The sequence below is a fragment of the Lissotriton helveticus genome, chromosome 6 (assembly GCF_964261635.1).
Source record: "Lissotriton helveticus chromosome 6, aLisHel1.1, whole genome shotgun sequence".
Taxonomy (NCBI): domain Eukaryota; kingdom Metazoa; phylum Chordata; class Amphibia; order Caudata; family Salamandridae; genus Lissotriton; species Lissotriton helveticus.
In genome coordinates this window covers 1,305,690,349-1,305,762,437 of record NC_136067.1, presented here as the reverse complement: position 1 = coordinate 1,305,762,437, position 72,089 = coordinate 1,305,690,349, and positions in this window count along the sequence as shown.

The following is a 72,089-nucleotide window of genomic DNA, read 5'->3' as shown; positions in this document are numbered from 1 at the left end:
ACCCTTCAGTGTAATCAAGAGAGTTCACCACTTCAACTCAGATAAGGTTGTATATAGCAGACTGGAGATAGCAGCATCCAAAACTTTAAAAAGGAAAGAGAAACGATGTGAGAGAGTAAGAAAGAGAAAGAGAGAAAAAAGGACATTAAAACGTGGGAGAGACACACATGACAGGGGGGGGCCTGAAGCCAGATGTGCAACCACAGTTAAAAATATTGGGGCAGGGCTAGAAAAAAATTCGGGGGGGCTTAACTTCAAGGAAAAAGTGGAGCTGCAGGGGCTGTAAGGGGGGACATCGAAGCCTCATTGACAAGCAAAATGTTTTTAAGAGACCTGTGAAGTACTTGAGTGCGACTGTGTGTGGGCCCAGGAAGCTACCTCATCCTAGCTGAAGCCCCGTTAGCCCAATGTGTGTTTTGCACGCCTGCTGCATACTACACATTCTCTCCTTTCACAGATAACTTGTTGTTCTTTCGGAAACAAGCTTCTTTGCTCACCTTGTGCCATTGCCGTCATCCTTGTTACATACTCCATCTTGAAGCTCTACATCTAAAAGATATTAAAAGAAAGATGTTATCATTGGTAATTGTTACCATATTAATTTGGAGTTAGATAACATCGCGCTTTTTTACATGTTCTTTTTCACATTTCTACGAACTGTTTGTATTGGTAATATTCCAGACATTTCAGCGATTATAAAGACGTTCCTGCTATTGGGAAAAAAAATTATACTTGTAAATTAATACACTATATAGGAGTGCGTTTGTCTAAAATAATAAGTCGTGTTTTTGTACATAGTCTGCTACAACCCTGACTCCCTCCAATACTCAAGCCTCACTGCTCACCTTTTTGTGGATAAGACCCTTTTGCATGATGTAGTCCCGAACAAAGAAGTCTCATACGTGGTGCGGAGTCTTGATATCTGTATGGCTAACGACATACTTCTGCTCCGATCATCATCATCGCAAGTTCTATATCCGCTCAGTGCTTCGGGCACCACTAACTCAGTGACCAAAGAGGCCACGCATGTAGTAGTGGGCCCCCTTGTTCGGTACTTTGGAAACAACTCTAAAATGGCGTACAACACGTGTGTTCCATCTTTTTTATACATAGGGTCACATGTGTAGTGACGGATGCGCTGAATGGGTGCGCTGTGGGTGTATACCAGCCAAGAGGGAGTGTGTGTGTTGATCTGTCAACTAGACCTGCAACTAAGAAATCACTACAATGGAAATCTGGGCCTTATACTCTTGTTGTGTTTTCCTGGAAGCGTAAGAGTGGCGTGTACTAATGTATTCAGTATTAATTTACCATCTCCCTCCGGGGCTTTTAAATGCTGGGAGAGGGGCGTGCGGCTCCGGGACACTGCAGGAGCTGGCCGTGGGGCGTGGCAGTCTCTAGAACCTTCAAAGGGCTCTGGGCATAGTGTCACGCACTCTACTTCATACAATACTTTAAACAAGAAGACAAAGTGATGAGAGATGATTTGTGACTTGTTTAAGTTGAGAGCCTGGATAATCATTAAATGGGGTCTGGCGGCGAAGTGCGTCCTTTTTTTGGAACAAGCCTTTTGGGACCTTATGAAAGCAAGTCATCTTTAATATTTCCCTCTCCGTTCGTGTACATGCCAAAATATCTGATTAACTCGTATGTTAAAAACAAAAACTTTTTACACCTGTTTTTTATTGGTTGTGAATGTTTATAAGAAAACGTATTAGCGACCAATCACTTTCCTTCCGCAGATTTTGAAAAAAATGTGATTGGCTGTTGTCTACTTACGTCTATGTTCTTCATGCTAATTTGGATTGGCTTTCTTTTTTTTCTATGTGACGTTATGATACAGTCACCATGTAGTCTATTTTGTGACGCATTTGCCTACCACACGCTGCCCTAGTCATTGGCGGTAACCGGCTCCTCCCACGGTCCCCAACATTATATTTGAGTATTTAATCTCTGCACTAGACCGTGGTCCTCCAACAGTACATGGCCCAAATTTCCATTGTAGTGATTTCTTAGTTCCAGGTTTAGTTGTCAGATCAGCACACACACTCCCTCATGGCTGGTATACACCCACACCACAGCCATCCAGTATATACGTCACTACACACGTGACTCTATCTACAAAAAAGACGGAACGTACAATGCCCTCACTGTCTGGCCGACTCCTCTTGACCGGTATGTTCCATTAGAGCATGCGCAAATGAAATGAAAAACATTAGGGGTACACGGACTGATGGTGGGCGTGGTGAGGTGTATTGTGCGCATGCGCACCAATAATACACATGCGCTGAGTAAAAAGGGTACACAGGTCAATGGGGTACACTCCTCTATAGAACACCAGCTTTTTACACATGGAGCGATGCTAAGTTGCATGTTTGGATTTTGAAAGTGAGAGCCGTAAGACTTTTCATAGCAAACAGGAGTATCCCGGGGGTAGGCACCCCAGGACACTGCAGGAACCGGCTCTGGGCATGGAGGTCTCCAGGGCTCTCGAAGGCACCAGGCGGAGGGCCACCGAGCCCGTGTCATGCAATACAGAAATCTCTGGGGGGGGGGTTGTTCCCGGGGTTTGAGGTGCACATACTTTTAATTTTTTAGGGGGGGGCGTGGACGCGCAAGTGGCGCAAGGCGGTTGTAAATACGGTACAGTATTTTCTTTTACTTTGCTTTTACTGATCCAGGGTAAATATACCGGTTTTTGTACAGCCAGTAGCTTTCTGCCTCTTACCATAGTAACAGTCCATGGAACACTTGCGTGAGCACAGAGGTTAGAAGTTCACCACAATATGTTGCTAATTGAAATAGTTACTGTGCTAGAGATTTATATTTTTTCATAGAAACCGTTAGTCGTACAAGAAGTCAGTGGAAAAGTTTTGTTAGGGATTTCTTCCTGTTCGGGGAGTATTAGGGTAACGTGCTCCAAGCGGGACTTTATGAAGCTTAATGTTCATTGGCTGTGAAGTATTAAAAGTAGAAGGTTTGGCAGTCATTCCTTGCTCGTCTGTGGAACAACATGGACATTTTATTGGCTAAAGTGTTCCGAGCACAAGTTTGCTCCTTATTGGGCGGGAATGGTACACTGTTGTCAGTGATATTGTGATGCATTTTCCAAAAGAGTATGGGGAAAGAAAGTAGTAGAGGGCAGGTTAGGAACACTATTAACTCTGTACAGTGCTTATAAGGTGGTGGAGAGGGAAACAATTGTTTTTATATGTTTCAAGGGCCATTTATATAATTGTTGTGTGGTGTATAAATTACGGCGGAAAAATGACAGTGTCTTGCGCTGTTTTTTTAATCAAGTTTGTAGGTGACATACTTCATAGGAGTACTATTTACTTATAATGTGGTGTTTACTTTCCTGATGGGGAGGTGTGGTTGCGCAGTCTAGGTTTGAAACAGTTTTTATTAAGCAAATACAAATAAACTTTCTTCAGAAACTGTTGCTGTATATAAGAAAGGTGTGACAATTAAAAATGGAATTTCATAAAATATCAGTTAAGCATGGCTATATACATCTTTTTTGTGCTACAGTTTGTAAAAGTGTTGCCCCACATTCTTGATAATGTAAGAGGGCATCAATTACTTTCAGATATAGTAGAATAGAAGTGCTACAACAATCACTCCTGCACTACATTATCTCAGATCAAGAGAACAAGTAAAAAACAGTTAAATACAATTATTTCATATTACATAGAAATGCATGCATTATTATTTTTCAAATTTGTATTCTGTACAATTCAAGAACGTGCTGTCATAGTGCTTAGAGGTTGCAGACTGTTCCGCTAATAAATCACATACTCACTAAAGAATATATAGGATGGTACTCTTATAATTTAAAGTACAGGTCCTATATATTCTTTAGGGAGAAGGTGAATAGGAACCGCAAATAAGAATAGAAATTAGAAAATAACATTCTGAAAGTAGTGTTTATTAAATATTTAAAGTAACAAAGTATGCATGATAGCTATATTTTTGTGTTCTGCTGTATGGCAAAATATCTGATCAAGTACATTTTAATATTTGAAAGATATATTATAGATGGCGCTGAAAAATCTCCCATTCCTCTTCTGTAGGAATAGGACAATCTATTATAATATTACGATTGATACCATTGTTACAGTAAAAAGAAAAGGAAAATAAAGTTATGTATTTAACAGAACATCCATAATGAAATACTTTTGAGCGGTAATTATTTACTGAACTTCTTTTCTGCGGGAGGTTTAAGGTTTAAGGTTTGTTTATTGTACAGTTAATAAAAACTCACAATTTTAAAACGTACAAATGTTAAAAGTCAGTAATTTCTTTAAAACAAAAAGGAGCCATGGCTCGAGTATTTATAAATGTAAAAGTCTCAGCTTGAGTTGCATGAGAACCAGTGGAGTTTACGTGGCCTTGATGCTTCCAATTATCAAGAACAAAGATAGCTTGGGGTGTTTTCTTTGTTATTTTTTGGCTAATGCTTTAAGTAAACCCTCTGGATTTTTCGTTTAGTCTTGTGGCCACTATATCGAAATATTTTGTTGTTCTGCAATTTAGCTGAGTTTCTTCGGGATTAAAGCAGAGCATCACCGCCTGCCTACAACTCGTTATGCCCTTCTGGTTCCATAGAGCCCGAAGCAGAGAGCGCCTTATGTCCCGAAGATTTGTGCAGATGCAGATAATGTGTATAAGGTCCTCTTTCCCAGAAAGACAGAGGCGGCAATGATTTGCAGGGTTTTCCCTTGTCCATGGTGCCAGGTGCGGAGCTATAGGGATTTTGCCCAGGCGCATGTTAAGGAACTTCTTTTTTGTCTTCTGTGTGAGGCCCGTTGTTAGGTACTCTTGTGGTTTTAGAGCGCTGTAACCTTTCAACACGACCCATCCGTGTGCTCTCTTGTCCTCTATTGATGAGACCATCTTGGTTACGTTCGACACCACTTTTTTGAAGGTGCCAGGGTCAGTTGCCGACTCCCATAGGTCTACTAGTCCTAGGATCTTCAATGATTCCATTAAATAGGTCCTAGCAGGTGAGTTGTCTCTGATGGTCAATTCGGTACAGAGGTGGACGTTTAGGGATCCATGGTCGGCTTCTCTGATTTTCTGCCAGGTTTTTATATATGCGCCTCTTCTCTCCACCACTTGTTTCTGCAGGCCGAATTCAAGGCGGATTTGTGCGGTTGATGAGTTAGTGGGGAGATGAAATATTGCCCTGTATGCTCAGCTGATGGTTTTGTCTAGTGTTATTGAGTCTTTGCCTCGCATGGACTCGCTGCCGTAGGTGAGCATGGGCTGTGAACGAGCTCTTATTACCTGAAGGAGAGGGCCCAGTGACCGGTCGGTAAGTGCTTTCTGCAAAGGCTTTATCGATAGATGGAATGTCGTGCCCTTCCGACGTATGGCCTCTAGTTGATGTTTGAAGGAGCCGTTACCGTCTACTATGACGCCTAGATATTTGTAAGAGGCTACCTGGTCTAGCTTCTGTCCGTCCAGGAACCATGCGGGTTTTCGTTTTTTGTGGGAGTTCGTTGTCATAACTTTTGTTTTGTTTAAGTTGATAGTTAGTGAATTAGTTTTTGAAAATGCATTGGTTTTATCCAGGAGGTGTTGGAGACTGATGGGGGACCGACTGATGAGGACTAGGTCGTCTGCGTACAGGAGGTTTGAGAGCGTGATGTTGCCTAGTCTTGGGGCATGGGATTTTACTGTCTCCAATTCGCCAGGGAGGTCTGCAAGAAAGAGATTGAACAGCATGGGGGCTAGGACGCAGCCCTGTTTCAGACCTTTGCTGGCCTTGATTTGTCTCGAAAGGTGCGTACCTGGTCCTAGTTTAATCCTGACCCAGGTGTCGGTGTGTAGCATTATCAGCTGCTGTAAGAGTGGGCCTGGAATTCCCCATCTGTCCAGCTTTCGCCAGAGTTTGTGTCAAACTACATGGTCGAACGCAGCGCTGTAGTCAATGAAGCACATAAAGAGGGAACTCTTGGAAGCTTTTGCTGCATCAGACAAAAGGGTTAGCGCCATGATGTTTGTCCAGGTACCCTGGCCGCTGCGGAATCCGGTTTGGGTTGCTGGGATGATGTTGTTTGCTGTTGCCCAGGATGTGAATTCCTCCAAAATAAGGCCCGCGTAATATTTAGCCTCTGTGTCAATTAAGGCTATAAGACGATAGCTACTTGGGTCATTCCTGGCGCCCTTTTTGTAGATCGGGCTTATTATCGAGCCTCTCCAGGATGTTGGTGTTTTTGCTGTTTCCCTTATTGCTTGGAATAATGGTGTCAAGATGTTACTCCAGAAGGCAGGGTCTTGCTTGTATAGTATCGACGGAATCCCGTTAGGACCAGGGGCCCCCTCAAGTTTGCCCCTTAAGATTAGTTTTCTTAACCTGTCTGGTGTGTCCAGGAATTAATTTTCTTCTCCAAATGTGGGTGGGTCGAGTGTTGGTGGTAGACCTTTGGCCTCAATTGAGGTTTGATCCTGCATTGGACTCCACCTGCGGGCTAAGTTCTCTTTGTGATTGACTATGCCGAAATTGTCAGAGCTCTGGCGCGCTCCGTCTGACCTGTCTCCCCCTATTGATGCAACCGTTGCTGGGTCTAATATGTTAAAGTGAGCTGATAAATAGGAAGCCTAATCGGGTTCGGATATGTTGGAGTTGATGCCTTTATGACCTGGCTGTTGGAGGCTGTGAATGATCTTCCAAAAGCCGGAGCTGTTCTTCTGTTTGGAATTGTAAAGAATTTTTATCCAGAGATCCTCGTTCAGTTGCCTTTTCCTTTCCCAGGTCTTCTTTTTTAGCAGTGCTTTTAACGTGCGGAGTTTCTTTTGGATGTTCTCGGAGTTAGGATATTTTCGAGTTTGTTTGAGAGTGTTTTTTATTTCTCGCTTTATATTTTTTATCTCCGCAGTTGTTATTTTGCCATGTGTAAAACTGGTGGTGATGTTGCCTTTTTGAATTTTTGTCTCTGTAGCGTGTCTGGCTCCTAGTTCCGTTACAAAGTCTACCCAGGCATCAAGGGAGTTATTGTTTGAACTGGATGTCTGGTGTATGATTGATTTTGCACTGGTTGATAGTTGCTCGGGAGGTGAACAAGTTTGATCTTCGTGGTGACGGGTCATAAACTCCTCTGAGATCATGACGGTGAAAATTAATAATATGTATATATTCTCACTGCACATGATCACAAGGGGAAAATAGATTGAAAACCGCAAGCCGGTAACGTTGCTTACTTATTGTTACTCTTTGTGACGACAGATCGTGAACTCCACTAAGATCACCAAGACTGTTAGTGTTATAATATACATATTAACAGTATGTGATCTCTAGGGAAAATCACATAAACAAGTGGAAGATGGTGACGTTGATTGTAAATGTTTAGGGTTTGCGTCAACGGGTCACCAACACCTCTCAAGCGAAGTACAGAGTCAATATTATAATATAAAAAATCACTATATATAAGGTGAAAGGAGCCAGAAAAGGAGCAATGTTTGTTATAATCTATCTGTTTCTGAAACAAGCTGCTGACATTACAGAGAAAAAGTGAAAAACATGCAATAACATTTTTTTCTAGATATAAATGTTAAAATATTGACAAATAGCCGCAAATTATAACTAAGTACTATGACTATGCCATATTGAAACAACTTACAACTCCGGAATATGTTTGTTGATGCAAAAAGAGAATCCAATTCTAGAAAACGGAACCTGCAACATAGATTGGCAACTCAGAAATAACTAGCGAAAACTAAACTAATTGCACAGTGGGTGTGGTTTATATAGTTTTTGGTTGTTTAGTAGTCTACGGAAGGAAGCTGTGGGTCCACCTATTTAGATGTTACATTTTCAAGTTTACACGTGCTCACGTTTTAACCGTTTTTCTTCTGCACGTGTTCGGAAAAGTTACATACTGTGAGGCTTTAAAGGTTTCGATTTCGATCGTAACACGAATAAGGTATTATTATCTACATACTTTGGAGAGTTTAAAAAGTGTTACTCAGTAAACTGTGTTCTTTGCATTTTCATGATTAAAAACATCTAAATAGAAGACATAAAAAAATGTTTATCATTACAAGAAAAAAAAAGTATTATAATTTGTTAATATTATGCTTCTTAATTTAAAAAATGCTAGCATTTGTAAATCGTAGACCTATCCTCGGAAAGGTGTGCTGGCGCTTGCTGGGTTGGGAAGATTAATAAATAATAAATGCCCTTTTCTATGCACCTGTAAACTTGGCTTTTAAACTTTCAATTGCCCAGTCTGTATCTTTACACTTCCACCAAACACTCTGTCACTGCTGTTTTAGTTTTGTAGTGACTCATTCATCGGTATGTAGTAATCTATTTACTATGTTAAAACACTAATGGGCACATATACAATAACTGGCATATCACCAGGAATAGGCCAGTAATTGTGCACTGTGACACCACCGCCATGGATGCGCCATATTTATAATGCGGTGCACCATGGGACAAAAATGGCACATGGCTTTACCTACGCTTACGGTGTGCTTACGGTGCTCTTACGATGTGAGTACGTATGAAGTCCCGCCGCGATTTGCGTAATTGCTTTTAAAAGTAATATACGTTTATTAAAAGTTAAAAAAACTATTTTCATAATTGTCTAGATAATGTCTTCTCTTAGTATGTACATTAAATACTTAAACAATTAAAAACTTTCGCGCCCTTCGCATTCGGGGCGCCGTACATGACGTCACACGGAAGCGTTGATGCGACGCGTAACGTCAAAGTGTATTTGGAACGTATGCGTGGCTACGCACAGAGTACGATTTGCCGTACAAAGTATGGTGCAATCACCATACGCGTACGGTACGATTATCCCCCCAAAAAACTATGAAAAAGGAATAAATAGAATTTAATTTTAATATATTGAAAAAAAAATTATGTAAAAAATATTTTTCAATTTACTTTTGTTATTATTTTACATTAAGAATATGAAATATAACTTAAACAATTAAATAAATATAAATATTTATAAGAAAAATGTAGGAAATTAGTATAAAAAGAAAGAAATACAAAAATTAATCCATTTAAAAATGATCATTTACAAAACCTTTGAAATTCACTGAAAAAACCATAGGTTTCACACATGTTATATTTAGCTGGACATTTCACTCATACAAAACCATTTAAATTCCCCTGTTATAGTTAGTTTAGCTAACTATAACTCGCACGCCTGCAATGCACTGCTGATGACGTCACATATTACATCACTCATGACATGGCCAGTGACATCACTCATGACAACACTGATGACATCTCAAATGGCATCACTGATGACATCACTGATGACATCATCCTTGTGAAAGAGTGGCAGACCTCCTCTCACCCTAATATTACCTTTGATACACACATTCAAAAATAGAACCTAACATTTTCAAAAAAATGGAGATACCAATACCAGTTACAACAACCTATTCAGTAATTCCAACATCTACATACACATCCACTCATTCACCAATAGTTCTATATAGTCACTCATACATGTACTCACTCATCATATGTACTCATACACCTATACATCCTGTGGCACACGTTGTTACTCATCCATAGAGTTTGTCACACACATACTCACAGATGCAAATAAACTATCAAACATCCATTTACTTGCATATACAGCTATACACACACACCACCACACTAACTTCTACACATACTTACTCTCTTAAACAATGACTTATAGAAACACATACTTATTTATACAGGAACTCTTTTAAACTCTCACTCTCACATATACTCATTTATATACATCAATACTCACATATTTTAGTTTAAAACATATGTAGTTACTCATAAAGATACTATTGAGACAGTCATTCACTCACTAACACACTCACGTTTTATTTGGTTTGGTACTCTACTGAGGACCACAAATAATGTATAAAATTAAATTCTTACAATTTTTTTTTTAAATTTCTCATATTAATACAAAGATAAAAAAATGTCTTAAAAATGTGTACAGTTTATAACAAACTAGTTCATTTGGAGGAGTTTTGCAACTAACACACTCATACACACACTCATCCACCCATGCAGTCCTGCACAAATGCTGTCTTCAAAACACATGCAAACAGTGAGTCACTCATTCATGCATCTATGTGCTAAGTAATATCCCCATCGAACCATAAAGACACTCATACTAATACTCAAAAAACAAACAAATAACCCATATACACACTTATGTGGCTACTCACCAACCCTTGCAGCCACTTATACACAAAGTGAGACACTGATACAGATATTTAAATGTTTAAACATTACTCGTTAATACATGTATTCACTAAGATACACTTAATAAGTCAGTTATACTATCAGTTTTAGAAAAAAAACCATCCATTTAGACACTTATTTACCTATTTATTCTCCCATCGACATTTAGAAATACGTATAAAAAATATTTATTTTTCAGAGAGACACACATTCACTGGATGATGTCATCATTGATGTCATCAGTGATGTCATTTGAGTTGTCATCAGTGATGTCATGAGTGATGTCACTGGCCATGTCATGAGTGATGTACTATGTGACGTCATCAGCAGTGCATTGCGGGCGCGCGAGTTATAGTTAGCTAAACTAACTATAACAGGGGAATTTAAATGGTTTTGTATGAGTGAAATGTCCAGCTAACTATAACATATGTGAATCCTATGTTTTTTTCAATGAATATATATATAAGAGGAAACAGTGACAAGGATACTTGACAGGTGATGCAACTTGCAAGAGTTTGTCAAGCCACCTATATTATAGACCCTTTTAATGTACTTGGTTTTGGTGGAATAAGCTGTGTTTACTTGTAAATTTGTTCTGTAAAAACATGGATCAAATGTGGAGCAACATTGTATCTAATTGAACTCCATATACACTACAAGATGGCCCCAGAGTTAATATATGTAAGCTCAACCCAAGTGTCCCTCATCGGTGTCAATGAATTCTTACATGAGAGAGTTTTTTTCACGCAATGAACTTTATTTGTTTATAAATATGTTTTGAATCACTACCTCCCCGACATTGACAAAGGCGTGTAGCCGAAATGCTTCTGTCGGGCCATTTGTGTTGCGAAATAAATATATGAAATTACCTCCCTGTGTGCGCCTCAATTGATGCTCCTGAGGAGAAAGGAGCAACGAGCAGGAATATATATATATATATATATATATATACATATTCGCTGAAAAAAACATAGGTTTCAGGACTGATATAGTTAGTAATTAGCATTTAAAAAAACCTTAGAAATTCACTGAAAAAACTAGGTTTTAGGGGTGTTATAGTTAGCTGGACATTTCACTCGTACAAAACCATTGAAATTCCTCCGATATAGTTAGTTGTACTAACTATATCTCGCGCGCCCGCAATCCACTGCTGATATTGTCACATATTACATCATTCATGACATGGTCAGTGACATCACTGATGACATCTCAAATGACATCACTGATGACATCATCCAGTGAATGTGGTTTGCTTCGTTATTTAAATAAGTATTATATATATATAGCAATTTGCATTGAAGAATGAGTGGATATAAATATCTGGATGAAGGATTTAGTAGCAGTGTGATTGACTGTTTACTTGACTAATTTAAAGTGTCTTTCTAAATATATTGGATAGTGACTAAATTGTGTGAACATCTGTATCACTTTGTCAGTTGTTGTAAAAACTATTTCTCCAGTTGGTTACTAGCTATTTGAAAGTCTATATTAGTTATTGATTAGTTAACTTACTATTTTTATGGGAGAGTGAATGTGTATGTGGTTCAGTGGGAGGTGTGTGACTGCCCAAAGATGTGTGAATAGTAAATTTAGTAGGTATATGACATTACGACTACATGTTATAACAGTTGTTTGGGTGAGTGAATATCTTTATGGGTATGGTGATGAGCAAATATCTCTCTTAATGGTACATGTCCTACAAAGTAGAAAAATAAAAGGCAATGTATGTGTCAGTTGTTGTTTATAAATGAGTATACATAAGACTCAGTGATTGTATGCGTTACTGTATGGATAACTATATACTTGTGAAAGTGATTTTATAACACACTAAGTATAATTTACTATCTATATGAATGAAAAAAGTGGTGTTTGTATAAGTGTATAACTAAGTAAATGTAAGTATGATCCATTGTTTGCATGAGTGAATAGGATGACTTTATAAGTGAATAGGATGTGTGCTGGTGTGTAATGTTGATATAGGTGTATAAGTATATTTGATAGTGTTCTATTGATCATTGACTGCATGTATAACTGAATCTGTAGCTAAGTTATTAGATGTGTGTATAGATCGAGGAATCACTGAGTGGGTTTTTAAAAACTTGTATTGGTGTGTTAATGGATTCAAATATGGTACTCTGTATTTTACAGTGAGTGATGAAAGGTTATACTAGTGTATGATGGTGTAATCAGTGATGTCATCAGTGATGTCATTTGAGATGTCATCAGTGATGTCACTGACCATGTCATGAATTACGTAATATGTGACATCATCAGCAGTGGATTACGGGCGTGTAAGATATAGTTAGTACAACTAACTATGGGGCCGATTAGGACTACGGTAAATCCGCATCCTCCAGGCCGGCGGAAGCCACCGCCGGGCCCGGAGGATGCGGATTCACCGCTGCAGTGATTGAAAAGACCCCACTAGATTAGGATGGCAGGGAGGTCATCTGCGGATGGGAAGACCGTCCGCCACCTTTCGGCCGCGGTCGCCTTCCGACCGTGACGGAAAAGCTCTAATATGGTGGCGGTGTCTATCAGACACCGCCAGCCATATTAGGTTGCATGCGGAAACATGCTTTTCCACGGCGGGTTTCCCGCCGTGGAAAACCATGTGGTCTTTTTTGTTTGGGGACCTGTTTCGGGCCCCCAGGGGTGATGGGGCGTGCACATGGGGGGTACCCATTGCATGCACAAAGCGGCAGGCACCGCGTGGTGCCTGCCGCTTTGTGCATGCAAAGTGAAAACATGCATATTTAACTGTACGGGATATGAGCGCCAGGGTGGCGGTCACATCCTAATTCCGAGGGAGGGAACGCCGTTGGCCCTGAGGACGGACCCTCCACCTCGTGGGTTGCGGACGGACGCAGGTCCATCTGCCATCCTAATAGGCCCCTATATCGGAGGAATTTCAATGGTTTTGTATGAATGAAATGTCCAGCTAACTATAACACTCCTAAAACCTACAGTTTTTTTGGTGACTTTCTAAGGTTCTTTAAATGCTAATTCCTAACTATGTCAGGCCAGAAACCTATGTTATTTTAAATGAATTTCAAAGGTTTTTTAAATGCTAATTCCTTACTATATCAGGCCTGACACCTATGTTTTTTTTCAGTGAATTTCAAAGGTTTTTTAAATGCTAACTCCTAACTATATCAGGCCTGAAACCTTTGGTTTTTTCAGTGAATTTCGACGGTTTTGTAAATGACAATTTTTAAATGTATTAATTGTTATATTTTTTTATACTGATTTACTAAAAATTTTTAGCTATTTATTTTTAGATATTTTATTTTTTAAATTACATTGTAATTACATTATACATTACATTACAAAATATACTTTCTCAGAATGAACTACTTTAGTTTAAATACTTTGCAAATAGCCAATAGACTTTTAAGTACAGTAGTTACAGTTGTTGCAATGGGCAACACAATTTCAAACACAAAGCAACATTGGCCTCAATGTGTTTTTCTAGTTTAATGCAATTAGTTACTTTATGAATTACTTTTCTAACCACAGTACTGGATTCTAGATTCAGTCCTTGGACATTTCATGTAAACGTTTCAGTAAAAGTGTTTTAGTTACAGTAGTGATTTTTAAGGAATATTATTGTATTTTAAAAGGTGACACTTAGAAATTGTTTCACATAGAATCACCAATGTTATCCTATAGGAGGAAATTGACTTAGCAGGTAAGTAGTGTTATCATTACTTTTTCTTACTCAGTGGTGGATCCTGATTCCAGCACTGGTGCATCTCCTGTAAACAGCTGAAAGAATGTGTTTAAGTCATATAGGCGATTTTTTAGGAATATTTTTAGTTTGGGAAAATAGACACAGAAACTTTTCTGGTGAAAACCAGACAATGGATTCCTATGAAAGGGAATTCAAGTTACTGGTAAGTATGGTTAGAATTTTTTTTTCAGGATCAGTACTGGGCTCAAAGATGCAGCACTGAGGTCTTTCCTGACAACAGATGAGTAAATCAGAGTTCGTAGTTCGGCTGATTTTAGAGGAATTTTTTAAAGTTCCAAAACTCCACACTTAGAAAAATTTCCAGGTGAAACCAGTCAATGTTAGCCTATGGAAGGAAATTCAAGTTACTGTAACTACAATTATAATTACTTTTCAGATCTGAAATAATGCACAAAAAGATTATATCATAAACGCTCCATCAATTCCAGTGCACTCACAAAGCCACATCAAAAGTATACAGTATATCTGTTGCCATCAAGACTACATCGTCTGCAATAGCGACTCAATCTGAATTGTGATCCAGCGATGTTTTCCCCCAAATTCTTTTGGGGGGCCTTGGGGGTCCTTGTGGGACCCCTAAGCAGGCCTAGTGGGTCAGGGTGTTTCTACCCTGCCCCCTTTTCGTGTTTTGCACGTTTGTTTCACTGCTTTCTTGTGCCTCGGTTCTACCGAGGCAATAGATGGCTGCCAACACTTCCTAGTTTGGAGTGTTCACAGACAGTTGACATCCAATCAGCATGCAGCTCGTGCTAGAGAAGGTACAGAGTACATTACAGAGTACGGTACTTCGTCTCTAGATATCACTATTATTTTACTTTTGATTTTCTCAGGAACTACAGAACGGCTCCCCTTTTTTCTCGGTACCCACTTGACGAATCACCCCCAAACTTTCAGGGAAGGAGCGGGGCAGGCCATTTTCTTGGAGAATTACGTGTGTGTTCGTCCACCGGTGCCTAAGTTATTCCAAATAGTTGCGGATTTCCTATGGAAACTAGGTCCTAACTATATCTACCTACTGGCGACCGCCAGTAGGTGATAAATACCCTTTGCGTGTTTTGCGCATTTGTTTTACTGCTTTCTTGTGCCTCGGTTCTACCGAGGCACAAGATGGCTGCCAACACTTCCTGGTTTGGAGTATTGACAGACAGTTGACATCCAATCAGCATGCATATTGTGCTCGGGAAGATACAGAGTACAGAACAGAGTACAGTACAGAGTACAGTACTTCATCTCTAGATATCACTATGGTTTTACTTCTGATTTTCTCAGGAACTACTGAACGGATTTATACCATTTAACAAGAAGCACAATCTGCGAATCGAACTCTGCCAAATTTGGTGTAATTCCGTTCAGCCGTTCGGGCTGTAGCCCTGGCTAAAGGTCCTATGGAAAATTGCTAGAGAAGGGACAGAGTACAGTACAGAGTACGGTACTTCGTCTCTAGATATCACTATTATTTTACTTTTGATTTTCTCAGAAACTACAGAACGGCTCCCCTTTTTTCCCGGCCCCCACTTGACGATTCACCCCCAAACTCTCAGGGAAGGACAGGAGCAGGCCATTTTCTTGGAGAATTTTGCGTGTATTTGTCCACCGGCGCCAAAGTTATTCCAAATAGAATGTTGCGAATTTCCTATGGAAACTAGGGCCTAACTTTATCTACCTACTGGCGACCGCCAGTAGGTAATATATACCCTTTGCGTGTTTTGCACATTTGTTTCACTGCTTTCTTGTGCCTCGGTTCTACCGAGGCACAAGATGGCTGCCAACACTTAATGGTTTGGAGTGTTGACAGACAGTTGATATCCAATCAGCATGCAGCTCGTGCTCGGGAAGGTACAGAGTACAGTACAGAGTATAGTACTTCGTCTCTAGATATCCTTATGATTTTACTTTTGATTTTCTCAGGAACTACTGAACGAAGTTACACCATTTAACAAAAAGCACAATCTGCAAACTGAACTCTACCTTTTTGCCAAATTAGCTGTAATTCCGTTCAGCCGTTCGGGCTGCAGCCCTGGCTAAAGGTCCTATGGAAAATTGCATGGGAAAAACATGTTTTGTGACCCCCCTTTTTTCTCGGCCCCCACTTGACGAATCACCCCCAAACTTTCAGGAAAGGAGCGGTGCGGAGCAGGGCAGGCCATTTTCTTGGAGAATTTTGCGTGTATTCGACCACCGGTGCCAAAGTTATTCCAAATAGAATGTTGCAGATTTCCTATGGAAACTAGGTCCTAACTATATCTACCTACTGGCGACCGCCAGTAGGTAATATATATACCCTTTGCGTGTTTTGCACATTTGTTTCACTGCTTTCTTGTGCCTCGGTTCTACCGAGGCACAAGATGGCTGCCAACACTTAATAGTTTGGAGTGTTGACAGACAGTTGGCATCCAATCAGCATGCAGCTTGTGCCCGGGAAGGTACAGAGTACGGTACTTCATCTCTAGATATCACTATGATTTTACTTTTGATTTTCTCCGGAACTACTGAATGGATTTTCCCCATTAACAAGAAGCACAATCTGCGAATCAAACTCTACCCTTTTGCCAAATTTGGTGTAATTCTGTTCTGCCATTCGGGCTGTAGCCCTGGCTAAAGGTCCGATGGAAAATTGCACAGGGAAAACACGTTTTGGGACCCCCCCCTTTTTTCTCGGCCCCCACTTGATGAATCACCCCCAAACTTTCCGGGAGGGAGCAGAGCGGAGAAGGCCATTTTCTTGGAGAATGTTGCGTGTATTCGACCACCGGCGCCAAAGTTATTCCAAATAGAATGTTGTGGATTTCCCATGGAAACTAGGTCCTAACTATGTCTACCTACTGGCGACCACCAGTAGGTAATATATACCCTTTGCGTGTTTTGCACATTTGTTTCACTGCTTTTTTGTGCCTACCGAGGCACAAGATGGCTGCCAACACTTCCTGGTTTGGAGTGTTGACAGACAGTTGACATCCAATCAGCATGCAGCTCGTGCTCGGGAACGTACAGAGTATAGTACAGAGTATAGTACAGAGTATAGTACAGAGTACAGTACAGTGTACAGTACAGAGTACAGTACTTCGTCTCTAGATATCACTATGATTTTACTTTTGATTTTCTCAGGAACTACTGAACGGATTCACACCATTTAACAAAAAGCACAATCTGCGAACCAAACTCTACCTTTTTGCCAAATTTAGTGTAATTCCGTTCAGCCGTTCGGGCTGTAGCCCTGGCTAAATGTCCTATGGAAAATTGCATGGGGAAAACACATTTGGGACCCCCCTGTTTTCTCGGCCCCCACTTGACGAATCAACCCAAACTTTCAGGGAAGGAGCGGAGCGGAGCAGGCCATTTTCTTGGAGAATTGTGCGTGTATTTGACTACCAGCGCCAAAGTTATTCCAAATGGAATGTTGCTGATTTCCTATGGAAGCTAGGTCCTAACTATATCTACCTTCTGGCGACCGCCAGTAGGTAATATATTCCCTTTGCGTGTTTTGCACGTTTGTTTCACTGCTTTTTTGTGCCTAGATGGCTGCCAACACTTCCTGGTTTGGAGTGTTGACAGACAGTTGACATCTAATCAGCATGCAGCTTGTGCTCGGGAAGGTGCGGTATACTGTTGAATTTACAGCCAGGATTGGTGTAGGGTGTGACATGATGTGGGGAACATCACAGCCATTTACATGCTAAGAAGAGCACTGGGTGTTATTGTGCCTACAGGCATCATAAGAGGATGGTGCCCCCTAGGGCCAGGCAATGTAAAATGTGAAAGGTACACTTAGTGTATTTTAAAAAGGATGTCCTAATATTGACACCCTCATTGACCACATTGTAGGTTTGATCTTTGCCTTTGAAAATCCACTTTGCTCAGTACACCAGGTGGAACCGTGAAGTAGCTAGGCTACTTTGTACCAACAGGGTTCAATTCATATCACCATCCCCCCAACATGTCAGATAAATTGCCATTTGCAGTGCTTAAAAGTAACAAAAAGCACCTAGGTGCCAGTGCAAATGCACACTGGATGCATGTCACTGGAAGTAGGGAAATTATCAGATGCACTTCCAAGGTGCCGGGGAATTTTATGGAGCAAAGAAGGAGGAGCATAGTCCTCCTCTTCCACAGTAGCACCAGAATCTTGCAACATTTACTAGTCACCATGTTCCACACCACAGGCCAGATGCCACAACCCTCACACCCTCATGCAAAGTAGGGGCTTTAAAAAGTTAATGGTTCTTGCAAAGGAAGAGTGGATACTGCAAGTACTCGCAATATAAAAAAACATTTTTAAAAGAATATACGCAGAAGAAGAGCAATGGAAATTCGGGCAAACAGGAGGGGCCTGGGGAGCAAGTCAACACTGCTGATGAGTGGCGAGCGACAGGGGAGCAAATAAGAGGCCCAAGGGTACTGGGGGTGGGTGAAAAAAAGCAGGACAAGATGGGGTGGGGGAAGCAACAGATGAGCTGCAGGGTGCAAGAGTCAGACCCAAAGTCCATTCTATGTATATTGAAAAGGTAGGTCTGGCCAACAGATAGCTAAAGCTGTCTTTAACCATTCTATTTATATCAGACATGGAAAGCTGTCTGTTGTAGAAACCTAAAAGGATTGCCTACTCATCAGGTACAGTACACAGCACAGCGCTATGTAGCACAGAAAGACAGTGCCTTCAACGTGCCTCTTGTTCGGTACACAGCATGGTGCTTATGAACTGTTATGGCAGCGCAGGGCTCCTATTACCACAAAACAATGAGAATGGGGGTACTCCGGGAGATGCAGTTGCATTACTTAGTTCCTACATGTCGTATCGTGACTCAATGATGACAGACAAATATATTCTCTTTATAGGAGCTTTATTAACTGCTTCCTTCTGCGTCCCTGTCCCTACTCTAACTGCCCTCCTAGCCGGTCCCCCGGCTCCTCCTGTTCCTGTGCCTAGTTCCGCCCCCCCCAAACACTAGACTGCATTGCACAGTGTTACATCTCCCCCTTCTTAACAAAATGAAATTGATTTCTACCAAGTTCGTAAATTTTCACTCAGCCCCATGAGTCGGCAGACAATCTGTTTGGGCCACAGGAATGTGTCTCCATGCAAGAGCTCATATTCAGTCCGGTCTTCAAACCTCAGTAATGTCGAATCAGTGATGGGCCCGTCTTTGGTCGATCTTTCTGTCGTCTCAACACACATATCTTTGACCACAGGATCGCATTCTTGAGAACGTGAGACATTATGCGTGAACTGCTTGTTTTCAGGTCCCACCGTGGTCACGGTTTCTTTTCGCTGTGTGGCTATTGATATCTCAGCGCGGTAGTGGCTGTCTATTTTCCATCGTGACTCTTGTTTTCCTAGGCATCGGCTTGTGGTTTCATTTCTTTTGCCCATTGTGTTATGGGCATCAATGCGCTCGTGTTTGCGGCCCTGCGTATTGGCCGATAAAGCATTGTCTGATGGGACATTATCTGAATTGAGTGTCCTAGTTCGGTTGTGGGACTTACTTGCAGGCTCTATTTGTCCTCTCTGCCCCCACTTGCGTTTGTAAATGTCGAATTCTTTGAACATTCGGGCATGAGCAAGTTCCATTCTCATCCCCTCTTGTCTTCGTGATGCAGATCCATCTTTGTCAACACTCTGTGTCTTCTTGACAGAGTGATGGGGCGGTCCTTTCCCGCGCCAGTGGGTAATGTTCCATATGGTTGTCTTTCTTCTGAACACCCTCGGAGTCAACCTCGCAGACCCCGTCAGGGGTGACGGTATCATCCTCAGGTCTGGATATGACTGCAAAGGACAGGACAGGTTGCTTGACGGGGTGACCGAATGTTCCGAGCCATCAGCGTGAGATGTGTTGCTTTGGATGGGTAGAGCATTCTCTGAGTCCAACATCCGTTCAGGTGATCGATGCCATGGGGTTCATCGTGAACTTGATTCAGTCGATCCGAGTGATCGTACGGACATGTCTTCTGACTCAGGAAGGTCTCTTGCTGATTTCCTTTGGGACTCTTCTTTCAAGTGTGTTTTGACTGATATACTTCTTGTACTGGTAGACTGTGACGGACTGCTCTTAGCGTCAGAACTCTCTTTGGGACATTTCTTGGGGTAGGTCTCTCGACATGTCTCCCCCGCTGCTTCAGTGGAAAGATTGTCTGACAACCAAGCGTTTATTTCTTTTGTTCGATCCCAAAGCCTTTTGTCGCTGCCCCTCTCGTATGATGTTACTTGTCTCTTCTCAGTTCCTGCATTATCAAGGTTGTCCCGAGTGTGCTGGCCTATTTTCTGGTGTTTGAGTGACCCACCCAGTCTTATGCGATTTCTTTCTACTTCTCGCTTGTTGGGGGCCCTGGTGTCTGTGTCCTGGAAGTGGTGTTTTCCTCGGCCATGTACCTCTTCTGACTCGTCTCTGACAATTGGTGAACTGCAGGTTGCTCGGGTGTGTTTGTGTCTCCGCTCCCAGAGTTGACGTGACTGGTCTGGTGTTCTGTGGCTTGTCTTTCCTTCATACTCGTTGAGCAGGCTGTCATCAGTTTCATCCGCATGATCTGTCCCACTTGACTTTTCTTGAGAATAGTTAGTGCCATTTGTTGAGTGACTCCTTGAGGTTGAATAACTCCCTGAGGTTATGTCGGTGAGGTTGTCATGATCCTGAATCATCCCAGTCCTTTGTCTGGAGTACTTCATGTCACTTTGTCTCTCCTGCTGTCTTGTCTCTAGTCTGACTTCACCCTCCCTCTTTCTGGTTTCGGTTGCCTCTTGGATTTTATTCTCTGTCATGAGAGATGTCTCCTTTCGCTTATCTTCCTCTCTTGCATTGACATGCACTTCTCTTGACAATTCTCTCGCTTTGGCTTGCTCTCCAGCTTCAGCCCTCCTGATAATTTCTTTTAGCGAGAATTGCCTTCGAAGTATCTTGCGCTGTGCGTCTGGGTTTGAACAGCTCTCAATTGCCCGGAGACGAATCGCTTCCTCATTTGTGAGTGTGTTGAATTGACAGTATTGTACCAACTTTTGTAACCTCGTTATGAAGTTTGGTAATGATTCCCCTGGTTCCCGCCGAGCTGCATTGAAGACGATGCGTTCATGATCTACATCTTCCTTTGTGGTGAAATGAGCACGTATCGTCTTTTTGAGTTTTCTATATGTCTCTGTATCCTTTGCTGAAAAGGTTCTGACTAGGCGTCGGCCTTCGTGACCCACCAGTTGAAGTGGTAGTAGTAGACGTTTGCTGTCTCTTAGTTCTCCGGTTATGTCAAGAAATGCATCCAGTGATTCCAACCACTTGTTCCATCTGGAACCCAAACTCTGGTTACCAGTTCGTGTCACTGGGGGTGGCACTCCAATGCAGGGGTTAGATGTATGGGTTTCTTCTCTCACCAACGTGATTGTGGAATGTGGTGGCATGACAGTGTCACAGGACCGTTCCTTTGGCTTCCTGCCTTCTTTTGCCGACCCTCCTCGGCCGAAAGTCTTTGTTTGGTTGTTTCCTTTGATTTTGATACGATTCGCCGCTCCAGGGTGACTCTTGTATGTTGTCCGCCCCTGGCACAGCTGTCTCTGTATGCTTCAGCGAGTTACGCTTGGATCTCCTGAGGTCAAATGGCCACCATTCAGCTGTACCATGAGCGACGCGTGTCTCCGCGAATTCCCGCGTTCTTTGATGTTGCGTGCTAACTGCAGTTAGACGGTGTGGCTGTCGCAACAATACATGGCAGCGTTGACATTGTCTTCTGTCGTTTTGTTCCACACCAGTGCCGGTTGTCCACCTATGATCACGTGGTTCTGAAGTTTGCTTATGCTTGTTTCGTTTGGGATTGCATTCGAGGTTTGTGCGGGCTGGTGCTTGCTTCCGGTGCATCCCCTGTACTTGTCAGTGCTTGCTGTGTTTGTTGGCCCTTTGCTCCTTTCACTTCATGTTACTTGCACTCATGCATTTTTGCATTCAGATTTACATCCCGTGCGACCTTCGCTTGTTTCTGGTACTGTCTTCTGCCCTTTTCGGGGTCTTCTGCACTTCTGCCCTCTTCGGGGTCTTCTGCACTTCTTGCATTTGCTTAGGCTCTTTTCCTCACGCTTCTTACGTCAGCCAGTACTTGCTTTCTTGTATTGCTTGCCTTTTCATATGCTTATTTTGTATTTGCCAAGGCTTGTTTGCTTTGCCCTCTTGTCTTTTCTGGTGCTTGTTTATGTTTCCTTCTCACACCTCCTACGTTTGCTTGGGCTTGTTTTCTTGTTATGCTACTTGCATTGGCTCGTGATTGTTTGTGTCCACTTATCGCTTCTATCTATCTCTTGCATGTGTCTGTGCTTGTTTCCTTTCTTCACTTGCATTGGTCACTGCTCGTTGCATCACTCTTGTAGTTGCTCACGCTTGTTTGTTTATCCTACTTTTGTCTTGCTCAGTGTTCATTTGCCAATTCACGTTTTCACTGACTTGTGCTTGTTTGTCCTTATTTGTGCTTGGTGCCTCTCCTTGCACTGCCTGACTTAAAAATGGCCGCTCAGGTATCTCACAGGGGATGTCCTCTGGGTTGCACGATTCTAAAATGGCCGCCAGTCTCGAAATCTCGTTCCCCACAAGATTTGGTCTCATTCATTCAGGCTCTCTGCAAAAGCTCACTGAACTCCACTCGGCACTCACCGATAGCCGACCCTTGAATCGCCAGGCTTCCTCAGCGCCTCACACGATTGTTGACCACCAGGACATCCAGGTAGGAACGGGGTAATCTTCTTTTTCCCCCGTGTGCTGACTTGCACGCATCGGGGTGAGTGCTTCTTTTGGCGCGTACCAGCGCTCTTCTTTGGGACGTTCCCTCAAGTCCCGGGCAGCACCTCAGACGCTCCCTGGTCTCCGGAGCAGTCGACGGAGTCGGGGTGGGCACCCGACTTCTATTCATGAGCCGCGTGCCGACTCGCACGCATTGGGGGTGAGCCGCGGTTTCGGCGCGAAACAGCGCACCGCCTTACAACACCCAGCGCTCGACGGCGCGTCCTCCCTCGGGGCTCTACGCGACTGACAGATCGCGGAGCAGGGGCAACAACCGCTGGCCTCGTTCTGGGCGGCGGGCTCACTTCGGCCACACGTGGCTCGACAGCGTCTTTCCTTCCTTCGCGCTGCCGGGGACAGAGACGCTTCTTCTCAGGGTTCTGTGGGTGGCTGACTGCACCATCCCATCCTCGTCGCCAGTTGTCGTATCGTGACTCAATGATGACAGACAAATATATTCTCTTTATAGGAGCTTTATTAACTGCTTCCTTCTGCGTCCCTGTCCCTACTCTAACTGCCCTCCTAGCCGGTCCCCCGCTCCTCCTGTTCCTGTGCCTAGTTCCGCCCCCCCAAACACAAGACTGCATTGCACAGTGTTACATCACACATGTTTCAGTGCACTGATATCCCAAGGGCAATGATTCCAAGGTCACTTCATTATAAGCTACCCATGAGTAAGCGATGATTCACACAGTAAGAATTCTCCAGGTATTTGCTTTGCTGGTAGGTTTATAATTCATATATATCTCATAACAATTCTGCAGCATAGCAGTATTCTTATTACGAGAAAACAGCCAGCAAGAGAACATTTCTCTAGCATGAGCTGTCCATGAACCTAGGTTTGGAAATGAACAGTGGTGTTTATGTGAGACGTTTTTTAAAGCAATCAACTCAGAAAATGTTTCTTGGCTGCAATTATAAGGCAATACTAAATTAGGATGAGTAAACCGGTTCTGCAGTTTTCCGTGAGACGCTGTCCTCTTCAGAGTCTCGGTACATGCACAATGCAGAATATCTGTCATGATTTTTCATATATTCAGAAAACACTACTACAATATTACTCACAGAGCTCTCTACCATTGAATTAAAGTGAACAATAAAATATCCATATACTCTTCTTTTGACCAGTAACAACATCTCAGTAAATAAATCACGGTTATTCTACGATCTTTTTTACAAATTGAGTTTAACTCCTACATGCTGCATAAGCCAACAGCAAGCGATCATAAATCCTTCGAAAAATAAACCCACACCTTAATGGAATGTTTGCGCACTAGAATAGTAAGCAACATCTAACAGATTCTTTGGAGTTAACAATGCCCTTCTGAAATTTAAGTCTGTAGATATTTAAAATATAGCACTTATGCTGTTCCATATTATTGTCATCTGGTCTTCATCCAATTAATGGACTCTTAGAACCAAAGGATTTATAAAAGTCTTATATTTTCAGAATAGCTAGCAAAAATGCATACAATTTTCAGTGTTATTTATTGCAAGTGAACAATTTTCCTACCTATTCATTATGGACATTCTGAGAATAACCCACGACTACATTTATGTATGTGTCTTCCCGTTATAAGTTATTTTAAAAAGAAGATAACCAGGGCTTCCTAAACAGAGCAGCAGCGCGCAGTACATTTGGAACGAAGGGTCATGTGCATTGAAGCATTTCCCCATAGTCACAGGACGGGTAAAAAACCCTTTGATACATCTGGCTAGAAATGTTTTTTAACGTATTCCCTTTCCCGATCCCTGCCTTTACATGTCTGATTGACCCCAGCTTGAAGACTAGAACTCTCTGTTACTAAGGCCTAGATGTATCAAGCCGTTTGCGAATCGCAAACGGCCTTTTTGCTTGTTTTGGCATGCATCAAAAAATCACAAAATAAGGAATTGCAAACATTTGCGATTCCTTATTTTGCCATAGCATTTAAGGAATCGCAATTTTGCGATTCCTTAAATGCTATGTATGTAGCATTTTTCAATTGCGATTTGTGGTTAAGAAATCACAAATTACCACCAACTTGTAGCTGATGTTAATTTGCGAATTCTTTTAAAAATGCACTATTTGGCATTTTTGAAGGTGGCATGTGACGCACAAACATGCCCATAGGGCATGTATGTGCGCCATATGCACACACATGTAAATTTCAGGGGTGCAGCAGGGTGTCTTTGAGACACCCCTGCACCCCTGAAATTATTCTTAATTTGTGAATTCGCAAAATACGATTCGCAAATTGAGAAATATTTCGCAATCATTCCTATGGTCCTCCTGGCCCATAGGAATGCATGGGAAATTATTCCTTATTTGCGAATTCGCAAAGTGCGAATTCGCAAATAAGGAAGACTAAGAAATCGCTAAAAAATAGCGATTTTATTACATACATTCCATTTTGCGAATTCTAAATAGCGATTCCTTAAAAATCGCAATTAAGAAATCGCAAAATGGAATTTTGATACATCTACCCCATAATCCTCAATCATTTTAGCCGAACCCACCGTGGTTGGTTGGGTGTGTACAAATGTCTATGTATCCCATGTCCCCAATGTCCCGTGCCTGTGTAATCCGGCCTTGGCTGAGTCCATTGCATCCCATTTATTTTCCTTGGCTGGGTGGGTAGAGTGTTTCAATGGGAAACAGCACTGAAACTGATGTACTAATCAGCTGCAGCACAACAAACCTACTATTTGGATCTCACAAAACCTCTAACCTAATCAATAATATGAAAGTGGGGTTCTTTTGTCAACCCTATCAACTTCCTATGAATGCAGTAATGGACGCCTGTGAGAGCCAGAAGACCTCCATCCCTGCATTAGATTTTTCTGAAAGCCAACTTCTTTTTAAAAAAATGGACCGGAATTGTTAAAAAAAATGAAAGTTGGCTTTCCTTGAATGCCATTGAAGAGAGCATTGAGCATTACCCTTGCTAGCCATCTTTTACCCACAATGCCAACAACCTCCATTTGCAAGCTGGAAGTTGATTCTAAGGGGCAATGCCCACTTTGCAGCTCTATTGTCACCCCCTTCTGGATCTCAGTCTGTTACGAATGGTTTATGATCACAATTTCATTCACAAGCCTTTGATGCAAGCCATACCAAAATTACCGGGGGAGAGGGGAATTCATTAAACACATTTCAGATCTAAGTCGGTAAGAGTTTGATCGGTTTTCAATATTTCATATGTTTGACCACTGAACATACACAATTTGTAAACTAGAACATTAGTTTAGAACAACCTTGCTAACAGCAACAGAGGCATTACGAGCAACACTTAAACAGCAATGGTGGGTCCTTCCAAATGGGGCTGTGTGCTGTGCATGCACTTTTCAGAAGCAAGGCAAGTGAAGGCTGTTCATTTGTTTGGGCTTGCCAGACATTTAAGGAAGAAGTGGATATCATCCTTTTCTTTTGCGGTCAGTGTTTGATGCTAGCTTTTTATGACTAGCTCCTCAAAAACTCTTGGTGGGGGGCCTTTTTACAAAATATGACGAAGTGCAATGCAGCAAATCTCCTTGCTGAGCTGCACTGTGTGACAGAGAAAGCGCAGTAATGCACCGTATTTAAAGCAATATGCCACATTCAGGCTTTCTTCCCAGCACCAGCACCCTTTTGAAGTCTAATGCCAACACAGACACACTTGCACCATGGTGCAAGAATGTCTGCATTGCATGCAGGATTTTTTTTTTTTTTTGCAGGAAGAGGCTCCTTTCTTCACAAAAACAATTTTGAGAGCCATATTCCTCTTTCTGTATGTGCTGCAGAATGTAACATGGAGAAATAAAGATATGTCTCCTCATTATGCCTCTCCTGGGAAGGTGTATCTTTTTTCTGGTGCATTCCTAGGACTACCAGTTCTGGGAAATCTGGGAATGCATACAAACCATAGGAGTTGCATGGGAATACCCACACAGTGGCCATAGAAAATCTTCCTTGCACAGAGTAAGGCTACTCGAAGATTGGAGCTGTGTTGGTTTACTTCATACTTCAGATTTATGGAGCAACTCAGGGTCACACAAAGTGACCTTGAATGGCTTTATAAATTTAACTGAGCGCGTGCATCAGACATGTACCATGTTGCGTGGTGCAAACGCAACACTAACCACTTGTAAATAGGCCCCCTTGTGAAGAAGAAAAAAGTCAGAGCCTTCTCTCTTGCATCATAGGCATTTTTACCTCATGTAACCACGAGTCATGACATACAAATTCAAAGTCTGTTGCAGAATCCAAGCTGTTGAAAGAGAGGATGAAACAAGTAATTCATTAAGGCATGTCTGCAGTTTAAATAACACTTTTGCAAATATCACCAATAAAGAGCTGTCTTGCTACTCATCTTTACATAATCCAAGGCCACCCATGCATGACGAAGAAAAAGAAGAGCCAACTCTGGAGACAGAGCAGAGTTATAAGGTAAATGCACTCTAAAAACAGTACTTATGGCAGCAATAACAAAACATTTCCATCAGTGATAGATGAAGGTTCATCTTCAAAGCCAGTCAATGCAGTATTACAAGAAGCGTAAGCAAGTGAGAATACCTTATTACCCAGATATTAAGAATGTGATCTTCTATTTTGTATATCGGTCAGCTTGTGTTTGTGTGTAAACTATGCACATGCATAATGAATCTTAAATAACTTGAAATAAATGCCCTTCTTGCAGATGTGTTGTACACAGTTACTGTAAAATGTCTTGAAAATTGACAATGTGGGAAAATTGGCTTAGGCTTCGCAAAAGATGGCTGCCGAGACTCAAGGCTCTTCACTGCATCAGAACTGCTGAGCCATTTTGTAGCATTTCTAGCACTCTTTCGTTGATGAAAACGATTTCCTTTGCACTATGAATGCATCTTGACCTGATTGCTGGGTCACAAATACCTGCACATGGCAAATTCGCCTACTTTGGGGCTATTTTTCTTTGCTCTCACATCACGGCAGTCATTTTGAATTCTCAATGCGACGGATGGGTTTTCCTGAAGGACTCTTGTGAGATATTGTCTGCCAACGTCACTTAGTGGTGTTATTGACATGCTGCTCTCTCTGCATCTTTATATTTAATGCTGTCATGATGTCCTTTACTACGATGTACGTCATTCTCGTTTTTTAATGGTTGTTTTGACACAGAATAGAGAATTATCCTCATGGTTCTTCCGTGACTTCGGTGATATAATATCATCTTTTGGAAGGAATTTTTATTCTATCTCTATGCTGGAGTGATTTTACTTGATTTTTTATATACGCTCCTGTTTCTTTTTGGATCAGACGATATATGTGCAAAATGACGAAACCTTTATCTTCCAATAAAGGACACTCTTTTGCCCTCTCTGTTTCTGATACACCTTCGTCTGCATCCCTCATGGAAGGTTCTTCCATGTCTCTGGCTCATTCAGTCTCTTCTCGTTCATCAACTTCTAAATCTCCCTCAGTAAAATTGCATTCACCTTCTTCTGCAAATAAAAGACTCAAATAAGACCCTCTTTTGCCACCCAATTCATCCTCGCCTGTTTCTTTGGACGTGGTGCTGGAGGAAATGTTGTTCCTTATGACCATTTGTTTTTAAAACAAATAGTGGCATTCAAATGCTTGATGACACATGGTCAAATGTAGAGGCTAGAATGTCATTGGTTTAGCAGCAGGTTAGTGACTTACAAGTTACATCATATAAAATTGCAACTCTTGAGAAAGAGGGGGCATATTATCAAGGACGGGCGATACATTATCGCCGCTTTTATTGGCAGGAAACTGCCGATAAAGCGGCGATAATGGGCTTGATAATATGCTCTAAGGAATTCCTATCGAAGCCCATGTTAGATGTCTTCACATCTAACATGGGCTTCGATAGGAATTCATAGAGCATATTATCAAGCCCATTATCGCCGCTTTATCGGCAGTTTCCTGCCGATAAAAGCGGCGATAATGTATCGCGAGGCTCTTTTGTTGAAGAGTCATGCTGAAGATTTAAAAAAAATAGAACTAGGCGCAATAACTTATATGGACTTTTGGAAGAAATTGAAGGAGATTTTCCTGTTTCCTTCTTCACTTTGTTCCTTCCTAAATGATTAGACTTACTGTTGTCACTATTTATTTATTTATTCAAGATTTTTATATAGCGCTGGCTAGACCCGGAGGTATCAGAGCGCTTTACATGAGGTTCCACAAAAATTACATAACAAGATTACATCAGTTCCAATTTACATCAGATGTTAGACAAACAAATGCCAGAGCATAGAAGACGAGTTGATTGAAGTGTAGAGGGGAAGGGGGTAAGGGTAAAGGGATAGCGGGGAGATACGGTAGAGAGACGAAAGGAAAGTCTGTCCAAAGTCCAGCTGGGTAGGTGACGGTCGAGGGGAAGTCCCAGAACCCATCTCCTCAATAGCTATCAGGTAGCTCCACCGGGCATTGGCCAAATAGCTCGGTCTCAATGGGAAAAACAATTAAAGAAACACATAGGGCAAAATAAATGGAGCATAGAGGAGAGGGGACTTGGAAGGAGAGAAAATGGGGGGATGGGGCAGAGACAACAGGGAGAGATGAAATTAAGTTTGTCTAACTGCTGACTGGGTAGGTGACGACCAAGGAGGGAGACCTCGGCTAATCTCCCCTAAAGCTAAACCAGGTAGCTCCATCGGGCATTCGACAAAATAGTTCAGTCTCAATACATTGAGAGAGGAGAGAAGGAGAGACAAAAATAGAGGGAGGATGCGGGAAGAGATGACAGGAGAGACGAAAGGAAGTCTGCCTGAAGACCGACTGGGTAGGTGACGTCCAAGGAGGGAATCCTCGACCTGTCACCCCTATAGCTAAACCAGGTAGCTCCATTGGGCACCAGACAAAATAGCTAGATCTCAAATGACGAGGGAAAATTCACAGATAGACAGGGTGGGGACTAAGGGCCAGGACAGGTGAAGGCAAAGGTCAGCAGCAGGAAAGTGAAGAGGAGTAGAGCGAGGAGAAAAACAGGGTGGGAACTAGGGCCAGGACAGGTGAAGGCAGAGGTGAATAGCAGGGGGTATGGTAAAAGGGGTAGGAGGGAGATATGACGGAGACGAAGGGAAAGTCTGCACAGGTCCGGCTGTGTAGGTGAGGGCCGAGGGGGAAGTCCGCAGCCCATCTCCTCTATAGCTATCTGGTAGCTCCACCGGGCATCGGCCAAATGGCTAGGTCTCAACAGAAAAACAGTTAAAGAGTATAGAAGATGAGAGGAAAAGAGCGTAGAGTGGTAGGGGTTAGGGTAAAGAGGTGAGAGAGAGGAACGACGGGGAGATGAAGTAAAACTGTCCAAAGTCCGGCTTGGTAGGTGAAGGTCGAGGGGAAGTCCACAACCCATCTCCTCTATAGCTATCAGGTAGCTCCACCGGGCATCGGCCAGATAGCTAGGTCTCCGCGATCGGAGGTAAGTTCATCACGTTCTACGTCTTGATGGGGGAGAGGTGAAGGTCAGTTAGATGTCCAGTTTTTGTCCTAGAGTAATAGCACAACATGGTGTGGACCACCCAGTTCTGACACCGTTTATGCCAAGGGCGCTGTCGCACAGTGCTGCTCATGCCCGGCTGTGTGCTTGCAACTTACGCTTTGTTTTTGTGTTTGTGAGTTGCGCTCCTCCACTCTTGTGAGGGGTCCTCTCCTGTTTGTGATGCGTTGATGGCTGTTTGTAGCAGTTTGGGGGGAGTGGGGGGTTTTGGGAGGGATCTCCGCGCCTACAGTGGTTTTAGTTTCGGTTTCGATTTCGCCGAGTCTTGTCTTCTTTTATTTTTTACATTTTTTTTTGTTTATTGATTGCGGTGCAGCCCGGTGATGTTGTCAACCACAGAGCCCAAACTGAAAAAAGCTACAACTTGGCGACTTAAGCGTGGTCTGAAGCGCATGGGGGCCTTGAATTATAGCTGAGAAACGAACCCGGAGAGGTGCTGGTAGTTTGTTGCACTGCGCCGTCGGGCGCCATTTTAAAGTCAGGCAAGCACGGAGATGAAAAACTCGTCGGGGAAGGTCCCCCACAGAAGCCCACACTCTGTGACCCCATAGCGCGATGAAGCCAACGGGAATCCAATTAAATGCAGGCACCAGGAATACCTTCAAGAGGGCTCACAGTTATCCTCGGAGCAAGTCCAACCGCCATTTTGTATACTGCTGTCTTCTCCCTTACGCCACAGATTATAGAAGGTGCGGCAGTCTTAAATACGATCTGAGCAGCTCTACATGTGCCCCTCACTCTCTGATTCAGGAGGGAGGGTCAGATGGTACTGAAGGAGCTCTACAGCCGATCAGAGCCGGGCCGGAGCAGCGCATGGACCGGGAGCCGTCTTAAGCAGCTCCTCTCTCCTCCTCGGCTCCCTCGCAGGGGGAGCCGAAGAGGGAGCCGCTAAAGAGAGAGAGACACTAAATTAAATAGTCAACATGCAAATAGACTGGGTCCTATCCTGTTTTTATCTGTGGCACTCACCAAACCGAGTGATATGATTATTCTTTTTTTTTTAACTTACAGACCAATTAAAAGTTTTCAATGCTGCTAAATCAGAAATGCAGTTTATTTGGTCTGGTGCAAAGCTTTTTCTCTCTCAGGATGTCTCGACAACTACATCTAAACACAGGAAGGACTGCCTCGATCTTTGTCCTGCATTGCGAGCCTTAGTTGTCCACTATGGTCTGCTCCACTCATATACATTTAAAGTTACATTTCAAAATTTTACTGCTACTTTTAATGATCCATTGGAGTTGAAGAAGTTTCTTAATTCTCACATGACGACAGTGATGGATACTGCTGACCCTCTTCTTCACAATGACAGAATATATTGACTTTTTAAACTGGCTTTCTCATACAAGTTTTTGTAATTTGATGGTTTGCCAGGGGCTCTGATTAATCCTTTTTTCTCTACTTTTTAAAAATATATTTTACCGGATACTCGAAATTCTTTTAACTGCTTGTTTTTTGGCTGTTCACTGTTGTTTTCCTGTGTGGTGAAATGCCCTTTGTTGGTTGTGCTGTCTTCAGGTGTGTGTCACCATCCCCATGTTTCTTCCGGTTTCTTTATAAGATAAGTATTTCAGATGTCATTCTTTTTTGCCATGTACTGTCTTTCATTGTTGCACTTGTTGTTTCTCCTTTTTCTTTTCCTTTCCTGTTAATTTCTCTCTTTCTTTTTCTGGTTGTAACTTTTGTTGTGTAGGTCCTATATTATCTATACAGGATCTTTTCTGTTTTAGCTAGCTCACAGTGCCGCTTGAATCTCCTCTTGTCAGGGATAGAATAGATTCTGGCAACCTTAGGACATCACAACCCAGATCCCTCAGGATCGTAGAAACAATGTACTATTTTTCGCTCAGTCACTCGTGCTCACTTATTCAGTCTCAGGGGGTTACACAGAAGAAACAGTTGGGCGGTTTACAATAATATTTTATTGCACAGTTGTTCTTCTAGTGTAAAATAGATGTGCCGCAACAACTGATAGACAGTAGCAGATATATATGACTAGCAGTGCAATTGAAAATAAAAGGATAGTACAGTTCTACTTTCTTGTAATCATCATGGATACATACATGAATATAACATTGTTGGACTTGGCCCTTTTTGCAGGGTCATCCTGAACATTTTGCCTTCCACCTCTATTTTTTCTGACCTGTTGTTGGCTGTTTTATGACTCTGGGTACTTTACCGTTGATGATCAGTGCTTAAGTGCATACGCTCTCCCTATTGTAAATTGATGTATGGATTAGTGATTCCATGATTGGCTGATATAGTTTCTTGTCAGACCCTAGTACAGTGCACTGAGTTTGCCCAGGGCTTGTAAACCAAATGCTGCTAGTAGGCTTGCAGCACTGGTTGTGCCACCCACAGAAGCAGCCTGGAAAAGTGTGTCTAAGGCCTGCCAGTGCAGAGCCTGTGTGCAGTCTGGTACTGCCATGCTGACTGGGCAAGTGCACCCACTTCAGTCCCTAAACCGTCCCTTTTTTTCATATCAGACACCCCTATGGTAGGCCCAAGGGTAGGGTGCATTGTAAGTATAAGGTGGGACATGTCCTGGTGTGTGTGCCATGTCCTAATAGTGAATTACAGCCATTTTTGTTTTTCACTATTGCAAGGCTACCTATTCCCCAATAGGCCAGAATGAGCAGTTAGATTATTACATCCTATAATCCTAACTGACTCAGGGAACATGGTAGAAATTCGAGTTTAATATGCCTGAACTCAGAATGATAAAATGCATCTTTTAGTGAAGTTGGTTTTAACATTCCGTATTTGAAAATACTACTTTTAGAAAGTAGGTATTTTCTTGTCTAACTATCCAAGCCTGCCTCTGCTAAGTTGTGTATTCCTTATCTGGAATTTGAGTGACAGGGCTGGGGGATTCCAGGAGACAGGGTGAGTCAGCCCAGTGGTGAATAGAGAGATCTGCCTCTAGATTGGAGGCAGGAGTTGCACCTGGGACCTGAATAGGGCTGAGTCTTCCCTCCACAATGCTGGCTCCACCTCCTGTGGTGCATCTGATGTCTCTGCCCTGCACTGTGAAAGTAGAGAAGGAGTCATGTGAACAGAGTGCTCCAGGGCTGTGCCTTTCCTCCACAATGCTGGCGTCTGATGTTTCTGCCCTGCACTGTGAAAGGAAAGAAAGAGTCATATAAACAGAGTGCTCCAGAACTGGTTTGAACTAGACAAAGGCCCCTCTGCCCTCAGAGGACAAAGGATTTTGGGGTATAAGTATTGGGGCCCTGATCCCAAGAATTTAGATCACTTTTGGACATCAAGAAGAAACCCTTGCTGAGGAGTAGAACCAGAAGAAACGGAGGAGAGACTATCCCTAAGCTGAAATGCTGCCTGGGGGATTGGCCTGCAGTGGCTGCCTGACTGCCAAAGAAAGGAGAAAGGGGCTTTGTGGACTTTCTTCAACTTGTAAGGATCTCCAAGGAAGAGGAGTTTGCCTCCTGCTGAAGTCTTAGGGACAACAGCCTTCAACCACCAGCTCCCCAGGAGTACTTTGGAAGTGCCTGCTGCTGTTTTGGGCCTTCTGAGGGACTGCGTGTCACAAGGAGCTGGAAGCGCGACTCACGAAGAAGAAGCGTGTCGCCATCACACCCCCTGCTGTCGCATCTCTGAAGAAGGATGTCGCCGTTGTAGCTTACGCATTGCACCGCATCACAAGAAACGTCTTGCAACATCGAAGAAGCATGTTGCCGTCGCAGCCACTGCCGTTGCATTTATGAACAAGGATGGCGCCGCTGTAGCTGACGCATTGCACCGCATCACAAGAAGCGCCTCGCATCCACGGAGAAGAGTGCCGCCGTCGGAGCCGCTGCCATCGCATCTCTGAACAAGGGTGTCGCCGCTGCGGCTGTCACATTGAGGCGAAGCATCTCGCTTTGGGGAGGACAGTGTCACCGCCAACGGCGCTGTCGTTGCATCTCTGAACAAGGTTGTTGCCGCTGCAGCTGACGCATCAAGTCGAGACACCTTGCAACATCGGAGAAGCGCTCCGCATCAAGAAGAAGACGCCCCTTTTGTTTCTTTGCATCAAATCTTCAATGCATCTCAGTCCTTGCATGCCTGGGACCACCGCATCACCTTTCTTGCAACACTTTTGTTGCCCTGCGTGTCACATCTTAAGGTACATTGGCTCAAAGTGTCACATTTTAGGATCTAAAGAGAACTAAGCTAATTCTACCATTTTAAGTATAGTATTGTGGATTTTTGTCATTTGTGCTCTTGTGTTAAATCTATATAAAGAATACTTATTTTGATAATATAACTGGTGTGGTGTCCATCTGTAGTGTTGTCACTTGATTACTGTATGTATTCACAAATGCTTTACACACTGCCTCTGAGATAAGCCTGTCTGTTCGTGCCAAGCTACCAAGGTGAGCAGGGGTTATTTTAGGAGTGTACCCCCTTACCCTGACTAGAGGCAGGGGTCCTTATTTGTCACAAGTACCTACCTGTGCCAACTAGAGACCCCCAAATCTAACAAAAATGCGTGATAAAAGTGTACGTACTCCTAAGATGCCTATCTAGATGTACCTAATTGTACCTAGCAGGAGAGTAGGTGTGAAAACAAGAATCCTTCTAGGAGTTAATCAAACCCCATTACCTGAATTGTGAGAGTGCTGGACGCCATCCTGGTCTTGAGTTGTACATCCCGCTAGGGATGTGCTAGAACACAGTCAGCTGGAGCATCTGGATGTAGGAGCGTCAGCATCTCTGGTCTTTGTGTCATCCTGGAATTCTTGGTTCCCTCTAGCTAACACTATTGAGATTGGCTGTATTTATACAAAGCAAAACCAAAGGGGATGATGGACGGAGTGCTGAACATTGCAAGCACTCACCCCCAGTCAAGTAATCTGGATTTAATCCATCATCATTCTTTAGCTCACTACGCCACCCCAGTTCAGAAATGGCCATATGCACATCAGTCTGATCCTGTGCCTCATGGGAACAGTCCAGCCCAAACTGCCAACCCATGTCTTCACTGGACCAGAAACAAGCATCCTGGTACCATGTTTGGGTTCATAACCCTCATCAGCCAGGCTAGCTTGAATCCAGTGGCAAAGTGACCAAGGGACCCATGTCTGAGCATACCCTGCCAACTTAGGGCGAACAAAGCAAAACCAAAGGGGATAATGGACGGAGTGCTGAACATTGCAAGCACTTACCCCCAGTCAACTAATCTGGATTTATTCCATCATCCTTCTTTAGCTCACTCCGCCACCCCTGTTCAGACATGGCCATATGCAAATCAGTCTGACCCTGTGCCTCATGGGAACAGTCCAGCCCAAACTTTCAAGCCATGTCTTCCCTGGACCAGAAACAAGCATCCTGGGACCGGTTTCAGGTTCATAACCCTCATCAGACAGGCTATCTTGAGTCCAGTGGCAATGTGAGCAAGGGGCCCATGTCTCGGCATACCCTGACAACTTAGGGCGAACAAAGCAATACAGAAAGTATCTAGGGCTCTTTTGTCCCTTGTTTCTTGTACTAGCCATTGTTGGATTTGAGGATGACGTATGGGATAAACCTTGTACGTTGATAATATGCAGGTGGTGTAGCCCCTGCCTGGTTTCCAAGAACCCTTATGAATATTCATTCATACTGTGTGAGTCTATTGATGAAGTTATAGGACGCTATTGTGCAGGGAAAACACTCCTTCTGCGCCCAGGACTAGAACTAGGTAAAGGTTCAATACTAAAAGGCTTGTTACTGTGTAGTGTAGGGGAGGTAATGTAGGTGAAGGTGTATGATATTACCCGGGCCTATATCAGGGTACCTATATGAAACATAATACCCACTCCTCTTCTGAATTAATCAACAATAATAAAATGCCCGCAAACCACTCTCTTTACTAGGTAGCAGCGCATAAAACTATCAGTGTGCCTCATAAAAACTCATCATTTAAAAATAGTCTAAGAGGGGGAATTTTTTTGTGAAAATTAGCTTTTGCAATTGTTACTTAAGCCAAAGTCCTTCATGAGTTTGTTTACATAAGTCGAACAACTACAAGCCTCAGAAGGCCATGTGTTTCCAGCAGCAAGTGTCAATTTTTAGGAAATGTTCTAAATTCAGTTGAGTTTCGACACAAAAAATGAAAAAATCAGAATTCTTTCCCAGCACACCATGAGCCAAATATTAATTAAATGTTGTTTTTAATAGACAATGATAACATTTGTATTTAATAAGGTCTTAAGAAATGTAGCAACTCATTTTTTGTAACCCGTCCCCCACTTACCTTGATTACTGATTATTTTGTTTCTTTACAAATACCAATGGAAAATGTTTGAATTTTAAAATGTATATATTGTACATTGGATCAATTTAATTATGGTTTATTTTAGAATGCTTTTATGGATGTCCATTTTACACCAAATAAAGCTGTTTTGAATTGAATTGAATTGATTAAGTGTCGTGGCTGGGAGACACAACATCGTTGTTGCTCGCAGCTGCAGAGGACGGTCCCTGTAACACCTCGCAGAGTACCTCAATGGAGCACAGATGATATTCAGAACTGCCAATAACTGGTGCAGAGGCAGCTGGTGCTGTAGTCGATACCTCAGTGCCAATGGAAGAGCTGATGCTCAACCCTGTTGTAGTAAAAGGCACCTGTGGGTTCTCGAGGAATGCAGCCCTCAATATATGACTGGTATTCAAGTCCGTAGACGTGTCCAATGAAAGTGTCAGACAGAGATCCAACACGCATTCTTCTCCGTAAAACAGGTATCGAAGAACATATAAAGTGCATTCCATCCAGGCTGGTCTAAACGATAGGAACCAAGAGGCGCTCATATCCCGTAGGCGAGGTGTGCCCAGATGTTGTACTATGCATTTATGGTATTTATGCTCCAGGAGTGCTTTTGCTATCTCGTTGGTGATTGGGGGGTCCATTGCTTAGCAGATAAATGGCAATCATGATTCCTGCTATAGTAAACAGGATCAGCGGATGTCCTCCAAAAATGTTTCCTTATACGGAGTGTATAAAATTTGGAATAACTCTGAGGATTGTCCGAAAGATGATTAGAAATCCTGACCCTATGGTCTTAAATAGGTGTACAATACCACTTGTATCAGACATATTAAAGATACAACCCACCATTTCTGGTAAATGAAAGGGGCAGTTTGTACGTATAAGTGCCTGTGTCTCAGTCAAGGTCCTTGCGATTTGAAGATCAAATGTCTCTCGGGCAGAGGTTAAGGGTACTGTTTGCTATAAAAGCAGGGCTTTCCGTCTACTCAATGTATCCAACCGTATAAAGGAAACATTCAACGAAGGCCATAACAGTGTCTCCTTGACTGTATTTATTGGGGGAAACAATACTTGCATACAGCAAGTAAGCCTGGAGTTTACAGTGATCAGATAGGCAATGCCCAGAATCATCCCACAGCAACCTTGATCATTCAGCATCAAGTAACTCCCTTTCGATAGCAGCTTGAATACCAGAGTAATCAGGGCCGCTGGAGTCCCTTTTATGTGGCAGGACAAGTTCGCTACCGAACCATTACAAGCTCCGTGCAGGGAAATATCCTGGCACTTGAGAGAACCGCTTAAAGCATTCTTGCAGTTTGTACCACTTAGAAACACTTCGTGATCCCCACTCCGGCATCGAAATCTGTGTGGTAACTCCCAATATTCCTTAATGTATTCCTTACCCATTTTTTCATATTTGCCTGCCTGACTTTGCTCAAGGCAATATTGAAACTGAAAAGAAGTGACCAGTAGTGTTATGTGGCCATGGATTAGCCATTCCATTGATCGTGATTGCGCTACCATGAATAGTAATCTATCCAGTTTTTCAATACGCAACTTGGAATATTTTGCTCCCCTTTGTGCCATTTCTACCTGTTTATCTGTTAGATTGTTTTCTGTAAACAGAGACGTACTCTTGATACAACGCCAAGGCACATAGCCTGCACTCAAAGATTGCAGCGTCCAACTTAATAACATAATAGAACGTAACTGAGATTGCCCGTGTTTTAATATGGCCAAATCTTGTTCCAGTATGTCTATCGCAGAAGATACAATGTTGCCTAAGGAATATATCCTTGAGGTCAAAGTCGTTAACCCATTGTCCACTACTGTGAATGCCTTCTCTAAGTTAATACAGTCTATTTCCCGTATTCTCTCAGTAGCCTGTTTTGGGGATATTTTCCAAATTTCATTGTGGGCAGCATAAATTGCAGCATATATGAAACGTTTCTGACGTGGGTTCCAGGGTTCTAGTAGAAAATCCCTACGATCCATGTCTTGTGTGAGTAAGGATAAATACTGTTTCACCTCTCTGAGTGTTGAGGTTTCTAGCCAATAAAGGCTCCTCTTCCCAACACTGTAGGTTGTCACTACCCTTGGATGTTTCCTTTGTACATAGTATGGGTCTGGCCTATGGATACCGAAACCTTTGGTGATACCCCAGAATCTTTGCTGACATGTGTTTGTGTCTATGGGCCAAACCAACCATCCGTTCCAATTAGAATCTGATCCATTGTACTTTAAAATGTCTACCCCTTCCTGTGTAGTTGAATTTTGCGCCCCCTCCATCTGTGATGGTGTTGGTAACCAAGTCCTTGTTCTTGGCGAGTCCAAGACAGGATCTTTGTTGCACAGTGTCATTTAGAAATATCATCTGCTGGGCAATGAGGCATGCTCTAAATAGTGCTTCTGTTCCCTGGACTTGCCAGTCTCTAGAACCCCAGACTTATTTTAAGTCTATTGTGTCCTTCCATAGGTCAAAACAATGTTCAGACAATTGGGCAATAAAGGAAGCAGAGTAAATCTGTTTGGGGTATGTCAGCATAATTTTCAGTGCCGATGTCGGTGTAACTTTATAATAACATGATGTTGGGTCTGAAGTGTTAAACCCTGAAAAACATGAGAATATCTGTGCAAATGTTTGCAAACTACCTTTTGGCGGTGTAGGGCAATGTTCCCACTGGTGGTACTCAAAAACATTTCTAGGTGTTATAGATTTCTGCAATGTTGGTAACAGTACAATGTGTCATAGTCAGAAGTACTTTCTAGCATTTAGGTGTTCGGAAATGCATTATTCTTCTCTATATCAGACAACATGCTATTAACAGTTTCAGAGTCCAAATCATCAGAAAATGTACTGGAGGTAATATCACTTAATGAAATTTTAAATACATGAGAAAGTTTTAAAAGTTCAGTAGGACCGCATATATCGAAATCAACCTTGTCCCAAACAATACCGTCTGGTATAGGAACTGCTGTAATGCTAACTGATGACACGTCTCTTTGTTCACAATGTGAGAACTGATGTGGCTTCAGAATCAAATTAACGTTTTAGGCTGTAGAGCTTTGTTGAAGGTATCGTCCATTAATAAGTATGCTAAAAGTTATAAGTAAGCCTATCCAGAAAAGAAAGAGGAGTATCCCAGTAGTTACCCAGAGTTCAATCCAAGGCAATACCAGGTACGTCTTTTTGAGAAAGTTCAGAAAGTCCATAATCTGAAGCTTGTGTGTTTGTTTGTTTGTAAGGCTGGCGTTGTTTCTGGTTCACTTGGATCCAATGAAAACATATCAAAGTTCATGAAGTAGCCAGAAGCAGTTCGATCAATTGTAGGAATTGCATCGGGATTTGTTGAAAATTTAGGTTTGCTCTCGTCGAGGCACCTTGAAGTAAAAATCAGTATTTAGTCTCATTGCCACTTGTGTGTTACTTTGAGTTTCATTTTGAAGTTGAACTCCGGGTTCAAGGGGAATGATTTCCTTAGCATTGTTGCATAGTTCTTTATTCCATACAAGAGGCTCTTCGAACGTGATGAATCTTTCTGCTTGAGCTTCCTGGTTTGCAGCTAGAGGAGGGCGTCTGCTACAGTGGAGTCCACGAGGCCTACTGGTGAGTATTGGCCACATAGCGTAATTTGATTAAGTCGCTTGAGACAAATCTTTTCTCCTTTTTCCGGGCAAGGGGCGGCCAAAGTACTATTCTTGTTCCTTGAATTGCTAGGACAGGTACAAGCTTTCTGTATGAAGGTCCAAATGGTTTTTTGTCTACTATTTACTCTCTGACCAGATACCCAACTTTTGGGATCCAGACAGGTCTTGCTGTGACTACCTTGACTTTCTCAGTGGTGGTCTGTTTCAGGTGGACGTTACTTTATTGTGTGCTGGATTCATTGAGATCCTGTAAAACAGCCAAACTATCATGTATATCAAATGGTTTCTCATCCGCCACTGCACCTTCACATTCAAGATCAGGTACCCACATTCTCATCCCAAATAGAACCTCATATGGAGTGACACCTCCCAGAGAACTTCTTGGCTTGTTATTGAGTGCTCGCTGTACTGCATATAGATGATTGACCCAACTACCGCCCTTGCCTAAAACCGTAGCTGTTAAACTGTTTTTTCCTTTCCACAACCAAATTTCCCTCAGGATGGTACAGAGAGGAGTACCGCAATGCTACACCCATACTTTCCATGGCCTCTTTGTAAGCCCCAGAGCTAAACACCGGGCCACGGTCAGAATGTAACATGCCAACTGCGTATGTCCCTATAAAGACTTGCAAATCTTTGATAACAGTTCGAGAGTTATCTGAGAGCTGATGCCAAACCCATAGGAATCCACTGCCGCCAAGATATACTTGTAAGCCCCATCCAATTGTAAGGGGCAACAGAGGCCCAGCTACACACAAACAAGAGGTTTGTCTGATTTTAATAATGATGTCTGTGCCTGGCGTGTTCTGGTGGAGCCATTCATCTGCTGGCAGATGTCACATTTCAGGACAGAGGGGCCAATTAGTGTGAGAAGTTAGCCTGGCATATGATGTCCACTAGTTCTAGTGGGCACCTTGCACCAGTCTAATCGACCCTTATTGATGGTGGTTGTAAAGTCAACCTTATCGAAAGCTATCCTAGTGGTAGCATGAACCAGCAGTCTGAAGGCTAAGACTTCAGTAGGCGAGTTAAGCAAGTTATTTTACCATATATAATCCCTTGAATACCAAATGAAAGGACACCACCCAAGGTACATATCAAATATATATGTATTTAATCTAAACACAACCCTTCTGTACTCTTTATGAGGTCAGAGGTAAAAATACAATACAAGTCACGCAGTTAATATACGATAAGTTGCACAGTATACGTTATGCCCTAGGGGACTCACAAACCATATACTAAGAATGTGGTATAAGTAACACGCGAGAGTTAGAAAGCAAGCCTGGGGCCTGTGGAATCACTGGAGCTACACTAAACAAACAAGGGTTAGGAAGTAGGAGGCCCAGGGGAGACGCATGCAGTGTCTAAACACAGCCGCGTGTTACCCTTGACTTTCTATGGGAAACAAAGAAGTTACAAATATACAATATAAGGACACTTCCAGATGGACTAGGATGGAACCCTTTTAAACTAGGACACTTCGAGAGTCAAGACCCACGGGAGCTCTGGAGTACTCTGGTTACCTCACCCAGTGAAGTCGGGTGCATAGGTGTCTTTTCGTGTCGGGTTTGATCGTCGTTTTCAATGGAGAGCTGCAAAGAAGTGCTGCAGGTGACCAGAGGAAAAGTGTCCGGGTGGATGCAAGGGTGGATCGGAGATGTGAAGAATCTGAAAGCAGAGGGGACAAGGTCTGGGTCACTAGCCAGTGACCAGGAGGGTACCAGGAAGGAACCAGGCGATGCCAGGTGCTTTGAAGGTGAAGAAGGTGAGCTTGTCTCTTCAGCCATGAGGTTCAGGAGGCATCGACAATGACCAGGCGTTTGGTTCAAGCTGTCCCATGATGGATCTACATGACTGGGGTGTCAGTATCCGGATTGGACCCAAAAAGCCTTCACAACTTCAACCCACGTAGGATGTCGAGATTGGCTCTGTTGCACACCAGCCAAGTCTGGGGCACTTCTCCTTATCAGGGAAACTGGAGCAAGCATGGAGCAACCAGGAAAGCAAGTTAAATTCAAAGGAAGGTCTTCAGGGGGCTCACAAGCCAATGGGCAAGGAACCGGGAAGACGCGTCAAGCTCAAATGCAAAGGCGGGGCCCAAGGGACACTCGCGGAGTGTGGGGGCCTGAGATTCGGTGCAAATGATGCTCAGGGCTTGGGCTTCTCGTATCTCAATGTACACAGCACAGCGCTATGTAGCACAGAAAGACAGTGCCTTCAACTTGCCTCTTGTTCGGTACAAATCATGGTGCTTATGAACTGTTATGGCAGCGCAGAGCTCCTATTACAACAAAACAATGAGAATGGGGGTACTCCGGGAGATGCAGTTGCATTACTTAGTTCCTACACACGTTTCAGTGCACTGATATCCCAAGAGCAATGATTCCAAGGTCACTTCATTATAAGCTACCCATGAGTAAGCGATGATTCACACAGTAAGCATTCTCCAGGCATTTGCTATGCTGGTAGGTTTATAATTCATATATATCTAATAACAATTCTGCAGCATAGCAGTCTTCATATTACGAGAAAACAGCCAGCAAGAGAACATTTCTCTAGCATGAGCTGTCCATGAACCTAGGTTTGGAAATGAACAGTGGTGTTTACGTGAGACGTTTTTTAAAGCAATCAACTCAGAAAATGTTTCTCGGCTGCAATTATAAGGCATTACTAAATTAGGATGAGTAAACCGGTTCTGCAGTTTTCCGTGAGACGCTGTCCTCTTCAGAGTCTCGGTACATGCACAATGCAGAATATCTGTCATGATTTTTCATATATTCAGAAAACACTACTACAATATTTCTCACAGAGTTCTCTACCATTGTATTAAAGTGAACAATAAAATATCCATATACTCTTCTTTTGACCAGTAACAGCATCTCAGTAAATAAATCACGGTTATTCTACGATCTTTTTTACACATTGAGTTTAACTCCTACATGCTGTATAAGCCAACAGCAAGCGATCATAAATCCTTCGAAAAATAAACCCACACCTTAATGGAATGTTTGCGCACTGGAATAGTAAGCAACATCTAACAGATTCTTTGGAGTTCACAATGCCCTTCTGAAATTTAAGTCTGTAGATATTTAAAATATTGCACTTATGCTTTTCCATATTATTGTCATTTGGTCTTCATCCAATTAATGGACTCTTAGACCCAAAGGATTTATAAAACTCTTATATTTTCAGAATAGCTAGCAAAAATGCATATCATTTTCAGTGTTATTTATTGAAAGTGAACATTTTTCCTACCTATTCATTATGGGCATTCTGAGAATAACCCACAACTACATTTATTTATGTGTCGACCCGTTAGAAGTTATTTTAAAAAGAAGATAACCAGGGCTTCCTAAACAGAGCAGCAGCGCGCAGTACATTTGGAACGAAGGGTCATGTGCATTGAAGCATTTCCCCATAGTCACAGGACGGGTAAAAAACCCTTTGATACATCTGGCTAGAAATGTTTTTTTAACGTATTCCCTTTCCCTATCCCTGCCTTTACATGTCTGATTGACCCCAGCTTGAAGACTAGAACTCTCTGTTACTAAGGCCTAGATGTATCAAGCCGTTTGCGAATCGCAAACGGCCTTTTTGCTTGTTTTGGCATGCATCAAAAAATCACAAAATAAGGAATTGCAAACATTTGCGATTCCTTATTTTGCCATAGCATTTAAGGAATCGCAATTTTGCGATTCCTTAAATGCTATGTATGTAGCATTTTTCAATTGCGATTTTTGGTTAAGAAATCGCAAATTACCACCAACTTGTAGTTGATGTTAATTTGCTAATTCTTTTAAGAATGCACTATTTGGCATTTTTGAAGGTGGCATGTGACACAAACACATGCCCATAGGGCATGTATGTGCACCATATGCATGTAAATTTCAGGGGTGCAGCAGGGTGTCTTTGAGACACCCCTGCACCCTTGAAATTATGCTTAATTTGCGAATTTGCAAAATGCGATTCGCAAATTGAGAAATATTTCACAATTATTCCTATGGGCCTCCTGGCCCATAGGAATGCATGGGAAATTATTCCTTATTTGCGAATTCGCAAAGTGCAAATTCGCAAATAAGGAAGACTAAGAAATCGCTAAAAAATAGCGATTTTTTACATACATTCCATTTTGCGAATTCTAAATAGCGATTCCTTAAAAATCGCAATTAAGAAATCGCAAAATGGAATTTTGATACATCTACCCCATAATCCTCAATCATTTTAGCCGAACCCACCGTGGTTGGTTGGGTGTGTACACATGTCTATGTATCCCATCTCCCCAGTGTCCCGTGCCTGTGTAACCCGTCCTTGGCTGAGTCCATTGCATCCCATTTTGATATTTTCCTTGGCTGGGTGGGTTGAGTGTTTCAATGGGAAACAGCACTGAAACTGATGTACTAATCAGCTGTAGCACAACAAACCTACTATTTGGATCTCACAAAACCTCTAACCTAATCAATAATATGAAAGTGGGGTTCTTTTGTCAACCCTATCAACTTCCTATGGATGCAGTAATGGACGCCTGTGAGAGTCAGAAGACCTCCATCCCTGCATTAGATTTTCCTGAAAGCCAACTTCTTTTTTAAAAAAAATTGGAATTGTTAAAAAAAAATGAAAGTTGGCTTTCCTTGAATGCCATTGAAGAGAGCATTGAGCATTAACCTTGCTAGCCATCTTTTACCCACAATGCCAACAACCTCCATTTGCAAGCTGGAAGTTGATTCTAAGGGGCAATGCCCACTTTGCAGCTCTATTGTCACCCCCTTCTGGATCTCAGTATGTTACGAATGGTTTATGATCACAATTTCATTCACAAGCCTTTGATGCAGGCCATACCAAAATTACCGGGGGAGAGGGGAATTCATTAAAATCATTTCAAATCTAAGTCGGTAAGAGTTTGATCGGTTTTCATTATTTCATATGTTTGACCACTGAACATACACAATTTGTAAACTAGAACATCAGTTTAGAATAACCTTGCTAACAGCAACAGAGGCATTACGAGCAACACTTAAACAGCAATGGTGCGTCCTTCCAAATGGGGCTGTGTGCTGTGCATGCACTTTTCAGAAGCAAGGCAAGTGAAGGCTGTTCATTTGTTTGGGCTTGCCAGACATTTAAGGAAGAAGTGGATATCATCCTTTTCTTTTGCGGTCAGTGTTTGATGCTAGCTTTGTATGACTAGCTCCTCAAAAACTCTTGGGGGGGGCCTTTTTACAAAATATGACGAAGTGCAATGCAGCAAATCTCCTTGCTGAGCTGCACTGTGTGACAGAGAAAGCGCAGTAATGCACCGTATTTAAAGCAATATGCCACATTCAGGAATTCTTCCCAGCACCAGCGCCCTTTTGAAGTCTAATGCCAACACAGACACACTTGCACCATGGTGCAAGAATGTCTGCATTGCATGCAGGATTTTTTTTTTTTTTTTGCCGGAAGAGGCTCCTTTCTTCACAAAAACAATTTTGAGAGCCATATTCCTCTTTCTATATGTGCTGCAGAATGTAACATGGAGAAATAAAGATATGTCTCCTCATTATGCCTCTCCTGGGAAGGTGTATCTTTTTTCTGGTGCATTCCTAGGACTACCAGTTCTGGGAAATCTGGGAATGCATACAAACCATAGGAGTTGCATGGGAATACCCACACAGTGGCCATAGAAAATCGAGTAAGGCTACTCGAAGATTTGCGCTGTGTTGGTTTACTTCAGATTTATGGAGCAACTCAGGGTCACACAAAGTGACCTTGAATGGCTTTATAAATTTAACTGAGCGTTTGCATCAGACATGTACCATGTTGCGTGGTGCAAACGCAACACTAATCACTTGTAAATAGGCCCCCTTGTGAAGAAGAAAAAAGTCTGAGCCTTCTCTCTTGTTTCATAGGCATTTTTACCTCATGTAACCACGAGTCATGACATAAAAATTCAAAGTCTGTTGCAGAATCCAACCTGTTGAAAGAGAGGATGAAACAAGTAATTCATTAAGATAACACTTTTGCAAATATCACCAATAAAGAGCTGTCTTTCTACTCATCTTTTCATAATCCACGGCCACCCATGCATGACGAAGAAAAAGAAGAGCCAACTCTGGAGACAGAGCAGAGTTATAAGGTAAATGCACTCTAAAAACAGTACTTATGGCACCAATAACAACACATTTCCATCAGTGATAGAAGAAGGTTCATCTTCAAAGCCAGTCCATGCAGCATTACAAGAAGTGTAAGCAAGTGAGAATACCTTATTACCCAGATATTAAGAATGTGATCTTCTATTTTGTATATCGGTCAGCTTGTGTTTGTGTGTAAACTATGCACATGCATAATGAATCTTAAATAACTTGAAATAAAGGCCCTTCTTGCAGATGTTTTGTACACAGTTGCTATAAAATGTCTTAAAAATTGACCATGTGGGCGTGGCTAAGGTTTCGCAAAAGATGGCTGCCGAGACTCGAGGCTCTGTACTGCATCAGAACTGCTGAGACATTTTGTAGCATTTCTAGCACTCTTTCGTTGATGAAAACGATTTCCTCTGCACTATGAATGCTTCTTGACCTGATTGCTCGGTCACAAATACCTGCACATGGCAAATTCGCCTACTTTGGGGCTATTTTTCTTTTCTCTCACATCACGGCAGTCATTTTGAATTCTCAATGCGACGGATGAGTTTTCCTGAAGAACTCAGTCAGTATCATGTGAGATATTGTCTGCCAACGTCACTTAGTGGTGTTATTGACATGCTGCTCTCTCTGAATCTTTATATTTAATGTTGTCATAATGTCCTTTACAACGATGTACGTCATTCTCGTTTTTTAAATGGTTGTTTTGACACAGAATAGAGATTCATCCTCATGGTTCTTACGTGACTTCGGTGATATAATATCATCTTTTGGAAGGAATTTTTATTCTATCTCTATGCTGGAGTGATTTTACTTGTTTTTTGATATACGCTCCTGCTTCTTTTTGGATCAGACGATATATGTGCAAAATGACGAAACCTTTATCTCCCAATAAAGGACACTCTTTTGCCCTCTCTGTTTCTGATACACCTTCGTCTGCATCCCTCATGGAAGGTTCTTCCATGTCTCTGGCTCATTCAGTCTCTTCTCGTTCATCAACTTCTAAATCTCCCTCAGTAAAAATGCATTCACCTTCTTCTGCAAATAAAAGACTCAAATAAAGCCCTCTTTTGCCACCCAAGTCATCCTCACCTGTTACTTTGGACGTTATGCTGGAGGAAATGTTGTTCCTTATGACCATTTGTGTTTTAAAACAAATAGTGGCATTCAAATGCTTGATGACACATGGTCAAATGTAGAGACTAGAATGTCATTGGTTTAGAAGCAGGTTAGTGACTTACAAGTTACATCATATAAAATTGTAACTCTTGAGAAAGAGGTTCTTTTGTTGAAGAGTCATGCTGAAGATTTTAAAAAAAATAGAACTAGGTGCAATAACTTATATGGACTTTTGGAAGGAATTGAAGGAGATTACCCTGTTTCCTTCTTCACTTTGTTCCTTCCTAAATTATTAGACTTACTGTCGTCACTAAATTAAATAGTCAACATGCAAATAGACTGGGTCCTATCCTGTCTTTATCTGTGGCTCCCACCAAACCAAGTGATGTGATTATTCTTTTTGTGGAACTTACAGACCAATTAAAAGTTTTCAATGCTGCTAAATCAGAAATGCAGTTTATTTGGTCTGGTGCAAAGCTTTTTCTCTCTCAGGATGTCTCCACAACTACATCTAAACACAGGAAGGACTGCCTCGATCTTTGTCCTGCATTGCGAGCCTTAGTTGTCCACTATGGTCTGCTCCACCCATGGACATTTAAAGTTACATTTCAAAATTGTACTGCTACTTTTAAAGATCCATTGGAGTTGAAGAAGTTTATTAATTCTCACATGACGACAGCGATGGATACTGCTGGTACCTCTTCTTCACGATGACAGTATATATTGACTTTTTAAACTGGCTTTCTCATACAAGTTTTTGTAATTTGATGGTTTGCCAGGGGCTCTAATTAATCCTTTTTTCTCAACTTTTTAAAAATATATTTTACCGGATACTCAAAATTCTTTTAAGTGCTTGTTTTTTGGCTGTTCACTGATGTTTTCCTGTGTGGTGCATTGCCCTTTGTTGGTTGTGCTGTCTTCACGTGTGTGTCACCATCCACATGTTTCTTCCGATTTCTTTATAAGATAATTATTTCAGATGTCATTCTTTTTTGACATGTACTGTCTTTCATTGTTGCACTTGTTGTTTCTCCTTTTTCTTTTCCTTTCCTGTTAATTTCTCTCTTTCTTTTTCTGGTTGTAACTTTTGTTGTGTAGGTCCTATATTATCTATACAGGATCTTTTCTGTTTTAGCTAGCTCACAGTGCCGCTTGAATCTCCTCTTATCAGGGATAGAATAGCTTCTGGCAACCTTAGGACATCACAACCCAGATCCCTCAGGATTGTAGAAACAATGTACTATTTTTCGCTCAGTCATTCATGTTCACTTATTCAGTCTCAGAGAGTTACACAGAAGAAACAGTTGGGCGGTTTAGAATAATACTTTATTGCACAGTTGTTCTTCTAGTGTAAAATAGATGTGCCGCAACAACGGATAGACAGTAGCAGATATATATGATTAGCAGTACAATTGAAAATAAAAGGATAGTACAGTTCTACCTTCTTGTAATGAAAATGGATACATACATGAATATAAAATTGTTAGACTTGGCCCTTTTTGCAGGGTCATCCTGAACTTTTTGCCTTCCACTTCTATATTTTCTAACCTGTTGTTGGCTGTTTTATGACTCTGGGTACTTTACCGTTGATAATCAGTGCTAAAGTGTATACGCTCTCCCTATTGTAAATTGATGTATGGATTAGTGATTCCATGATTGGCTGATATGGTTTCTTGTCAGACCCTAGTACAGTGCACTGAGTGTGCCCAGGGCTTGTAAACCAAATGCTGCTAGTAGACTTGTAGCACTGGTTGTGCCACCCACAGAAGCAGCTTGTAAAAGTGTGTCTAAGGCCTGCCATTGTAGAGCCTGTGTGCAGTCTGGTACTGCCATGCTGACTGGGCAAGTGCACCCACTTCAGTCCCTAAACCTTCCCTTTTCTTCATATCAGACACCCCTATGGTAGGCCCAAGGGCAGGGTGCATTGTAAGTATAAGGGAGGACTTGTCCTGGTGTGTGTGCCATGTCCTAATAGTGAATTACAGCAATTTTCGTTTTTCACTATTGCAAGGCTACCTATTCCCCATAGGCCAGAATGGGCAGTTAGATTATTACATCCTATAATCCTAACTGACTCAGGGAACATTGTAGAAATTTGAGTTTAATATGCCTGAACTCAGAATGATAAAATACATCTTTTAGTGAAGTTGGTTTTAACATTCTGTGTTTGAAAATACTACTTTTAGGAAGTAGGTATTTTCTTGTCTAACTATCCTAACCTGCCTCTGCTAGGTTGTGTATTCCTAGTCTGGAGTTTGAGTGACAGGGCTGGGGGATTCCGGGAGACAGGGTGAGTCAGCCCAGTGGTGAATAGAGAGATCTGCCTCTAGATTGGAGGCAGGATTTGCACCTGAGACCTGAATAGGGCTGTGTCTTCCCTCCACAATGCTGGCTCCACCTCCTGTGGTGCGTCTGATGTCTCCACCCTGCACTGTGAACGTAGAGAAGGAGTCATGTGAACAGAGTGCTCCAGGGCTGTGCCTTTCCTCCACAATGCTGGCTCCACCTCCTGTGTGGCGTCTGATGTTTCTGCCCTGCACTGTGAAAGAAAAGAAAGAGTCATATAAACAGAGTGCTCCAGAACTGGTTTGGACTAGACAAAGGCCCCTCTACCCTCAGAGGACAAAGGATTTTGGGGTATAAGTATTGGGAACCTGATCCCAAGAATTTAGATCACTTTTGGACATCAAGAAGAAACCCTTGCTGAGGAGTGGAACCAGAAGACACTGAGGAGAGACTATCCCTAAGCTGAAGTGCTGCCTGTGGGATTGGCCTGCAGTGGCTGCCTGACTGCCAAAGAAAGGAGAAAGGGGCTTTGTGGACTTTCTTCAACTTGTAAGGATCTCCAAGGGATTGAGAGAAGAGCTTGCCTCCTGCTGAAGTCTTAGGGACAACAGCCTTCAACCACCAGCTCCCCAAGTGTACTTTGGAAGTCCCTGCTGCTGTTTTGGGCCTTCTGAGGGATTGCGTGTCACAAGGAGCTGGGAGCGCGACTCATGAAGAAGAAGCGTCCCCTGCTGTCGCATCTCTGAACAAGGATGTTGCCGTTGTAGCTGACGCATTGTACCGCATCCCAAGAAACATCTCGCAACATCGAAGAAGTGTGTTGCCGTCGCAGCCACTGCCGTTGCATTTATGAGCAAGGATGGTGCCGCTGTGGCAGACGCATTGCACCGCATCACAAGAAGCGCCTCGCATCCACAGAGAAGAGTGCCGCCGTCGGAGCCGCTGCCGTCGCATCTCTGAACAAGGGTGTTGCCGCTGTGGCTGTCACATCGAGCCGAAGCATCTTGCATCGGGGAGAAGAGTGTCACCGCCAACGGCGCTGTCGTTGCATCTCTGAACAAGGTTGTTGCCGCTGCAGCTGACGCATCGAGTCGAGACACCTTGCAACATCGGAGAAGCGCTCCGCATCAAGAAGAAGATGCCACCTTTGTTTCTTTGCATCAGATCTTCAACGCATCACAGTCCTTGCGTGCCAGGGAACACCGCATCACCTTTCTTGCAACACTTTTGTTGCCCTGTGTGTCACATCGTAAGGTACATTGACTCAAAGTGTCGCATTTTAAGATCTAAAGAGAACTAAGCTAATTCTACCATTTTAAGTACAGTATTGTGGATTTTTGTCGTTTGTGGTCTTGTGTTAAATCTATATAAAGAATACTTATTTTGATAATACAACTGGTGTGGTGTCCATATGTAGTGTTGTCACTTGATTACTGTATGTATTCACAAATGCTTTACACTCTGAGATAAGCCTGTCTGTTTGTGCCAAGCTACCATGGTGAGCAGGGGTTATTTTAGGAGTGTACCCCCTTACCCTGAATAGTTGCAAGGGTCCTTATTTGTCACAAGTACCTACCTGTGCCAACTAGAGACCCCCAAATCTAACAAAAATGCATGATAAAAGTGGGCGTACTCCTAAGATCCCTATCTAGATGTACCTAATTGTACCTAGCAGGTGGGTAGGTGTGAAAACAAGAATCCTTCTAGGATTTAATCGAACCCCATTACCTGAATTGTGAGAGTGCTGGACGCCGTCCTGGTCTTGAGTTGGACACCCCGCGAGGGATGTGCTAGACCACTGTCAGCTGGTGCATATGGATGTAGGAGCCTCAGCATCTCTGGTCTTTGTGTCATCCTGGAATTCTTGGTTCCCTCTAGCTAACACTATTTAGATTGGCTGTATTTATACAAGGCAAAACCAAAGGGGATGATGGACGGAGTGCTGAACATTGCAAGCTCCAACCCCCAGTCAACTAATCTGGGTTTAATCCATCATCATTCTTTAGCTCACTACGCCATCCCAGTTCAGACATGGCCATATGCAAATCAGTCTGACCCTGTGCCTCATGTGAACAGTCCAGCCCAAACTGCCAAGCCATGTCTTCCCTGGACTAGAGACAAGCATCCTGGGACCGGTTTTGGGTTCATAACCCTCATCAGTCAGGCTATCTTGAATCCAGTGGCAAAGTGAGCAAGGGGCACACATCTCGGCATACCCTGCCAACTTAGGGCGGACAAAGCAATACAGAAAGTATCTAGGGCTCTTTTGTCCCTTGTTTCTTGTATTAGCCATTGTTGGATTTGTGGATGATGTATGGGGTAAACCTTGTACGTCGATGATATGCAGGTGGTGTAGCCCCTGCCTGGTTTCCAAGAACCCTTATGAATATTCATTCATACTGTGTGAGTCTATTGATGAAGTTATAGGACGCTATTGTTCAGGGAAAACCCTCCTACTGCGCCCAGGACTAGAACTAGGTAAAAGTTCAATACTAAAAGGCTTTTTACTGTGTAGTGTAGGGGAGGTAATGTAGGTGAAGGTGTATGATATTACCTGGGTCTATATCAGGGTACCTATATGAAACATAATACCCACTCCTCTTCCGAATTAGTCAACAATAATAAAATGCCCGCGAACCACTCTCTTTACTAGGTAGCAGCGCATAAAACTATCAGTGTGCCCCATAAATATACGGTCTTTAAAGTCATTTAAAAATAATGAGTTTGTTTATATAAGTCAAATACCTACAAGTCTCAGAAGGCCATGTGTTTCCAGCAGCAAGTGTCAATTTTTAGGAAATGTTCTAAATTTAGTTGAGTTTTGACACACAAAATGAAAAAATCAGAATTCTTTCCCAGCACACGATGAGCCAATTATTGATTAAGTGTTGTTTTTAATACACAATGATAACATTTGTATTTAATATTTATTTATTTATTTATTTATTTTTGACATTTCTAATGCGCAACAAATACCCGTAGGCGTCTCGGCGCTGAACTGCACTTATTTATCACTGGGAAAGCTAGAGACCATGGTGGGAGGTCATTGATCAAAGAGCCAAGTTTTTAGGTGTTTGCGAAACTGAAAGAGGGAAGAGCTTTGCCTGATATGTTGGGGGAGAGTATTCCACAGCTTCGGGGCAGCCACCAGGAAGCGGCGATCGCCCCAGGAAACTGTTCTGGCCCGTGGAACAGTTAGCTGATTGAGGGTGGCTGATCGGAGCAGTCTGCTTGGTTTATAGTATTGGAGTTGCTCTTTCAGGAAATATGGACCTTGATCATTCAGAGCCTTATAAACTATGCATAAGGATTTAAAATGCATTCTGTTCCGGATTGTGAGCCAGTGATATTCCTTTATGATTTTTGATGTGGGATCAAACTTTGTTTTCCTCGAGAGTAGGCGAGCTGCCGCATTTTGAATGGATTGTAGTTTCCTTATGACTCTGGATTGTGCATTAAGGAATAATCCGTTGCAGTAGTCCAAAGTGGACAGGACTAATGAGCTGACCAAGGTTTTAATGGCTGTTTCCGGGAGAAAAGGGCGAATCTTCCTAATCATCTTCAATTTAAAATGAGCTGTGGATGCTGTTTTTTTTGCGTGGTCCATAAAATTTAATCCATCGTCGAAGATGATGCCCAGGTTCCTGACCTTGGCTGTTGGATTCGGGGGGGTGCCAAAAGTTTCTGGCCACCAGCTTGATGGCCAGCTTGGGAGAAGGGGTCCAAAGATGACCACCTCAGTTTTATCTGAGTTCAGTCTTAAACAATTACTGGCCATCCATTCTCCTATGTCTAGCAGTCCTTTATTGAATTTCTTTGCTACTTGAGGTCCATCGCCTTTGATAGCTAGCACCAACTGAGTATCGTCAGCATAGGAGGTTAGGCTCATCCTGTGTGCTTTGATGACATTAGCAAGGTCCGACACATAGATGTTAATAGATGATAGATTAGATAATAAGATCTTAAGAAATGTAGCAACTTATTTTCTGTAACCCGTCCCCCACTTACCTTGATTACTGATTATGTAGTTTCTTTTCAAATACCAATGGAAAATGTTAGAATTTTAAAATGTATATATTGTACATTGGATCAATTTAATTATGGTTTATTTTAGAATGCTTTTATGGATGTACATTTTACGCCACATAATGCAGTTTTGAATTGAATTGAATTGATTAAGTGTCGTGGCTGGGAGTCACAACATCTTTGTTGCTCGCAGGTGCAGAGGACATCACCCCATCGCAAGACCTCTGCGACTCCCTCGCTTCCTACTTCCACAACAAGATCGCGGACATACACAACAGCTTCAACAAACAACCAACGCACACCATGACCGAACAACCACCCCCCACCACCACCCTCCACTCCTGGACCCCGATCAGCACCGAAGACACCATCCGCACGATGAACTCCATCCACTCCGGATCACCGACCGACCCCTGCCCTCACCACGTCTTCAACAAGGCCGACGCCGTCATCGCACCCCACCTGCGAGACATCATCAACACATCCTTCGACACCGCCACCTTCCCTGAGAGCTGGAAGCACGCCGAACTCAGCGCTCTACTCAAGAAACCAACAGCGGACCCCACCGAACTCAAGAACTATCGCCCCATCTCGCTCCTCCCGTTTCCAGCCAAAGTCATCGAGAAGACCGTCAACAAGCAGCTGGCCGCCTTCCTCGAGACGAATGGATCCCTCGACCCCTCACAGTCCGGCTTCCGAGCCAATCACAGCACCGAGACCGCCCTCATCGCCGCCACCGATGACATCCGAGCCCTGATGGACAACGGAGAAACAGCGGCCCTCATCCTCCTAGACCTCTCCGCGGCATTCGACACTGTCTGCCACCGCACCCTGGTACAGCGCCTGAGCAACGTCGGAATCCAGGACAAGGCGCTGGAATGGATCATCTCCTTCCTCGACGGAAGAACACAGAGAGTCCGCCTACCACCGTACAAGTCAGAGGCCTCCGAAGTCATCTGCGGCGTCCCTCAAGGATCATCTCTGAGCCCCACCCTCTTCAACGTCTACATGAGCCCCCTCGCGGCCATCGCACGCCAACACAACCTCAGCATAATCTCCTACGCCGACGACACCCAGCTGATCCTCTCCCTGACCAACGACCCCGCCGCCGCCAGAGCCAACCTACACGAAGGGATGAAAGAGGTAGCCGAGTGGATGACGACCAGCCGCCTGAAACTGAACTCGGACAAGACGGAGGTCCTCATCCTGGGCTCTTCACCCTCCGCCTGGGACGACTCCTGGTGGCCTCCCGCCCTGGGCACCGCACCCAAACCGACAGACCATGCACGCAACCTGGGCTTCATCCTGGACTCCTCCCTCTCCATGACCAGGCAAGTCAACAACGTCTCCTCGGCGTGCTTCAACATCCTACGCATGCTACGGAAGATCTTCTGGTGGATCCCCACCGAGACCAGGAAGACCGTCACCCAGGCCCTCGTCACCAGCCGACTGGACTACGGCAACGCCCTCTACGCCGGTACCACCGCCAAGCTCCAGAAGAGACTCCAGCGGATCCAGAACGCCTCAGCACGACTCATCCTCGACATCCCACGACACAGCCACATCTCCGGACATCTGAGAGACCTTCACTGGCTCCCCGTCAACAAAAGAATCACCTTCCGCCTCCTCACCCACGCACACAAAGCCCTACACGACCAAGGCCCGAGCTACCTCAACAGCCGGATCAACTTCTACGCTCCCAAACGCCACCTCCGTTCAGCCAACCACGCCCTCGCCGCCGTCCCCCGCATCCGAAGAGCAACTACAGGAGGAAGGTCCTTCTCCTACCTGGCCGCCAAGACCTGGAACTCCCTCCCGACCGACCTGCGCCTGACCCAAGACCACCTCTCCTTCAGGAAGAAGCTGAAGACCTGGCTGTTCGAGCAGTAGCGGCACCCCCCCTCCCCTAAGCGCCTTGAGACCCTACGGGTAGGTAGCGCGCTCTATAAGTGTCACTGATTGATTGACAGTCCCTGTAACACCTCGCAGAGTACCTCAATGGAGCACAGATGATATTCAGAACTGCCAATAGCTGGTGCAGAGGCAGCTGGTGCTGTAGTCGATACCTGAGTGCTAATGGAAGAGCTGATGCTCAACCCTGTTGTAGTAAAAGGCACCTGTGGGTTCTCGAGGAATGCAGCCCTCAATATTGGAATACACTGGGGACATTGCTGAGCATGGGACCTCACGGGTTCCTGACTGGTATTCAAGTCCGTAGACGTGTCCAATGCAAGTGTCAGACAGAGATCCAACAAGCATTCTTCTCCGTAAAACAGGTATCGAAGAACAGGTAAATTGCATTCCATCCAGACTGGTCTAAACGATAGGAAACAAGAGGCGCTCATATCCCGTAGGCGTCGTGTGCCCAGATGTTGTACTATGCATTTACAGTATTTATGCTCCAGGAGTGCTTTTGCTATCTCGTTGATGATTGGGGGGTCCATTGCTTAGCAGATAAATGGCAATCGTGATTCCTGCTATAGTGAACAGGATCAGCGGATGTCCTCCAAAAATGTTTCCTAATACGGAGTGTCTAAAATTTGGAATAACTCTGAGGATTGTCCGAAAGATGATTAGAAATCCTGACCCTATGGTCTTGAATAGGTGTACAATACCACTTGTATCAGACAATTAAAGATGCGACCCACCATTTCTGGTAAATGAAAGGGGCAGTTTGTACGTATAAGTGCCTGTGTCTCAGTCGAGGTCCTTGCGATTTGAAGATCAAATGTCTCTCGGGCAGAGGTTACGGGTACTGTTTGCTATAAAAGCAGGGCTTTCAGTCTACTCAAAGTATCCAACTGTATAAAGGAAACATTCAACGAAGGCCATAACAGTGTCTCCTTGACTGTATTTATTGGGGGGAACAATACTTGCATACAGCAAGTAAGCCTGGAGTTTACAGTGATCAGATAGGCAATGCCCAGAAGCATCCCTCAGCAACCTTGATCATTCAGCATCAAGTAACTCCCTTTCGAGAGCAGCTTGAATACCAGAGTAAACAGGCCCGCTGGAGTCCCTTTCATGTGCCAGGACAAGTTCGCTACCGAACCATTACAAGCTCCGTGCAGGGAAATATCCTGGCACATGAGAGAACCGCTTAAAGCATTCTTGCAGTTTGTACCACTTAGAAATACTTCTTGATCCCCACTCCGGCATCGAAATCTGTGTGGTAACTCCCAGGATTCCTTAATGTATTCCTTACCCAATTTTTCATATTTGCCTGCCTGACTTTGCTCAAGGCAATATTGAAACTGAAAAGTAGTGACCAGTAGAGTTATGTGGCCATGGATTAGCCATTCCGTTGATCGTGATTCCGCTACCATAAATAGTAATCTATCCAGTTTTTCAAGAAGCAACTTGGAATATTTTGCCATTTCTACCTGTTTATCTGTTAGATTGTATTCTGTAAACAGAGACGTACTCTTGATACAACGCCAAGGCACATAGCCTGCACTCAAAGATTGCAGTGTCCAACTTAATAACATAATAGAACGTAACTGAGATTGCCCGTGTTTTAATATGGCCAAATCTTGGTCCAGTATGTCTATCGCAGAAGGTACAATGTTGCCTAAGGAATATATCCTTGAGGTCAAAGTTGTTAACCCATTGTCCACTACCGTGAATGCCTTCTCTAAGTTAATACGGTCTATTTCCTGTATTCTCTCAGTAGCCTGTTGTGGGGATATTTTCTAAATTTCATTGTGGGCAGCATAAATTCCAGCATATATGAAACGTTTCTGATGTGGTTTCCAGGGTTCTAGTAAAAAATCCCTACGATCCATGTCTTGTGTGAGTAAGGATAAATACTGTTTCACTTCTCTGAGTGTTGAGGTTTCTAGCCAATAAAACTCCTCTTCCCAACACTGTAGGTTGTCACTACCCTTGGATGTTTCCTTTGTACATAGTATGGGTCTGGCCTATGGATACTGAAACCTTTGGTGGTACCCCAGAATCTTTGCTGACATGTGTTTGTGTCTATGGGCCAAACCAACCACCCGTTCCAATTAGAATCTGATCTATTGTGCTTTAAAATGTCATCTATTTCTACCCCTTCCTGTGAAGTTGAATTTTGCACCCCCTCCATCTGTGATGGTGTTGGTAACCAAGGTGTTTTCAAGTCCTTGTTCTTGGCAAGTCCAAGACAGGATCTTTGTTGCACAGTGTCATTTAGAAATATCATCTGCTGGGGAATGAGGCATGCTCTAAATAGTGCTTCTGTTCCCTGGACTTGCCAGTCTCTAGAACCCCAGACTGATTTTAAGTCTATTGTGTCCTTCCATAGGTCAAAACCCTGTTCAGACAATTGGGCAGTAAAGGAAGCAGAGTAAATCTGTTTGGGGTATGTCAGCATAATTTTCAGTGCCGATGTCGGTGTAACTTTATAATAACATGACGTTGGGTCAGAAGTGTTAAACCCTGAAAAATATGAGAATTTCTGTGCAAATGTTTGCGAACTACCTTTTGGCGGTGTAGGGCAATGTTCCCACTGGTGGTACTCAAAAACATTTCTAGGTGTTATAGATTTCTGCAATGTTGGTAACAGTACAATGTGTCAAAGTCAGAAGTACTTTCTAGCATTTAAGTGTTCGGAAATGCATTATTCTTCTCTAAATCAGACAACATGCCATTAACAGTTTCAGAGTCCCAATCATCAGAAAATGTACTGGAGGTAATATCACTTAATGACATTTTAAATACATGAGAAAGTTTTAAAAGTTCAGTAGGACCGAATATATCGAAATCAACCTTGTCCCAAACAATACGGTCTGGTTTAGGAACTGCTGTAATGTTCACTGATGACACGTCTCTTTGTTCAAGATGTGAGGACTGACGTGGCTTCAGAATCAAATTAACTTTTTGGGCTGTAGAGCTTTGTTGAAGGTATCGTCCATTAATAAGTATGCTAAAAGTTATAAATAAGCCTATCCAGAAAAGAAAGAAGAGTATCCCAGTAGTTACCTAGAGTTCTGTCCAAGGCAATACCAGGTAAGTCTTTTTGAGAAAGTTCAGAAAGTCCATAATCTGCTGCTTGTGTGTTTGTTTGTTAGGCTGGCGTTGTTTCTGGTTCACTTGGATCCAAGGGAAACATCAAAGTTCATGAAGTAGCCAGAAGCAGTTTGATTAATTGTAGGAATTGCATCGGGATTTGTTGAAAACGTAGGTTTGCTCTCGTCGAGGCACCTTGAAGTAAAAATCAGTATTTAGTCTCATAGCCACTTGTGTGTTACTTTGAGTTTCATTTTGAAGCTGAACTCCGGGTTCCAGGGGAATGATTTCCTTAGCATTGTTGCATAGTTCTTTATTCCATACAGGAGGCTCTTCGAACATGATGAATCTTTCAGTTTAAGCTTCCTGGATTGCAGCTAGAGGAAGGCGTCTGCTACAGTGGAGTCCATGAGGCCTACTGGTGAGTATTGGCCACATAGCATAATTTGATTAAGTCGCTTGAGACAAATCTTTTCTCCTTTTTCCGGGCAAGGGGCAGCCAAAGTACTATTCTTGTTCCTTGAATTGCTAGGACAGGTACAAGCTTTCTGTATGAAGGTCCAAATGCTTTTTTGTCTACTATTTACTCTCTGACCAGATCCCCGACTTTTGGGATCCAGACAGGTCTTGCTATGACTACCTTGACTTTCTCAGTGGTGGTCTGTTTCAGGTGGACGTTACTTTATTGTGTGCTGGATTCATTGAGATCCTGTAAAACAGCCACACTATCATGGATATCAAATGGTTTCTCATCCGCCACTGCACCTTCACATTCAAGATCAGGAACCCACATTCTCATCCCAAATAGAACCTCATATGGAGTGACACCCCGCAGAGAACTTCTTGGCTGGTTATTGAGTGCTCGCTGTACCGCATATAGATGATTGACTCAACTACCGCCCTTGCCTAAAACCGTAGCTGTTGGTTCCGTTTTTTCCTTTCCACAACCAAATTTCCCTCAGGATGGTACAGAGAGTAGTACCGCAATACTACACCCATACTTTTCATGACCTCTTTGTAAGCCCCAGAGCTAAACACCGGGCAACGTTCAGAATGTAACATACCAACTGCGTATGTCCCTATAAAGACTTGCAAATCATTGATAACAGTTCGAGAGTCATCTGAGCGCTGATGCCAAACCCATAGGAATCTCAAGCATAAATCCACTGCCGCCAAGATATACTTGTAAGCCCCATCCGATTGTAAGGGGCAACAGAGGTCCAGATATACACAAACAAGAGGTTTGTCTGATTTTAATAATGATGTCTGTGCCTGGCGTGTTATGGTGGAGCCATTTATCTGATGGCACATGTCACATTTCAGGACAGAGGGGCCAATTAGTGTGAGAAGTTAGCCTGGCATATGATGTCCACTAGTTCTAGTGGGCACCTTGCATCAGTTTAATCGACCCTTATTGATGGTGGTTGTAAAGTCAACCTTATCGAAAGCTATCCTAGTGGTTCCATGAACCAGCAGTCTGAAGGCTTCAGTAGGCGAGTTAAGCCAGTTATTTTACCATATATAATCCATTGAATGCCAAATGAAAGGACACCACCCAAGGTATATATCAAATATATATGTATTTAATCTAAACACAACCCCTCGGCACTCTTTATGAGGTCAGAGGTAAAAATACAATACAAGTCACACAGTTAGTATACTATAAGTTGCACAGTATACGTTATGCCCTAGGGGCCTCACAAACCATATACTAAGAATGTGGTATAAGTACCAAGTGAGACTTAGAAAGCAAGCCTGGGGCCTGTGGAATCACTGGAGCTACACTAAACAACCAAGGGTTAGGAAGTAGGAGACCCAGGGAAAACGCGTGCAGTGTCTAAACACAGCCGAGGGTTACCATTGCCTTTCTATGGGAAGCGAAGAAGTTACAAATATACAATTTAAGGACACTTCCAGATGGACTAGGATGGAACCCTTTTAAACTAGGACAATACGAGAGTCAAGACCCACGGGAGCACTGGAGTACTCTGGTTACGTCGCCCAGTGAAGTCGGGGGCATAGATGTCTTTTCGTGTCAGGTTTCATCGTCGTTTTCAATGGAGAGCTGCAAAGAAGTGCTGTAGGCGACCAGAGGAAAAGTGTCCGGGTGGATGCCAGGGTGGATCGGAGATGTGAAGAACCTGAAAGCAGAGGGGACAGAGTCTGGGTCACTAGCCAGTGACCAGGAGAGTACCAGGAATGAACCAAGCGATGTCGGGTGCTTTGAAGGTGAAGAATGTGAGCTTGTCTCTTCAGCCATGAGGTCCAGGAGGCCTCGCCAATGACCAGGCGCTTGATTCAAGCTGTCCCACGATGGATCTAGATGACTGCGGTGTCAGTATCCGGATTGGACCCAACAAGCCTTCACAACCGCAACCCACGCAGGATGTCGAGATTGGCTCTGTTGCACACTAGCCAAGTCTGGGGCACTTCTCCTTATCAGGGAAACTGGAGCAAGCCTGGAGCAACCAGGAAAGCAAGTTAAATTCAAAGGAAGGTCTTCAGGGGGCTCACAAGCCAATGGGCAAGGAACTGGGAAGACGCATTGAGCTCAAATGCAAAGGCGGGGCCCACGGGACACTCACGGAGTGTGGGGGCCTGAGATTCGGTGCAAATGGTGCTCAGGGCTTGGGCTTCTCGTATCCCAATGCACAACTTACTGAGGTTTCGCGCCAAAGCTGGGGCTGGAGTGCCCCAGCAACTGGTTTGAACCGGGCTATGCAAGGAGCATCTTGTGTGCCCCAGGCAGTATCTAGATGCATTCACTGAATGCAGCCCACCCTGTCCCAATACACAAAACCCCTGTATGGGGAGGTGCCAGAACCTCCCTGGACAGGAAACCTATTGTCCAGGCCTCCTCTGCCGGAGTTTCGTCCAGCAACAGGAGGTCAGACTCGTGTCTGTGGCAGCAGCATCCATTTTGGGATGCTGAGGCTCTGTTTAACTTTAACCGGGTAAACCAGTAACTACATGTCTTTTCCCTCTAGAAGGGTGGAATGCTACTCCCGCCTCCAGAATTTGCGGGGGGGGGTAGTATTCCAAAGTGTTTGACACCTTACACTGCATGTTTTGATAAAGTCAAACCAAACTTAGCATTAACCACGAGGATTATAATGTACTTAAGAGTATATGGTATGGCTATATCATAGAACAGCTATAAGGAGAGGGTTCCGAAAGCTGCAGAGGGGCTCAGCTCATGCTAGGGCACCCTCTCACATAAAACCGAGCACTCTGCCTCCAGATTGTCGAGGCCTACCATAGGAGTGGCTTATAGGTGTATATGTGTCTATATATGAAGGTAGATATAGGTATACTATAACTAAGTAAGGGGTGTTGGTTATACTACCTTACCCAGGCTGTGTGAACAGACCTGTGGTGTCAGTTTGGAAGGCAAACCAGGGGTGGCACAATTCATGCTGCAGCCCCTGGTAGGCCTAGGGTGCATCTATGCCCTGGGTACCTCTGGTACACTATACAGAGGCTAACAAGGGTGACCCAGTAACCAATCTGGTATGCACCTAAAGTACATGGTATCAATTGAGAGAGAGAACAGCTAGGCTGTGGGTCTGATTAGCAGGCCCACAGCCACACTAAAGTCGGAAAACCAGAGAATCACAGCAAAAAGTGGGGGTGACCATAGGAAGCAGACCCTACTCTCCTACACAACGCGCACCCCCCAAACGTAGGGACTCAAACTAACCTTGACCAGTTGAGTCTTCATGTTCTAAGTGGAAATATCTGGACAGTCCATCTGCATTGGCATGGTCAGTCCCAGGTCTATGTTCAACTGTATAGTCCATCCCCTGTAGGGAAATGGACCACCTGAGCAGTTTGGCATTTTCACCCTTCATCTGGTTAAGCCACAAGAGGGGCTTATGGTCTGTCTGAATCTTGAAGTGAGTACCAAACAAGTATGGCCTCAGCTTCTTCAGGGCCCAAACCACAGCAAAGGCTTCCCTCTCAATAGCTGACCAACTTGTCTCTCTAGGGGTTAGCCTTCTGCTAATAAAAGCTACTGGCTGGTCTTGACCATCTTTATTCAGTTGTGAAAGCACTGCACCTACCCTCAACTCAGAAGCATCTGTTTGCACAATGAATTCTTTGAAGTAGTCTGGACTTTGCAGAATAGGAGCAGTGCACAAGGCCTGCTTCAGGTCATCAAATACCTTTTGACAGCTGACTGTCCACTCAACTCTCTTGGGCATTTTCTTGGAAGTTAAGTCATTCAGGGGTGTCACTATGGAACCATACCCCTTGACAAATTTCCTGTAATACCCAGTCAGGCCCAAGAAAGCTCTGACCTGAGTTTGGGTGGTTGGAGCAGTCCAGTCCATTATGGTCTGGATCTTGCTCTGCAATGGTTGAACCTGGCCTCCACCTACAAGGTGGCCCAGGTATGCAACCTGACTCTGCCCTATCTGGCACTTGGTAGCCTTGATAGTTAGACCTGCCTTTTGCAGGGCCTCCAAAACATTCTTTAGGTGGATCAGGTGATCTTCCCAAGTGGAACTAAAGACAGCAATACCATCTAGATAAGCTTCACAGTAGTTATCCAGACCTGAGAGGACTTGGTTCACCAACCTTTGGAATGTGGCAAGTGCATTTTTCAGACCAAAGGGCATCACCACAAATTGATAATGCCCACCAGAGGTTGAAAATGCTGTCTTTGGCTTTGCATCATCAGCTAGCCTGATCTGCCAGTAGCCAGCTGTCAGGTCAAATGTACTCAAGAACTTGGCAGATGCCAATCTGCCAATGAGTTCATCTGCCCTGGGTATTAGATGGGCATCTGCCCTAGTGACAGCATTGAGGCCTCTGTAATCCACGCAAAACCTCATTGTAGAGTTGAATGCATCTGCATGTCATCATTAGAATGTTAGCTATGTTGCTAGGATAGAATGTTAGCTTTTGATTATAGGAGTTGATCTTTGAGCTGTGAAGCTGTGCTGGAGGTATCTGTCTTGATTCTCAAATAAAGCTATTTGATCTTCATCAAATTGACTGGAAATTGGATCTTTACATTCATCTCTCTCTTACCATCTTGGGTGTGAGCTTTAGGCACCAGGACTACTGGACTGGCCCAAGAGCTCTCTGAGGGCTCAATGACTCCCAAATCCAACGTCTTTTGTACCTCTGTTCTGATACAGTCCCTGACATGATCAGGTTGTCTGTAAATCTTACTTTTAACAGGCAGACTGTCCCCAGTGTCCACTTCACGAGTGCACCAGGTAGTCTGACTCGGAGTCAGTGAAAACATATGTCTGTAGGACTGTAGAACTTGTCTGCAGTCCTGCTGCTGTTGGTCAGTGAGGCAGCCTGCCAAGGCTACACCGTCAACTGAACCATCATCAGGGTTCTGAGAAAGCAGGTCTGGGAGAGGATGACTCTCTTCCTCCTGTCCCTCATCTGTAGCCATGAGCAAGACAATGTCTGCCCTGTCAACATATGGTTTCAGTCTGTTGACATGAAACACCCTGTGGGGGCTCCTGGGAGTTCCAAGGTCAACCAAATAGGTGACTTCTCCCTTCTGTTCAACAATAGTGTGAGGTCCACTCCACTTGTCTTGGAGAACTGCTAGGGCCACAGGCTCCAACACCCACACTTTCTGTCCTGGCTGGTAAACAGTCAGCACAGCCTTTTGGTCATGCCAGGCCATTTGCAATTCCTTACTAGACTCAAAGTTTTTGGATGCCTTTTACATGTACTCGGCCATCCTAGAGCGGAGACCAAGTACATAATCCACAATGTCTTGTTTGGGAGGTTTGAGAGGTAACTTCCATTCCTCCTTCACCAGATACAGGGGTCCTCTTACAGGATGCCCAAACAGAAGCTCAAAAGGGCTGTAGAAAACCCCCTTCTGTTGGACCTCTCTCAAAGCAAACAAAAGGTAGGGCAGCAGGATGTCCCATCTCCGCCTAAGCTTTTCAGGGAGACCCGTAATCATGCCCTTTAAGGTCTTGTTAAATCTTTCAACTACACCATTGCACTATGGATGATAGGGTGTGGTGAACTTGTAGTTTACTCCACACTTCTTCCACATAGCAGTTATGTATCCAGACATAAAGTCTGCACCTCTGTCTGAGACAACCTCCTTAGGAAAGCCCACTCTTGAGAAAACTCCCAGGAGGGCACTTGTCACTACATGTGCTGCTGTTGTCCTAAGTGGAATTGCTTCTGGGTATCTGGTGGCATGATCCACTACCACCAGAATAAACCTGTGCACAGAGGCTGTTTGGAGATCCATTGGTCCAACAATGTCCATTCCTACACGTTCAAAGGGAACCACCACCACGGGTAGTGGTATTAGGGGGGCCTTTGTGGTGCCATCTGATTTGCCACTGGCTTGGCAGGTGAAACAGGAGCGACAAAACTCCTTGGTATCCTCAGACATATGAGGCCAGTGAAAGTGAGGGACAAGCCTGTCTCAAGTCTTGGTTTGGCCAAGATGTCCTGGAAGGGGAATATCATGGGCTAGTATGAGAAGGAAGCCCCTGAATGCCAAAGGTATGACCAACCTCCTGGAAGCTCCGGGCTTGGGGTCTCTAGCCTCTGAATACAGGAGCCCATCCTCCCAGTAACCTTTGTGGGTCCCACTAGCATTCCCTGCAGCCTCAGAAGCAGCTTGCTGTCTGAGGGGGTTCAAGAGAAGGGCAGTCCAGCTGTGCCTGCCTCAGATCTGCCCTGGATGGTCCCCCTGTCCCAAGAAACTCAACCTGATCAGGCTCAAACTCTTCTAGGACAGTTTCCTCCTGGGTCTCACAATCAGCTTCCTTAGAAGGCTGATCCTCTTCCTGAGGCAAGGGGGGAAGGCACTGCCTTAACCCTACTGCTTCTCCTCCTGGTAGGCAACTGGTCCATTGTTCCAGAATCCAGTGCCTGTTCAGTGTTGCAATTTCTGACCTGTGACCTAGTCACAGCAAGGACATGTGCTGATATCCCTCACATTTATGCATGGGTCATGTACTCCACTTCAGCCCAAGCTGAAGTCTCCAGGTCATTTCCAAGCAAAAATTCGACAGGGAGGTCTGAGCTAACCACAACCTTTTTGAGGCCAGTTACCCCTCCCCAGGAGAAATTAACAATTGCCATACTGTGAGTGGTAGTGACATTGCTAGGATTGGTCACTAGGTCATTTTCACCTAGTATGATCTGTCCAGGGTCCACAATGCCAGGCGTCATCATTGTGACACTAGCACATGTGTCCCTGTAGACCTGAGCCACTTTGTCATTAAAGGAGTTTGTCTGTACTTGCCCAAGTTATTGGAACTCACAGTAGAGGACAGGATTATGTCCCCATCACAGATCAAAACAGCTTGAGTTGGTATCCTGACTAGGCCAGAATCCATCTCAGTTCCCAGGGTTAATCCTACTATACCCTTCTATTGAGAACCACCACTTGAAACTGAGTTAGGGGGAATAGTTGCCTTAGGGGCAATGGTGGCTGGAGCTGCCTCGTTCTTGGTGCACTCACTGGTTAAGTGAGAAGTAACCTTACAAAAATTGCACCATGGTTTCTTTTGGCCTTCTTTCTTTTTAGATTGTTGGGAACCCCCACCGTTAGAAGCTTTTTGGGGATCTTCAGAAGGTATTTTGCTTTCTCCCCACCATTTTAGTCTTGCTTCTTCTGATCACCATCTTGGTTCTGTACCTTCTGCTTCACCCTGGTTCTGACCCATTTGTCTGCCTTCTTTCCCAATTCTTGGGGAGAGGTCAGATCAGAGTTGGCCAAGTGCTGATGCAATAACTGGTTTGGACAGTTGTTAAGAATTTGTTCTCTCATAATCAGAATATACTATCCTGTATAGTCACTTACTTTACTGCCTAGTAACCAGCCTTCCAGATCCTTAGTTGCACAATCTACAAAATCATTCCAGTCCCGAGTCTGTGTCTTTTGGGTATCCCTGAACAGCAACCTGTACTGCTCAGTGGTTAGGCCAAACCCATCTTTCAGAGAACTCTTCAGGACATAGTAGTTGTCAGCATCTTCTTCTCTTACAGTGAGGAGCTTGTCTCTTCCTTTGTCTGCAAAGGAGAGTCACAAGATGGCTGCCCACTGACTTTGGGGTACCTGCTGTACTTTGCAAGCCCTCTCCAAAGCAGTTATCCATTTGTGGATGTCATCCCCAATCTGATAGGGAGGGACAATCCTGTTCAGGTTTCTATAGTCATGAGACCTTTCCCTATCTCTAGGAATTATGCTGCCACAAGTGGGCTCTAGCCCACTCAACTTTGTCTCTCTTTCCAGAGCCAGGGTCTCTTTGGCTAGGGCAATTTCTTGCCTCTTGATCCTAAGCTTGACTTCTTTCATCCTAGCTTTGTGCTCTCTACTCTGAGGGGAAGTCATCCTCCTCTGAGCAGAGGCACTGGACCCTATGGAGGAATCAGAATGCCCAGAACCACTGGATTGTGATCTGTGCCTTCTGTTTCCACTGTTAGGCCTACTTGGAAGGTTGGAGGGGGACCTGCCATGGCCCTCACCACCCCCAGATAGTCCTAGGTTGCCCAGGTCAGTTTCATCAACCTCATCCTGGTCATCATCTGCATCATCATCAGAGACCACTGGATCTTCCTCAGTTGTGTACTCCTCTGTTGAGAGATGGCCCCCCTCTCTATCCCCTTGACTACTTGGGTCTGATGCATTCTCTACATCATGAGCCACTAAGATATCTACCAGGTGGTTAAAGGTTGGACTCTGTCCTTGTCTCAACTTTCTGAGTGCAAACAGGCTTCTCAGTTCTTGAAAAATGAATAAGTCATACTTAGAAGGCAACCTCTGGTTGTCTTCTTGAAGAGGTCCACTAGGGCCTGCTTCCAAGGACATTTTCTAGTGAGGTGTGATGTGTGCACCTACCTACACTATTTGGTTTCCTACTAGAACCTCCCTAGGAGTTGTAGTCAGGGTGCGCTAAGCCCTTACCACCTACAACTACTACGTTCAGTGGAACTTATGTATATAAGACTTGATTTATATGTACCTACAGGTACCTTGATATGATCTTTCAGATGATATCTCAAGATTATTTGGTAAAACAAATTGCAAGCTCTTATCCCAACCCCTGCACACCGATGTGAGAAGTTAGCCTGGCATATGATGTCCACTAGTTCTAGTGGGCACCTTCCACCAGTCTAATCGACCCTTATTGATGGTGGTTGTAAATTCCACCTTATAGAAAGCTATCGTAGTGGTAGCATGAACCAGCAGTCTTCAGGCTAAGACTTCAGTAGGCGAGTTAAGCAAGTAGTTTCAACTTTTATAATCCCTTGAATACCAAATTCAAGGGATTATAAATCAAATATATATGTATTTAATCTAAACACAACCCCTTTGCACTCTTTATGCGGTCAGAGGTAAAAATACAATACAGGAAGTAGGAGGCCCACGGGAGACGCATGCAGTGTCTAAACACAGCCGCGGGTTACCATTGACTTTCTATGGTAAACGAAGAAGTTACAAATATACAATTTAAGGACACTTCCGGATGGACTAGGACGGAACCCTTTCCAACTAGGACACTTTGAGAGTCAAGACCCACAGGAGCACTGGAGTACTCGTGTTACCTCACCCAGGGAAGCCGGGTGCATAGGTGTCTTTTCGTGTCGGGTTTCGTCGTCGTTTTCAATGGAGAGCTGCAAAGAAGTGCTGCAGGCGACCAGAGGAAAAGTGTCCGGGTGGATCCAAGGGTGGATCGGAGATGTGAAGAACCTGAAAGCAGAGGGGACAGGGTCTGGGTCACTAGCCAGTGACCAGGAAGGTACCAGGAAGGAACCAGGCAATGTTGGGTGCTTTAAAGGTGAAGAAGGTGAGCTTGTCTCTTCAGCCACGATGTCAGGGAGGCATCGACGATGACCAGGTGCTGGATTCCAGCTGCCCCACAATGGATCTAGATGACTGCGGTGTCGGTATCCGGATTGGACCCAACAAGCCTTGGCAACCGCAACCAATGCAGGATGTTGAGATTGGCTCTGTTGCACACCAGCCAGGTCTGGGGAACTACTTCTTTTTAGGGAAGCTGGAGCAAGCTTAGAGGAACCAGGAAAGCAATTTAAATTCAAAGGAAGGTCTTCAGGGGGCTCACAGGCCAACGGGAAAGGAACTGGGAAGATGCGTCGAGCTCAAATGCAAAGGCGGGGCGCACGGAACACTCGCAGAGTGTGGGGGCCTGAGATTCGGTGCAAATGGTGCTCAGGGCCGGGGCTTCTCGTATCCCAATGCACAACTTACTGAGGTTTCACGCCAGAGCTGGGGCTGGAGTGCCCCAGCAACTGGATTGAACCGGGCTATGCATGGAGCACCTTGTGTGCCCCAGGCAGTGTCTAGATGCATTCACTGAATGCAGCCCTCCCTGCCCCAATACACAAAACCCCTGTATAGGGAGGTGCCAGCACCTCCCTGGACAGGAAACCTATTGTCCAGGCCTCCCCTGCCAGAGTTTTGTCCAGGAACAGGAGGTCAGACTCGTGTCTGTGGCAGCAGCATCCATTTTGTGATGCTGAGGATCTGTTTAACTTTAACAGGGTAAACCAGTAACTACATGTCTTTTCCCTCTAGAAGGTTGGAATGCTACCCCCGCCGCCAGAATTGGTGGGAAGGTAGTGTTTGACTCCTTACACGACATGTTTTGATAAAGCCAAACCAAAGTTAGCATTAACCGCGAGGATTATAATGCACTTAAGAGTATATGGTATGGCTATATCATAGAACATCTATAAGGAGATGGTTCCGAAAGCTGCAGAGGGGCTCAGCTCATGCTAGGGCACCCTCCCTTTTTTTTTTAAATATTTGTATTGGGATTTATCAGTGCATTGCAAAGAAACATTAAATTCATTTAATCCGGACATTATAACAAATCTGGGGAATCAGGCACAATAAATACATAAAATCAATGGTAAATGCATAAATAGGAATTTGGGACGATTCAGATCATCTTAATCATCAAGACATAATATCAAGAGACACTTTTTAAAAACCCATTGTTAGATAAAGAGGCAGATAAAGGCAGCATACCAAATCGGGCGATTACAACTTGGCCTCCCTCCATTTTGTAATCGGAGCCCAGAACCCCCTTCCGAAATCCCGAGTTTTCACACCCTTTTGTTCATAAAGACAGGACTCAATATTGTGTATTCTGAGAAATCTGGAAAGCCACATTTGAAAGGACGGGGCCACAGTATCTTTCCAACCCGGTGAAATTAAAATCCTGAGCACAGCCACAGAAATAAAAACCAGGGCTTCCTCTTCTTTTCCCAACTTCATGTTTGAATCTGTGCCCAGTATCATCAGGGTAGGGGATAGCTCAATCTTGTGACCTAGCAGCCCCTCCCAGAATGTCTCTATCTCCATCCTAACTGGGATCACCAGGCTACAGTTAAAAAAACATATGCAATAGATCTGCTTGCCCAGCCCTGCATTTGGGACATCTGTCATCTTCCCTGGCCCCCCAGGCAAATAATTTAGCTGGCGTGTAATACTGATTAAACACCGTTTTATAGTGCTGGGCCCGCAGGTTTGAGGCCCGGAAGATTTTTTTATTCAAGAGTAGGGCCAGGTCGACATCCGCATCAGGATTTCCCGATTTCCTAGCCCAGGCTACTTCTGTCTTATCCAAATCATCTTGAATTCCCACAAGAAAAATATTATATATAGTCTTGATCTTCTTGCAGCCCAGGGTCAATACATCCAGCAGGGGGATATTTACTGGGGGCGGCGTTTTAGGTCTTAATGCCTTCAGGGATCGTATAATTTAGCCGTACACAAACCAATGATTAGCTGGAATTCCAAACCTACTTTGCAAGACATTGAAGCTCACTGCCCCTTCTCCCTCCATAATATGCCGAAATGTCATGATACCCATCCCCCTCCAAACCTTTAGGGTCCTATCTACCCCATCTGTAAGAAGAGGCTAGAATTGCATATATGTAGATAAAAATGTACCTTGGGTATGTTAAAAGCCTTTACAATAGCTTTCCAGACACGCCAAGCCCCGTCCAAAATCTTAAATCTGGCCTTCTTATAAAATCTCCGGTAAACTTCACACAGCATTAAGCCCAGAGCCTTCCTTCCTAACAACAACTCAAAATAGATGCGGGCGTCTGGACTTCAATGCTTGCTTCACCGGGGCTCGTCTCTGACTGTAAGTCATCGAGAAGATCGTCAACAGACAGCTGACCGCCTTCCTCGAGACGAACGGATCCCTCGACCCCTCGCAGTCCGGCTTCAGAGCCAACCACAGCACCGAGACCGCCCTCATCGCAGCCACCAAAGACATCCGGACCCTGCTCGACAAGGGGGAAGCAGTGGCCCTCATCCTCCTGGACCTCTCCGCTGCGTTCGACACGGTCTGCCACCGCACCCTAGTCCAGCGCCTCAGCAACATCGGTATCCAAGAGAAGGCACTGGAGTGGATCATCTCGTTCCTCGCCGGAAGAACACAAAGAGTCCGCCTCCCCCCGTTTCGCTCCGAGGCCACCGAAGTCATCTGCGGCGTCCCGCAAGGATCTTCACTCAGCCCCACCCTCTTCAACATCTACATGAAACCTCTCGCAGCCATCGCACGCCAGCACAACTTCAACATCATCTCTTACGCCGACGACACCCAGCTGATCCTCTCCCTCACCAGAGACCCCGACACCGCCAGAACCTGCCTACACGAAGGGATGAAAGACGTCGCCGAGTGGATGAAGGACATCCCCCTGAAACTGAACTCGGACAAGACGGAAGTCCTCATCCTGGGATCTTCGCCCTCCGCCTAGGACGACTCCTGGTAGCCCCCAGCCCTGGGCACCGCACCCAAGCCAACCGACCACGCACGCAACCTGGGCTTCATCCTGGACCCCTCCCTCTCGATGACCAGACAAGTCAACGCCGTCTCCTCATCGTGCTTCAACACCCTGCGTATGCTTCGCAAGATCTTCCGCTGGATCCCGACCGAGACCAGGAAGACTGTCACCCAGGCACTCGTCACCAGCCGATTGGACTACGGAAACGCCCTCTACACCGGAACCACAGCCAAGCTACAGAAAAGACTCCAGCGCATCCAGAACGCCTCCGCCGGACCCATCCTGGATGTCCCCCGACGCAGCCACATCTCCAGCCACCTGAGGAACCTGCACTGGCTCGCCGTCGACAAGAGGATCACATTCCGGCTCCTCACCCACGCACACAAGTCTCTCCACAACCTGGGCCCCAAGTACCTCAACGTCCGCTTGACCTCCTACACGCCCACCCGCCAGCTACGGTCCACCAGCCTCGCCCCCACAGCCGTACCACGCATCCAAAGAGCCACCGCCGGAGGAAGATTCTTCTCTTACCTGGCTGCCAAGACTTGGAACTCCCTCCCCGTCCACCTTCGGCTGACCCAGGACCATCTCGCCTTCAGGAAACAACTCAAGACCTGGCTGTTCGAGCAGTAGCATACCCCTCCCCCCAAGCGCCTTGAGACCCTCCCGGGTGAGTAGTGCGCTATACAAATGGCATGATTGATTGA